The 72,089-nt window shown below is 40.7% G+C and overlaps 3 protein-coding genes and 1 long non-coding RNA gene across 4 annotated transcripts; 1 reads left to right on the forward strand and 3 right to left on the reverse strand.

The window, feature by feature from the left end:
- Positions 1-8,127: 8,127 nt before the first annotated feature.
- LOC119736174 lies at positions 8,128-9,094 on the reverse strand. Its single transcript, XM_038210234.1, has one exon. It carries the CDS (start codon positions 9,082-9,084, stop codon positions 8,149-8,151), a length of 936 nt encoding a protein of 311 aa, XP_038066162.1. The 5' UTR covers positions 9,085-9,094; the 3' UTR covers positions 8,128-8,148.
- Positions 9,095-12,967: 3,873 nt separating this feature from the next.
- Positions 12,968-14,025, reverse strand: LOC119736261. The gene is made up of 4 exons (XR_005272304.1): positions 13,828-14,025; positions 13,565-13,630; positions 13,303-13,366; positions 12,968-13,048 (listed from the first exon to the last, which is right to left on the reverse strand). It is a non-coding gene; the product is annotated as an uncharacterized LOC119736261 (long non-coding RNA).
- Positions 14,026-21,073: 7,048 nt separating this feature from the next.
- LOC119724697 lies at positions 21,074-30,524 on the forward strand. The gene is made up of 5 exons (XM_038195910.1): positions 21,074-21,140; positions 22,499-22,606; positions 27,379-27,693; positions 28,346-28,485; positions 29,150-30,524. The coding sequence occupies exons 1-5, from the start codon at positions 21,074-21,076 to the stop codon at positions 29,690-29,692; spliced, it is 1,173 nt and encodes a 390-aa protein (XP_038051838.1). The 3' UTR covers positions 29,693-30,524.
- Positions 30,525-34,093: 3,569 nt separating this feature from the next.
- On the reverse strand, positions 34,094-35,563 carry LOC119724781. Its single transcript, XM_038196034.1, has one exon. It carries the CDS (start codon positions 35,561-35,563, stop codon positions 34,094-34,096), a length of 1,470 nt encoding a protein of 489 aa, XP_038051962.1.
- Between the last annotated feature and the right edge of the window lie 36,526 nt (positions 35,564-72,089).

A 72,089-nucleotide genomic window follows, 5' to 3' on the forward strand; every position in this document is an offset into this window, starting at 1 on the left:
CTTAAGTGGGGTCAGGGAACCGGACTACAGGAACAAAATTGGTTTTCTTTGTTTTTCCAGCAACTACCAGCCCAAAACGTGAAACAAGTCAGTTTAACAAGTCATTTATTACCGAACAAATTGCATCGAGCAATGTTGTATATTCCCTTTAACAGAAATTTGTGGGGGATATCGGGTTGGAAGAGCGGCTCCTCGCCTTCCACCGCTGTGACTGTGGTTTGGTTCCGGTCCTGGTATATGTGTGGATTGGGCTTTCAGTCTCTGTCCTCGAAATATTGTTCTGCTTTTTTTTCCATTCCAACTTCGCCAACTGTAACTTTTTCACGTTGTCATCTCTTTGTCATCTCCACCGGAGACTCCTGGGCTTCCCAATTATAAAGTGGGTTAAGCAGTAATGAATTAAAAAAAAAGTAAAACTGCCCAAGCAAAACCAACCATTTTGAAGGGATGTGATTCCTACTCACCGGATAAAATCGATGGTCCCTCAAGGTGTACATCTTCTTTAAAGAATGTTCTTTTTACTCTATCACGCTTCCAGCATATCAGAAAAACGATAACTATTAAGACCACGGTGACGGCCACTAAAACACCGACGATCAGCCCCACGTAACTCTCATCTGTAAAGGTGATTTAAACATTTCAATATTAGAGGCAGGAACATTAACAAGATATAACATGTTAAGCTGATAAAACCTGCGTGAGCTGTTCTAAAAGGAGCCATCCTGTATTCCTCTTTGCTCCTGACTGGCCGACTGACTGACTGACTGACTGACTGGACAGACCGACCGACGGACCGACCGACCGACTGACCGACCGGCCGACCGACCAACCGACTGACCGACCGACTGACTGACTGACCGACTGACCGATTGACTGACTGACCGACTGACTCCCCGAGTGATCGATTCCCCATCAACTGACCGACTGACTGACTGACTGACTCCCCTGAATGAGACTGGCTATCTATTTTACTGCTTTGCTGCTGCTTGTTTTATGTCATTATGCATCTTTCTTTTTTTCTTCAGGGAACTTAATGGAATAAAGTAACCTAACTGCGTAATCATTATTTTGTCTTGTTAATGACTTTTTTGAGAGAGAGAGATATTTTAAGGGGGAATTAGTTTAATGATATGGTAGTTTAATGTTTGTAATATAAAGTTTTAATGTATTTTAATGTTTTTGTGCACGAAAACCACTACACTTTCTATTGCATACAATTGTATATAAATAGCAATAAACCAAATATATATATATGATGCATGTCAGTGTTGTAGGAATCGAGCCCGAGGACTCGGACTCGAGTCAGGCTCGAGTCACATTTTTCGTGACTCGGACTCCACTCGAGTCACACTAGTTGTTGGTGACTACAACACTGATCCATACCTCAACACGCTGTGCGAAAGCCGAGAGCGGATATTTTTTTTCATTTTCCATAACGTTACCACCAAAGATTATTCCACAATTTTTCCACGTCGTAAATCCATTGACTGGAATGTTTTATGCTCATAAACAAGCACACTTTTAAAACATTTTGTTAGAAAACATCAATAGTCAGGGTGCACCATTAAACAACTAACATTTCCTGATCTATAGCTGTTGTTATTTTTTTTATTATTATTTTTCTGGTTTATTACAAATCCAATGTCTTGCAGCCTTGCGGCTGAAATACATGGTTACACAAATGAAATATCAACATGTAAGGGACAGTAAATACATTTAAAAATGGGCACAATATGACATATTAACTTGAACATTAAAGTTAGAAATGTAACCAAAACGTAATAAAAATTGGCACCAGAAAATCTGGCGATAATGAATTACTCAGTGAAACCACTCTGAAACATACTGTACAGGTTAAATTGGCCAGTATTACTGAGAATTTAAAACGTTGATGAAGGAAGGGGTGGGGCTTTTTTTAAAACGATGAGTTTTTGTCTAAAGAGTAGTAATGCTCTTAGAATTCCGTAGATTTCTACCATGGCTTTCAAATCTGGAAGGAGGGAATAAAGACTCGGTGCGAGGGTTGCACTGAATGTTTTTGCAAAGTTAAGACAATGATCTTCTCTCCTACGAGATAATGTATCTAGCTAATGGACAGAACTAATGTATCAAATCTGTCTTTAGATAAAACAAAAGTCAGGATAAGCGTTAGTTATGTAAATTAGGCCTACACACATGTCAGCTCCCATTACAATAAAAAAATGTATTGGCTGTAGCTTGGCTACACAGAAGTATTTTCATTCCTCAAATCCTGCTGGGTGAAACTGAAATAGTATCATGTGATTGCATTGATTAACCATTGACCAACTAAGATGTTCCGTTTCATACTGCAGATCCCTTCATAGGTAAATCAAAAGTTTGTTTTGATGAGAAACACTGCTGTTTACTGTTTGACACTTTTCGATACCGAATAAACCCACAGCCCTTTTCATTTATTGTTTATTTATGTACGCATTCTATGCATATCAAAAAAAATCTTGGGTAGTTCTGAAAGGAAATCTTTCTGATCGATTGTTATCAATGCATTCTTATTCTAATTATTATTATGCCAATGTTCACAACGGCACCTATAGCCCAATGTGAACTATACAATGTTTTACTTTCACAAAATTGAATTTTCACAAATTTGTTTTTGTTATTTAAGATGTTTCTGGTAACATCAGCATTTTGTTTCAAGGCTTGCTTTCGGAAACAAGTCCCTTACTTTTTTTTAATATCTTGTATTAATCATTATATTAACTTATTGACAGTGTGTTCCAGAAAAATTGTGGGCCTTGACACATCAGCGGTCATAGTTAAACAAATATTCGTGTGAAACTTTTTTGTGTGTGTGTTCTTATGCAGTTTTTGTTGTTTATTGCCTGAGGAAAAAAAATCTTGAATTGATTAAAACTTTAAAAAAAAATGACTAGAAACATAAAAGCTCCATAAAATCAAAGTGTACACTGTTTGCAGCATTAGCTGGTTCTAGTAAAATATTTGAGAGAGAGAGAGAACACGAACCTATATCACACATGAACACTTTTCACATGCAGTTTTTATTTACGTCATCTTTAGTGAGGGTAGCTCCGATCAGTGCAGGGCACTGCTTTCCATGGAGGCCCTCAATATGAGAAATATGAGACCCATTAAGTAGCACCTTTAAGGATTGACAAGGTGCTTGCAAACAAGAAGTAACTATGCAACTTGCAAACAAGAAGAAACTATGTGTTTATTTCACAACACATATATTTGTCATGTTCATAAATTAAATCTGTTTCTTGTAAATTAAACATTACCCCTTGAATATATGAAGTATGTTCTTGTTCGCATCTGAAATGTGTTCGTGGTTACAGGTTCGTGGTCTTCCTCTCTCCATTAATGCCGCAGAAAGTGTAAATTTTGATTTTATGAAGCTCTTAAGTTTCTAGTCATAACTGTCGTAGTCATCTTCTATGTTTTTCTCCAGTCAGTAAACAATATCGACAGTGTGAAAAAAAAATTAAAATCTTTTAGTCTCACATGAATATTTGCTTAGATATGGCCGCTGATTTGTCTGGGCCTGCTTTTTCAGGAACACACTGAACAAACAAACAAAATTCAAACATTTAATGAAATTATTTAAAAATAAAATTCAACAGACTTATTAACAGAAATGGGCAGAGTACTTAAATTTAACTTAAAATTTATGTGCGGAACAGCAACACGTAACTTCATAATTATTGGGTATTCTGTTAATTATAATATGAAAATCATTCACACAACAAATCATTTGGGTCGATTGTCTTTGACAACCTGGCAGTTAAAATATTAGTTAAAATCACGCTGATTATTTGACTTACCAATGTAGCTCATCCAGAAGCACAGACAGAGCAAAATGACCACAAATAACTTCATCATGGACATGTCAACAAGACAAACGAAGAACCCAAAGTCTTCTTTTTCTGCGTGCTTCGTATTTGCTCGAGGCAAACGAGGAAGTGATTTAGTTTACACACGTATTCTGCTAAGGACACTCACTGCTTCGAAAGTGAAACAAAAAGCGATTGAATGACTGTACGCATATTATTTCGAACGTTTTGAAGAAAAGGAAATTTCATGTAGAAAGGGAACTGGCGAACCTGCATTGTTTTACCTTGTAAATGATATGCACTCGAACTATACGAGCGTTTCGATAGTTATCAGGGTTCTGGGAAAACATTGATTCCTCACGACGTGAAGGATAGAGGGCGCTATGTGATCTGGCAAAGAAGGCTTGGGAAGGACAACCGGTTTTTGGTCGCTTCACATCCGTCGTTGTTGACGGCACGTGGACTGCGGCGTGATATCACGCAAGCTGACTTGATTTCACGGAGACTCGACGTGACGTGACGTGACGTGACTCGATGTGGCTTGACGTGACGGTACTTGACGTGACCGTGACGTGACTCGACCGTGACGTACAATAAAGTGACTTGAAGGGACAGAGGTGACTTTGCGTGACTGGACGTGACATGCACGACGTATCGTGACTTAACCTGACTCGACCTGACCTTAAACCAGGCCTGGAATGACTGGACGTGCATACTGCATGACTTATGGACCTAATGCCTTGCCCACACCTTTCCGATTGTACCGTTTCACAAGATCTTCGGGCCATCGTGCAGATGTGCGCGGTGAAACTTTGGACCGAACTGACCTTACACCAGGCGACCGGATGAAATCAAACATGTTTGATTTTGTTTGCATCCGATTGCATCGGACCTGATTTCACCGGATGTTTATGCTAACCAATCAGATACACAAAGGAGGTCACATGCTTGTCAGAATGTGACTGGTCATACCGTGACTGATCATCATGTATGCGGGTAACGGAGCGGTCTAACTGCAACGATGAACTACAGTCAAACCTGCCTTAGCGACCCACTGTACAGAAAGACCACCTGTCCGTTACGACCATTTAAAAGTCCCCCGCTGACAAATCCCATTACTTAAGTCCTGTATAGAAAGACCACCTGCTTAACGCGACCAGCGACCGCACATTTTGCTTCCGTATGAATGCTTAAGTCTGTACAGAACGACCGCAAGCCATGAAAAGCGACCACAAAATGCCCACTTGTTTCTGTACAATGGTTGATTCCTTACTCAAAAGAAAAAGCAAGAGCCACATAAACCACTTCAGAGGATTAGTAACTCAACCACAGGATTTCCAGGACATTTTCAAGCTTAATCTGGGTCTGTGGTCCATCAACAATGCCCCTATTGTCAGTGCAGCAGCTTGGATAGCTGAGCTCCATTCAACAAAATGCACTAGGCATGTGCATGACTTGTGACCTATCAGTATCAGTCTCGTCCACTCACATACTTTTGTTATCATTAAAATAAATTAAATTAAAATTCGTTTACATGTTTTCTGAAAAACAAAAACACACAACATACTCAAGTATTTTTGTTGTCAAGTTTATTAATCAACTTTATTTTTAAATCGTGAAAAAAAGATTTAACTGTTTTTGTGCTCTTGATCGACATTTGAGCTTTTCAGCAATTTTGCTAACATGTGCATTTTGCACATTGTGTTTACACAACATCGCTTAGATTACATCTGCCCTGTCATTTATAAAGCGAGTTTGTTCCAATATTGCTTTTGAAAAAGAAAGAATATGGCTCCAAATTCTTCAAGCCCGAATCCTGAAAGGAATTATTGAAATTAGCTTTCACTTCAAATGAAAATGGAGGTCATAACTTAAGTTGATCGTGTGATCGTTGACAATCTCGGAAAGAGAAACTTCCCCTTCGTTGTAGGACTACTTTTACTTGTGGTTGTGCAGGTATTGCTGCTCCAGTACAGCTGATTCTCACATAATATTAACATAAAATAATAAACTCTTTTTGAAATCATTCACATTTATGACTTTTTATTTCGGGGGGCACGTGCCTCCCCCCCCCCTGGAAAACCTAGTGCCCCCCGAGTGCCCCCCCCCCCCCCCATCAAATGCTGGTGCCCCCCTTTCCTCTGCAAAATTCTGCGCGTTGTTAAAATCATTACCTCAAAAATAGCAATTTCTTGAGATATCTTCAGATCGAATTTAGCATCAAATGTGGCACCATTTTGCATCTAGCCCATCCTCCGTATGCGAAAATTTTCCAAAGACCCCTCCCCCAGGACGGCGATCCGTATCCACCTAAGTGCCCCCCCCCCCTCAAATGCTGGTGCCCCCCCCCTGTGCCCCCCCCCCAGACTGAAAAGTCTGGTGACGCCACTGCTTTCAGTTAGCGGCGTAGCCAGGATTGTCATCCTGGGGGAGGGGGGGGGGGTGAGTGGGGAGGGGGCTGGATGTTACAGATTGGGGCGTCCAATTGTATCCGTGCTGAAAAGTAGACAGGTTTATTTTCCCTGACACTGAACCTTCGTCTTTCAATAGGGGCGCTGTTCAAAACCAAATTCATGGTCATCGTCACACAATGTATAGGCATCGTTATAATGCACGGGACGCTAAAGTTAAAATCCAATTTTGAAAGAAAAAGAAATAGTCGCCAAAATTATAAAAATAAGACACCTTATTTTAAACCCGATAATCATGTTTTTCTTATTTTCTCCGATCATATTGCCAAATGTGCACTGGAAAAGACTGGGGGCGGATTTTTATGAGAGACGCCCCTCCCCCTCCCCTAGCTACACCGCTGCTTCAGGATTTTAAGGTTTTTTTAATTCAACCAATCTATTTTTGAATAAAACTATTTTGAAATTTAGAAAGGCCCTAAATTACAAAAGTAGCTACACAAAAGCTGCTACCCTTGATTATTTGCATCGTCACCAAGAGTGCAATATGTCCTTGTTTGCATTGTTATCTTAGACGCTCCATAGCAACCGCCTCAAGTTGTGCATCATCGTCGGTCTGATTTCGAAAAAACAGCTCCGGGTTAGGCCAAAAAAAAAGGCTCGCGCGTCGCCGTAGCCATGCGCGTCGGCAAAATGAAAAAGTTTTTTTTTTCAATAAAAGATGATGTCTCAAAACCGCCAAACTAACTGGTTTGACTGGAATCCTGCTGCTGCACAATTGTTACGTGTTTTTAGATGGGGTTATGATCGAGAAGAAGCTTTATGTGGCCTATCTGGACTCCCATATATTTGCACTTGGTTTAGTTGGGCACCATTTGCAGTCATCAGCCGACATTTGAAGCAAAAAAAAACGGGAGGGGGGAAGCCGCGTCGCCTCACCACTTTTTGGGCAAGCTCCATACCAGAAACCGGAGACTTTTTTGTTGGCCTTATTTGCAGGGTCACCGAGCGTGCAATATGTCCTTGTTTGCACTGTCACCTTAGGTGCTCCATAGCAACCGCACATTGTTGTGCTTCACCGTCGGTCTGATTGCGAAAGCACACTTGGAAAAGTCCCTACTTAACATAATTAGACTGGTGATGTGCATGTGCGGCAGTTGAAGAGGAAACGTGGTGTCAGCTAGGTTGTCCCTTAATCAGGAAGGGTTTTCCTTCAGTTGTACACTTGGAAACCATGATATTATCATACTGCCTTTAGTCAATAATAGAAGCCTATTAACCTAGTCATGCTGTTTCCAAAGCACATACAAAAATCACATTTAATTCATTTCTAATACCTATTTTAAGTCTTTTCACGGCATCTGATTTTCACAAGAGACCTTATTTTTTTTTTTTTTTTTTTTTTAGAAAATCGCCCAAGCAAGACTATACAAGCCACTCTTGGCAAAGGGCTAGGAAGAAGAAAACTATCCTGAAAAGAAAAATTATAATCAGGGAAGTTGGAGGTAGGAATTGATAATTCTCTTAAAGGAGAATAGATCATTGAATGGAAGGAAACAGCATAGGCAAGGACTTACAATAAGTTACCGAACTTTGGACAAAAACTACTAGTTTAGCTCTTTAATTGACCTACAACCCGGCACGGATAGAGAGTATGGGTGAAAGGAAGCAGACAGCCCATTTTTCATGACACTCTGTGTAATAACGTCTACAACGGTCGGTCGGTCGTTTATAATTATTTGCTGGCGGGTCGCTCGGTCGTCGATCTGTCGCCTTCGGACAGTCAGTCAGTCCGTTAGTCAATTAAATTTAAAGGCTCACAGACAACACTGGGCTTTTCATGGTAGGGACCACTCAGAACAAGAATAGACGTCAAATGACTTCACACCTACGAAGACAAAGGCATCTGGTTATCCAGATTCCACCAACAGAACCAACTCGTGCACTGGTCTGGCATACGTCTTTCCAGTTGATGGCAAACGGACATTCACCTTTCGAACCAATCCATCATCTCCAGGACTGACACCGTCAACAATACCCAGAGGCCACTGGTTTCTCCTGATGTCTTTATCTCTCAACAACACTACGTCCCCAACTGCAATGTTTCTCTCCGGGTTGATCCATTTACGCCTGTGCTGAAGACTCTGGAGGTAACGGAGCCTCCATTGTTTCCAAAACCGGTCGGCGAGAACTTGAACCATCTTCCACTGAGCCCTGTACATGTTGGAAGCGGAGTCTTCGACGATCACTTCATCGATACTTCCATGTTTCTGAGTCAGCAACATTGATGGGGTGAGGAAGGAAGTATCCTCTGGGTCGGAGGTCAACGGGACGAGAGGTCGAGCGTTGACTATGGCCATGACCTCTGTCATAAAAGTGACTAGTGTCTCGTGAGTAAGACTTTGATGTTTGGTTTCGAGCAGGATGCCGTTGAGAATCTTTTTGGTCACGCCGATCAGTCTTTCCCAAACTCCTCCCATATGAGGGGCATGGGGAGGATTCAGTTTCCATTGTGTGTCATTCTTCTCAAGGTAAGACTGAAAGAGCTTGTCGTTCATCACTCCTACAAAATTTGATCCTTGATCAGACCAAAACACTTCGACTTTGCCTCGCAAGGCTATGAAGCGTCGCAGGGCGTTAATGCATGATGAAGTGCTCATTTCCTCAATGACTTCGATGTGGACAGCTCTGGACGTGAGACATGAGAATATCATTCCCCATCTTTTGCTTTGAGCAGTCCCGCCTCGGGTTCTTCTGCTGACCACCTCCCAAGGCCCAAAACAGTCTATGCCAACCTGAGTGAAGGGAGGGCCGGGTTTGAGACGTTCTTCCGGGAGATCTGCCATGCGCTGTGATGCCAACTTCCCTCTAGCCTTCGACAAACAACACAGTGGTGAATGACCGAGGACACCAATCTCTTGCAGCCTGTTATCCAGAAACCAGCCTCGCGCAAAGAACTCTCTGTTAACTGCCTACCAGGATGGCCAACACTGTGATAGTGTCGGACAAGAAGCCTAGCAATGTGACTCTTTCCAGGAATCAGTACCGGATGCTTCAATACCACTGGAAGGGAAGACTTCCTTAGGCGTCCACCAACGCAGATCAGCCCATCTTGGTTGAGCATTGGCGACAAGTCTAGGAGTGGACTGCCACGTGGTAAGGGTGTACCTTCTCGCAGGCAGATGAGTTCCTGATGATAGAACTGCTCTTGTACCATCCGCACCATCATTGTCTGGACATCACGTTTGAGTTTTACATCTTTGACATGACTCTGGGTTTGCTCATTCCTTGTGCTGAAGGACCTGGCCACGTGAACAAGCAGGCTGAAAGCTCTGATCAAGCTGGTCCACGTTGAAAACCTGTTGGCCCGTGAGACAAGATTTGCTGGTTCCAATTTGGTTTTAGTTACCTGGATTTTCACCTCGCGCCTTATTTCGATGTCGTCTTCAGGGTTTACCAGGGGGAACTCTGATGACGTGACCTCCGTTGATACCGGCACCTGTTGTTGTGGACCTTCAAGCCACGAGGAGTGCTTTAAGCTCTGTGTAGCAATCGGACGTGTGCCACAGTCAGCAGGGTTCTTGCCTGTGGGCACATACATCCATTGGCAAGGCCTAGAGAAGTTGAGAACCTTATGAACTCGATTTGCGACGTATGTGTGGAACCGTCTGGTAGTATTGTTCAGATACCCAAGAACAATCTTGCTGTCTGTGTGATACTTCACACCTGAAGGCTGAATATCCATCTCCCTGCATATCACTTTGCTGATTTCCGTCGCCAGGACTGCAGCACAAAGCTCGAGTCTAGGAACAGTATGGCCTGCTTTAGGAGCCAGCTTTGATTTGCCGAAGACAAATCCCGACCTGGGTTCCTCTGCTCCTACCAAGTATGCAACCGCAGCAACCGCCACCTCAGAAGCATCACAGTAGATGTGCAGCACTCCATTCTCAGGGTGAGCTGGGTAGGTACGGGGAACTGACAGGTACTGCAGCTCAGCTAACCCAGACTTCCAAGACTCCCAGACTACTCTATATTCATCTGGAAGGCTATCATCCCAACCAGCGTTGTGTGCAGTCATATCCCTGAACAAGACTCTTGCCTGTATCATGACTGGTGCGAGAAAACCAAGAGGATCGAACACCCCGTTGATGGTTGACAGAACACCCCGTCTCGTGTAGGGCCTTTCCTCCAGGTCCGTTTGAAACCTAAAGGTGTCATCACATATGTTCCACAGAACGCCCAAACTTCTCTGTGTGGGTACACCGTCGCTGAGCGTGAGGTTCCTTATGTCTTTCTGGACTTCCTCTGGCTCGAATGCATCGAGGACTTCTTGGGAGTTGGAAGCAATTTTGTGTAAACGAACACCAGCCTTCTCCATCAACATGGACCTGGTGCGCTTGATAAGCGAGATGGCTGTGTCACTGTCATCACATGACGCAAGTCCGTCATCCACGTAAAATTCATTGTTGATGAATTCTCGGACATCAGGTTCGGCATCTTTAGCCAGATCTCTCAAACCATACGTAGCTACCGCTGGTGAGGGTGTGTTGCCAAACACATGTTTACGCATACGGAACTCGATGAGAGGTTTGTTGAAATCATTGTTCTTGTGCCAGAAGAAGCGAAGAAAGTTCCGGTGTCTCTCCGACACAGAGAAACAGAAGAACATTGATTCAATGTCTCCACAAACTGCTACACGTCCCCGACGGAACCTCATGAGGACGCCCACCAAGTCATTGGTGAGGTCAGGACCCTTCAACAGTACCTTGTTGAGAGAGTGGCCTAGGAACTCGGCTGAAGAATCAAAGACACCCCTGATCTTGTCTTTCTTTTTGGGGTGGTACACGCCGAAGAAAGGTAAGTACCAACACTCTTCGTCTGGTTGAAGAGGAGGCGCAACTTCCGCGTGGCCATGAGAAATCACCCCTTCCATGAATGTCAGCATGTGCTCCCTCTTGGTGGGATCCCTCTCCATGCCTTTTCGAAGAATTTGGGCACGTTTGAAGGCTTGCTGTCTGTTATTAGGCAGTCGGTCTCTTGGCTGCTTGAGGGGTAATGGTGCTGTCCACTGTCCATCTTCCAGGCCTCCTTCCCTCTTCATCAGATCTACAAACTGCTGCTCTTGGATGGACAGGCTAACACCATCGGAGTCATTGTCAAATAGATGCTTCACTTGAAACTCATTCGGACACGGCTCACGAGTCACACTTGACGTTTGCCTTGCACTCACGTGCAGAATGCTGCGGCATGCAGCATTTGAAGCAGAGATGATGATTCCTCAGAATGGCCCTCTTCTGTGGTTGGTTTTTGGAAAGAAAGGATCGGCATTTCACGATGGAGTGAGCGGTCTTATGGATGGGACAGTGCTCTCCTCCGGCATTAGGTTGCTTGACGTTCCCAACTTCAGTAACCCTTACACTGACAGTCCTCTTGGTGGCATCGTGTTGCTTGGGGTCGTGAGGCGTTGTAAGGCTGGGATCATTACGTACTTTCGCCTGGTAACTCACAAATTCGCTGAACACCTTGAATGGTGGGAAAGTCACTTGGTGTTTGTCTTTGTAACGAGCGCCCTCCATCAGCCATTTCTCCTGAAGGTTGTACGGCAGCTTCTCCACTAAGGGGCGTAACCCTCTGCCAGAGTCGAGGTGTAGCAATCCTGGGCAGTTGTCCATGTCCTTGACATACTCAATGTCCATGAGTAAGTGGCTGTATTCAAGGAGCTTGGCACTGTCCCGATGAGAGATCTTTGGAAAGCCTTCGATTCGCTGTTGCAGATCTTGCTCGACGACCTCTGGGGTGCCGTACTTCCGATCTAACAGGTTCCACATCCTGCTGAGACCTACATCCGGGCGGTCGACATGGATCGAATGGATCGGTGTTACCAACTTGCAAGAATCTTTTCCTAGCCACTTGAGCATCAAGTCCATTTCTTGCGAGGGCTTTACTTTGATTTCTGCTGTAGCCTGTTTGAAAGATGCTTTCCAAGATTTGTAAGCACCTGGTTCGTCATTAAACATTCTTAAACCACTAGTTACTAACTTTTTTTTCATTAACATGTTGCTCACCTCAGATATTACCTTTATTGAATCAAGATGCTGGGGTGAGGGGGCAGTAAGGGAATCATTAACCTGTGTATGTCCTTGACAATCTACAGTTTTACTTGCATTTTTACAAGAGGACAAGTACTGTTCTACTCGTTCTTTGTAGCCTCCGCTGGGAAGATTCAGGTCATCGCTTTTCCTTGAGGATCCGCATACGTCTTGTCCGGTCTCGAGAACCGCAGCCTCCACTTCCGCCATAGCAGCATCCCTTTCTGCGTTGAGTAGAAGGAGGGCAGCTTCCTGTGTCGCATTCTGTTTTCTAAGCTCGGCCTCCTTGCGAGCAAACTCCAACCTCACCTTGGCCGCCTCAGCCTTGGCGCGGGCCTTCAGTGAAGCAGAGTTACAGGATGATAGTGCACTGGCACTGGACCGTTTTGAAATCAGGCTGGGGGCTTTATCCTGTGGGGCTGAGTGAGAGTTTCCATTTTCAGATAACAATGGCATTTCCAAAGAGTTTTCCTCTTTGAAGTCCGGTTGGCTTGGCTTTTCGGACTTGATTGACATGATGAATTCTGAAGTCCTCCAGGAGACACGTTGAGTCGATGACTGGGTGACGTAAGTCTTTTTACTATACTGGCCTCGAAGCAAAACGAGAAAGCCCCTATCCAGTAGTTTAACCACACGGCATTAAGAAGTAAACTGGAAGACACTTGAGTTGAAATTACTCATCTTTAATCCAGAACTACTCCCTTGCCTAGATACGGTAAAACTGTAAGAAAAATACAAAAAACTTGTATCGGTTATGCATGTCTACATGGTACATGTACATATATGTGAAAAAGTAAGCATTCAATAAAGACCTAACACAGTTTAAGAAAAAGACAGATACATCCTCATGTGATCGTACAAAACATTCAAATACATCGGGAATCCAAAATAGTGAGAAATTCCGTGAAACCAAAATAATTACAGGTATGTGTACATGAAATGAAAAGCTACCATGTCCAGTCAACAAAAACTTACAGACTTGTGGATTTCCAATCTTCCTGGAAAATCAGAAGCTCTATGGATGTGTCATGTAATCACGCTGTAAAAACAATCCATAAATGTAGGCCCTTAAACAATGTGTGTGCAGTTGAGATGATTATAACAACGCATTATACAATACACAGTACATTATACAATACACAATATAGAGCATGTCAAGGGTCGCACAAGAATATAACCAAAGTTAGGCTTCTAACGATAATTTAAACATTGACAAACTTCAAAGGTTAACACTCACAAGGTTTAGAAAACCTAGCATACTCTTCCACGACGTCTGTCCAAACTGCAGAATAATGTGTAACTCCTGCAACAAGTAATAAAAGGGGACTCTAAATAATCATAACACGAAGCCTAACAACGATACATGTAGAGAATCTACGAGACATAACATGGCTTATACAAGAAAAGAAGCTTAAATTTATCCCACAAGAATTCCACAATTTAAGCACCCAAATCATCTACTCTAATTATCTGAGAGCAAAACAAATGATGTCAACTTACATAAGGACATGTGGATGCAGAACAAAAGGCAAGAAACTCTAAGAACACTCATAATTTAGACGTTCTATTTACATAGTTGTCGAGACTGCGCGAACATGAAAAACACAGCCCCGCTGCCACAAGGTTCAGACAGACAGGCGCATGCGCGATGCCCTTCTAAGCATGAGTATGGCACGCCTGTGTATGGAAGGCATACACAACAAAAAAGGCGTACAGCACAATCTTCTACTGGGAATCAGGCCAGCGTGTTAGTATGGGATCAGCTATCCAGTCTAATAATGATCAGCAAACTGCAACGGTAGACCGATCAAGGTACAAAGTTTCTACGTGTGTTCGTAATTCTGGGTAGTGTGCTGAAATTAAAGGTCAGCTTATAAAATGGGGATACTATTATTGTCCGTTGACATGTAACTTAGGGTGTTCTTTGATAGTGGTATATAACCTCACCGTACTTCTACTACACGTATCGTAGAACAAGGAACCGTTGCCTACACGCAGTCAACCAGGCTAAACTAGTCATGGCATACCTCCGACGATTATTTCAATGTATGTACAAACTTTATGTATTGTCTATGCCAGATAGTTATGTTGCCTTGTTTGTATATGCCATTTCATAAGATTTCAACCGAAGAAATACGTGTTGATTTTATACATGTTGTGCTTATTTGTGTGTATTTCAATCGCTCGTACCCACCGCTCTGGAAACAGGGCGCAAGGAAGGGCTGATGAGCTGCACAAAATCTTGTGAAGGAAGTGACCTATGACCTTCATATAAAGCATCTGGCTGCAGCTGTTAAAGACCGCAGTTAGACAATGCGCGCAAATGCTATCCGAAAACCTCCCATAGAAATGCACACATTCCATAACGGAAGTGATTTCTTTGTCATTGCGGACACTGTGGAACAATTTTGAGCATCGCATAATGCAATCATTGACCCTTCGGGAATTCGAAACGGAGCCTGTGCAAATGACGGAAATCACAAATTTACAACACAGTTAAGTTTTTCCTACATTATAACGCTTTTCAACAAAAACAAAAGCATTTATGCAGAGTAATGAATCAGTCCTAACGGCCGTTTAAAACCTTGCAGGGTCGTGGTCGTAATGACTTCAGGTCACAGGTTACGCAAAATCTATCCAATCAGAGCCTGAATTCATCAGCCATTTCCATGCATTGTCCTGTTCGAGCGAAGTGTTTCAACTGAGCACAGTTACATGACGAACGCATGCGCTAACTTCACCGTTCCTAAAAAGGGAAATGATTAAAGTCATAATAAACTTTCCACTAACGAAAATAGTACTGTTTTGCTTTTGATCAGCAAAAAAATCATTCAGTTGGGCCACGAACTTTGGAGACATTGCGATCGAAAGACGGTGCTTTAACTATTTTGGAGTTCCAGATAATGATGACACTCCGTGCTACTTTCGAGGTTATTTCTCTAATAACAATACAAACGTTATTTACCATTGAATGAAACATCACATGAAAAAAACACCCCAAGTGCAGGTCTTGCCGGATACACTTCGAATGTAGGAACAGGAAGCTAGCAATGAATCCTAAATACGTTAGGAGGTTTTCATCAAGCAAAACCTATGCAGGACTGGCCTACGTCTGGACCTACCATTCAAAATCACAGTAATATTTTGTTTCCCAGAACCCTGCACGGAACCAGCAAAATGGTAACAAGGTTTACCACTATTATGTGCAAGTTGTGTGGTGATAAGCTTCCTTTTTGCTGAATTGGAAAGTATCTCTGGCAACTGTCATTTAAGAGAGGGGCGCCAATGTTCAGTGTTTGAAACCTATCATGCTTTTGTAGTTGGAAAGGGTTAGTGTTGCTTTTGTTGAAACACTGACGATCTCGATAATCTAATCCATTCGTTAAACTATCAATAAGTAGGAACTGCAGTGCGTCTAACCACAATTTACATACCTACTTGAAACAGGGGAATATGAACAAAAAAATAAAGCAGATGAGCCATGTAGAAAACTTGCTGGAACGGTGCCCCAGTTGATGCCCATGCTTTGCATAGATTTGCATACAGTATCATGTTTATATGTTTTGATGTTGCCAAGCAGTGCGTACCCACGGGGGAGGGGGGGCGTGGGGGGGGGGGGCGACAGCCTGTGGGGGGGGGGGCACTGGGGGTCGCCCCCCAGTGCCCCCCCCCCACTGAGATTTTGAGTTTCTAAAAAAAAATATCATTGATCTACATGACGTCCCCCCCCCCTCATGAAATGTTCCAGCCCCCAGCGGCCCCCCCCCCCCCCCCCCACTGAAAAGTTCCTGGCTACGCCACTGTTGCCAAGGACTTAGGGTCCTAACTAAGCATGCTAAAACACTGTCGTGTGAATCGACCCTGCTCGAAAGACACTGGGCACATGTTGAGAATGTGGAGTAGGGACAATCTATCTAACTCCACAAATGCTGCACTTTTCCCCACAACATCAGATTATCTGGGCTAGGAAAACTACCAATAGTTTCCCTCAAGGGCGGAAATCGCTCCTCGAACGTGGGGGAACAGGTTTTGTGGTCGGTTCTGCACAGATGCACTGACATACGGAATAGCCTTCCTGAAGTTGTGGTTTCAGCACCTAGTACACGGCCCATATGCAATTTCGGGTACATTCTTTGAAACTCTCAGGATCACTAGAGGATACCTCAAGAAGTTCAAAACCACTTGATGCCATTTTTTTCTGACCCTTTTGTGGGCGTGGCCATGATTTTAAAAAATGGGGGCATTGCGCGCAAAAAAATATTGCAAAAAATTTTACTTTTCTTTTTCGCGTTCGGACAGTTCACCCAAGTGCTACATCTAAAGAAAAACATTCCACAATTTTGCCTCTTTTGGGGGTGGGCAGCATTTTAAAAAGTGGGGGTCACATGTCGCTAACAGAAAATCGACCTGTAACAGGCAATCTTGAGGTTTTTGTTTTTGTTTTGTTTTTGTTTCAATCCATTATAATTTGGTTAGGAAAAATGGTTACATGTCAACTCATAAATTCTTTGGCTCCAATTTGGGGGCATGTCACACTTTTTTTTCATAAAAAGGGGGCATACGTGTATTCCAAAAGGAAGCTTGTGTGAGCCCATACGAATTATTGCACATTCTTTCAAACTCTCACAAAGACCTCTGGACACCTCAACAAGTGGAAATCTGCCCCACCCTACCCCCCTCCCCCATTGGCCATTCAAATGGCAGCCGTTTTTAACATATATCTGGCATATGGTACACATACAAATGGACAAATAATCAATTTTATGAGACATTTATGTTTTGATATACAGTGAAATCTCGATAAGTCAAACTTTGAGAGAATGGGCTCAAAATGTGAGCTATGCTGATTTTGAGTCAAGCAGGGTTGTATATCACTGTTATACAACTGAAGGGAATAATTAGTCTTTGTTTGACTGAACAGTAGGTTTGATTTATCAGAGGTTGACTTGCTGAGATTTCACTGTAGTTTATTTTGTCCTGACAACAATGCTGACCTTGTTTTATAGCATACAAACTGCAATAGCCTTTTTAACTTTAAATGTATTCATCTTCACTTTATTTATAAAAATGATATTATGAAATGTGGTACTCGATCATTGGAAATAAAGTTTGAAAATTACAAATTGCAATATTAAGAGTAAAGCTTGCCAAACTTGGGTGATTTAGTGAATCCTACATAAGTCATTTGTAATTGGACAACATATTTGGTATTTAATATCCATGACGTTATTTAGTAATAGAAAGTGTGAGACTATATTGTCAATAGTTTCAGAATCCAGATCTGGATGGATTGGTGCCATACTTTAAGATTGGATATATCAGAAGGAAAACTTGATATCCGAAGCCTCTGTCAAGAGGTTTGCCTAACTTTTGAGTTTTTCGCTTTGGAAAACCATGCTGAAATGTTAAGGTAAAGGATTTGTAGTTATTAAAATACTTTTATAATTTGAACTAGTCACATGTTTTTCTTGAATCTTTGGGGAGCCAGGTTGGCGCTTGGGGAGTCAGATTGGCTCATTGGTTACTTTCCTCGCCTTTAATCGCAGGGTTCGATTTCTGCCTGGGCCTTCATGTGGATTGGGTTTTCAGAAACTATTGGCAATATAGTCATCAAAGTTTCAGCCTAAGATGTGTTTCTCTACTCGGTGGCTACAAAACCTTTTGATATATCCAATCTTGAAGTACATCATCAATCATATAATTTATGGTGATATGCCAAATTTAAAACTGTTAATTGAAACAAATCTTGTGTAATCCATCCAGATCTAGATTCTGAAACTATTGACAATTTAGTCTCACACTTTTCTATTACTAAATAACGTCATGGATAATAAATACCAAATATGTTGTCCAATTTTCACAAATATCTGCAGAATAAAATGTAGCACCTCTTTAACTTTCTGTGTGCAGATGTCGTAAAGTTACAATTTACATGTAGAACTGAAAATGTGACATGGATTAGACTTAGAGTGACAATGAAGACTAAAGTAGGGCCTACATGTACATGTAGGCTACACTGACCAAAAAACTAGGCCTACTTCATTTAGTCAGGGCCAAATATTGTAGCATAGCAGCGCACTTTGAACGCTTCCTGTAGGTTTGGGGTATCTTCTTTCCAAGAAAATGTCACTGTTTCCCCATTTACCGTTGAACGGTCGCACTCGCTACTGCAACAGACTCAACCAGCTGATGAGGCTGCATTTGGTCTGCTCCCATGAAAAAATGAGGCATATTAAAGTTGTAGTTTCCGCTTCATGGTTGCTTCTCGGCAGGATCTTGTTTCATCACAGGCTTTGCTTCCATGTTACTAGAATTGTCCTGAAACCAAATTTTGAGAGTTACAAATTAATCATCATGTTGACATCCTGTTCTGATTACTACCATTACCCTTGTACCCTGTGCAACCAGTGGAACCAAAGAGAACTGATATAAACTGCTGATTTTGTTTAAGTAAGTCCAATTCATTTTTTTCTTAATTTTCTCTGCTTCCAAACACACAATGCATGATATTTTTTGTGGGTCACCAAAATAATGCAATGTGCACACAGCAGATCACAGTTTATTTGGGGTTCACTGAGTATATTAGGCTAAACATAAGGTATAGAAACAGTTGACTAACCATGCCAATGGCTGTTAGTATTTGAGAAGCGGTTTCGCTGGTGGCCGCGCAATCGACAGATAGCATCACAATCATCCGATGTACTAGTACTAAGGGCCTTTCCTGTTTGTAAAACTTGTTACATAAAGGTACTAAAAAAAATTCAACTCGAACTGGAAAAAAAATGGTTTAAAGGTGTTAATAATGTGGCCAAACCCCGCCGGCGTTGGCATACCGTTCGTACACATGTCGTACAGACTAGACATGACGGAATGCCATGGTAAACGTTTACAAAGTCAACGTTTTTTATCATAAAAATTAAACTGCAACCCAGGCTTACCTTTCGCATAGACTTCTTTCTGGCTTCGGAGGTCGTCGACGAAAATTCAGTACATTTTTACCCTCCTTTTTTTCTACGTGTTCATCGCGTGAGGCAATGCAAGGTGTCCGCCATTTTGGATGCCGCGGTAAACATTAAGATGTTGTCTGCACTACTGTACTGTATGGTACATGGTGGGTGCGTACTGCTGCTCGACAACCTGGGGATGTTGTTCGTTTATTTCTGAGTTCTTCGTTTATTTCTGAGTTGTTCGGTTATTTCTGAGTTCGTATATATTTCTGAGTTGATCGTTTATTTCTGAGTTGGTCGTTTATATATGAGTAGATTATTTATTTTTGAGTTGTTCGTATATTTTTGAGTTGATCGTTTATTTTTTAGTTGTTTGTTTATTTTCAAGTGGTTTGTTTATTTTTCAGCTGTTCGTTTATTTTTGAGTCGTTCATTTATTTTTGAGTTGTTGGTTTATTTCTGAGTAGATTGATTATTTCTGAGTTGTTCGTTTATTTTTTAGTTGATCGTATATTTCTGAGTTGTTCGTTTATTTCTGTGTATTTTCGTTTAATTTTGTGGTTTCGTTTTATTTTTGTTTTTGTCTTTTTTTGCCCTAATGGTCGCCCATACCTGCATGCTTCCACGTGAGTATATGTATATATATCATACTAGTACAGGGAGCTCCAAAAACTCGGGAGTGACTGCGTAATGGATTGACAACACTGCATAATAGATTCACTACACCACGTAATGATTCGGCAGTAGCCAGGGTGACCGTTTTAGCTGAATTTCAGATTTTTAGCAGAATTTCATTAAGCAGATTTTTAGCAGAATTTTATAAAATTGGTGATTTGACAGAAAAGTGGTGATTTGTCTTAAGACGCACCGCTGGAAAGACCTATTTTCGTTGATTTCTTCCAAATGACAGCTTGCCAGAAAGAATAATTTCGCAGAGAGTTTAGTCCCCTTACTATCTTTCAACCAAGTATGTGTTTCAACAATAATTACGCCAGTTACTTTTTGGATAGCTGATGGAATCTGGCTTTAATAGAAATTCCAATGGCCCAAACAATGGACCGATCCAGTAAGCACCGCCCCATGGTGTTCTGACCAATCACAGCCGTGATTTATGTACGACGTGCGTGCACAACAGTCCGACATGCGTGCACGCGCGTATGATGCGCGCGGCAGGAAAATGGTGCAGTGTGGCATTTGAGAGGAGCACGTATTAATTTGCCCAGTACGCAGTGGGCGGGGCTTCTTGGATCGGTCTATTGGCTATAGGACAACCTAATTTTGGGTAGTTGCAGTTTTCACCCTTTCTTGTATTAATCCAGGCAATTTTTCAGTGCACCCACCAACACAGGCGCGGATCGGGGGGGGGGGGGCAACCCCCCCCGGTCTCTGTCCAAAAAAAACCCAATTATCATACAAATTCCTACAAAATAATTCGACCCCCCCCCTGCTGTGACACCCCCCCAAAAAATATACTGGTATAATGTCCGCCTGCTCAAAATACGGTACACCATTCTGTAATCTAGTGTTAATAATCGTCGAATTTGAACAGCGCCTCCTGCTGACCTGCTGAAAAATGGTACCACACCCCCCCCTAGACTTGACTCAAGTCGGAATGGTTCCACTTCAGTGCCGTATAACAATGCGCACATACATTGTATAACACGCGTATTACACGTACCTGTTTGTGCATGTATTGCAGAGCATGTGCATAATTACATGAGGTGCAAAAGTTAGCAATTCCGACTTGATTGGTTGCTGCATCACTTGAAAATAACATGTACATGTACGTTTTTAACACGATGGTCCAGATTCGACGCATGAGGGCGCGCGTTATGTACTGTAAGGACGTATGCGACATGCGCCGCAGTGAGTGGATTTAGGCGCAGACTGAGGGCAACCCAGACTTGGCCAAGTCTACCCCCCCCCCTGCAAAATATCCTGGATCCGCCCCTGCCAAACAAGTGTGTAAGACACCTTCAATCGTGGACCTCCCTCTTTGTTTGTATACTTCAGGTTTTTATAGGAAGACTTCCCATTATGTTTTGGGGGTCTACCCGATGTTCCCAATACCTATGTTCCCCAATACCGATGTTCCCCGAAATCCTTAGGATTAGGGTAAGGTTAGGGTTAGGTTAAGGATTTCGGGGAACAACATTTTTGTCTGCAGGTCCACGATTGACGATTGTGTACAAAACATGAGTCCATACGAAAATTGCTCGCGTAATTCTCAAGGTTTGGCACACATTGTAATTATTTCTGCTCCATATACCATGGAGGAATAAATAAATACCTGTAGTCTACGAGAGCTGTATGCAATAACTATGCGCATGACCGACTTTGTGGAGGAGATAAACCAAGTGCCATTGTTCCTGTCGTTAAGGCAACACCTGCCACTGCCCCAGGCCTGGACAAGAATAAAAAGGCCTTGAGACTGAGAATACATTGTATAGCAAAGGCATTTTTTTTGAGTGAGGGATTGAGCCTTTGGAAAAACCAAGTCTGCATGGGAGCTATGGGGACACATTAACTGTAGGGGCCGGAGTCAGAGGCACTAACTTTCTGTTGGCCTGCATGGGCGGGGGACAGATTGACCTTGATTGGGCAGCATTCCCTATCCCCCCTCCGCGACAAATTTACTGGGTCCCAACCCGGAAGGTAGTCTATGCAATAGACCATGGCGAAAGCCATGCATTACTTCTACAACATTTGAGCAGATTCGCTGATTAATTATGAAAGACAACCGGCGCATCTTGACCTCTACATTTTGACCAATCAGCGGGCGCTTTTTATATCGGGTCTTTGGTCATTGACTAGCTGTTGTCGCGTCATAGACATGGATAAAGGAATGGCACACAGCAACAAAAACGCTGTGGTCACGCGCTCTGTGTGTACGCGACACGTGCCCGGCTGTTGCTGTATTTCAAAACTCTGCATTCCAATTAACCAATCACAGTTTTTCTCCTGATTTGGGAATGAAATGACGTCACCATTTAGCAAACCCCGATGGGTTGAGGCGCAAGATCGAATAAATCTGTATGCTTTGACATATCAGACGTTATACAGGAGACTTGGCTCCGTGGTGATGCTCGGACTACCATGAAGGGGGGGGGGCAGAATTACTAATAGGCCTATTCACGTCTGACATCAACATTCGATTTATGATGGGAATCACAGGATTCCGCTGCTGTATATGTTATCATTAATTATGTTCTAAAATTCTGTAGGTGAGAAGAAAAATCGCCGCAAAATCGAAAATCACTTCCACATTGAAACGTTCAACGGCGTCATTACCATTGGACCAAGTTCTGGGAACACAATCAACTACGGACCAGGTAGTAATTCATACAAAGATTTTTTTAAAGAAGATTTTATTCACACGAAATATAAACACCCAATTCGGGCGATTAACAATGCAGTGCGCCTAGAGTTTGCCACGGAGAGTCCATTTCTCCTTACGTGCATTGTGGGAGATGTCGACAAATTTCAAGCGCGGGCGGGACATTTGAAATTGTTCGTTTTTCCGGTCATTACATGTAGTTTCGTAAGCGAATGATTTGAGTATCTGTTTGGCCTTTTTTTTTATCACTGGCGTGTTGGTGTTTGTTTTTGTAACACGGCAGAACGCTAAGCCCCAATCTAAATACGAATTTCTACAAAGTTTTCTACGGACACTCATTCAAATGGGTCATGTTTTATCGACCGTAAACTTGAAAAATGGACTCTCCATGACAAACTCGTGGTGGCGCACTGTGTTGTAAATCGCCCAAATTAAGATGTCGTGTATAGTTTATTATTGCCCCCTCCCGTAGCAATTGGTCATTTTACCACTCAGAAATTTGTCAATTCGACCCGGAAAATGTCATGTGGACCCGGAAAAAACCTGTCAGGTCCGACAGAACCCGCATTACGGGCCTAATATGACCAGGAACTTTTTAGAGTGTGAAGCAGCTACCAAATTAAAATTCCTGTCTCAAAATGATGAAACAGGCCCCTCATCGTCTCATTTAACCTCAAGGAACTTATCCCTTTATTGGTGGGTAGTTGGAGAAATCGTTAACATCACCAAATGAAAGTCGTCTTGATTTATAGTTTATAATGATAAATGTGACCTATTGTGGCAAAATGAGGAATGTACCCCAAAATTAATGGTTTGAGTAATCAACGCCTGAAGTTGAATTCACACTATGCCTTTTTGTTGGGGAAAAATGTCACAAAATTAAGAACGCCTTCCATTTCCGTTGGCGGCGCAATGCGTATTTCTTTTTTCAAAGCCGTCGATTTTCTCGATGGGAGGTTGGTGAAGTTCGGTGGGACACTGTTGAAGTTCTTGCGGCATTTATCTTTGGAATAAGTTAAGCTACAGGAATAAATTTGGTGTCATTGGAAAGCGTTAAGGAGTAGATTGTTGGTAGTTGGTAGCGCCTCAGGTTGCACCTTCATCACAAGCTCTCGCAAATTTCCATATTTTGTTGCCTAAAGTCATCTAGGTAGCTTCCTAAATTATACTGGTGGATCCTTGAATCACAGTGATCATTCTGGTTCATAGATCGCGAAATTCCAGTCTTCCAAGCTGCAGAATTCGAAGATTTTCATCCGTTTTCTCATTCGTGATTCAGGAAAGCATAGTAGCTTTCCCCAGCAGTGATTTTGATCTCCATTGTGCTTCAACAACCGTCTTGATGCATGGCTGACTCTGCTTTGTTCTCCATTGTGCTTACGCTATTGTTGGCGGTAGTCATGGTTTTGACTACAACAAACTGCTATAGCAGAACTGATCTACTGAACATGGCTCCCTCAGTAAAAACAAGAGTCCCTCTTCATGTCCACAACAGACTGAAGGAGCTTGGAATCAGTGTAGCCAGACCAACCAAAAGGGGCCGCAGATCATGGGCTAAAAGACAGAAACCAATCCCCGTCTTGACTCGTCATGACTGCTCACCTCGTGAGTTTCATCCTGATTACCAACCAAGTCAAAATGGTGCACACCTTACCAACCTTGTACCCATTTCATCCTGTACTAAACCAATGGTCCCCATTAAATTCGCATTATGGAACGCACGATCAATGAAGCCCAAAATCTCCGTCATATGTGACCTCATCATCTCAAGTTCTATTGATATTCTCGCTGTTACCGAAACATGGTTATCTGGTGATAATCGTGATCATCGTGCACTTGCTGATCTGACGTCTACACTTCCTGGTTACCAAATCCATCACATCCCTCGTATAAACCGAGCCGGTGGAGGTGTTTGTGTACTTCTTCGGAATAGCTTTGATGTTCACAAAAATGAAGGTAGATCATTTGAATCCTTTGAACATATTGATTTATCCATCAACGCCCGCTCTCATACCCCTCTTCGCCTCGTTGTCATCTACCGACCCCAAAGACTAGCCGATGGCCGTTTGACAGGTCCAACATTTTCCCCTGAATTTTCCACCCTCATCGAATCTGTTGTATCTGAGCCAGGGTACATTTTGGTTTCTGGAGACTTCAATTTTCACGTTGACGACGAATCTAACCGTGAAGCTACAATCTTTCGTGACCTCATCGACTCGTTTAATATCGAGCAGCATGTCGCTGGCCCAACACACCGCAATGGTCACACACTAGATCTTCTCTTAACGCGCTCAACAGATGACGCGATTTCCCAGGTTGACACTACTCATTACCTGCCTTCAGATCATGCTGCTGTAAAATGCTTGCTAAACATTAATAGACCTGACCCTGTCAAAAGAGAAATCAAGCTTCGTGAACTTCGCAAGATTGATTTTGAGGCCTTTCGTCTAGACATTCTTGCCTCACCACTAACCACTGCACCAGCCAACGACCTAGACTCGCTCATTCATCAATATGACACAACTTTGAATGATCTTCTGAACAAACACGCCCCCATGATCTCCCGTACCATTTTATCTCGACCTCATGCACCATGGTACAGTGAAAACATTCGCAAAGCAAAGAGAAAACTTCGAAAGTGCGAACGTCAGTGGAAATCCTCCAAACTAGAGTTCCACAAACAACTTCTCAACGAACAGAGCTACCACTATAATCAACTGATAATCAAGGCCAAATCTGAATATCACAGGACACAACTAAAGGACTGTGACTCCCGTCAACTGTTTCGCAAAGTTGACAAATTGTGCACTCCAAAATCTCCAAAAACCCTTCCGTCGGCTAATTTGTCATCTGAACCACTTGTTGATCGATTTTCACAGTTCTTTGCCAACAAAACACAAAACATCACTGAAGAACTTGACAACATTCCTGATCCCGTAGTTTCTAAGCCAGTGTCCGACACATGCATGACTACTCTTCACCAGTTTGAACCCCTGTCTGCAAACTCGGTGAGAAAGCTGATCACTGGTTCACCCTCTACAACATCCAGACTTGACCCGATTCCTACGTGGATTCTGAAGAGGTGTTTGGATGAACTTGTTCCAATCATCACGAATATCACCAACCGTTCTCTTCTGGATGGACATTTTCCTGAAGCACTGAAGCGAGCCCACATCACCCCCCTTCTCAAGAAACCTAACCTGGACACTGAACCTCTCAAGAACTACAGGCCCATCGCAAATCTGTCGTTTCTCTCAAAGACAATCGAACGTGCTGCTGCGGCCCAACTCCAAGATTACCTTTCAGACAATAATCTCCTTGGCAACATGCAGTCCGCATATAGGAAACATCATAGCGTTGAGACTGCCCTTCTCCGTGTCCAGAACGACCTACTTTTAGCTGCTGACAAGGGACAGGAAGCTGTTCTTGTTCTCCTTGATTATTCGTCTGCATTCGATACTATAGATCACAACATCATGCTTCAGCGTCTAACGAACAGATATGGCATATCCGGTCATGTAATCCATTGGTTCGGATCCTACCTCAAGAATCGCACTCAGAGTGTTGTCATCCAGGATGATCTTTCTGATCCACGTGTGCCAAATTGTGGTGTCCCACAGGGATCTGTGCTTGGTCCTCTGTGTTTTACTTTATACACATCACCCCTTGAAGACATCATTCAGGCTCATGGCATTGACAGAATGATATACGCTGACGACACGCAGGTCTACGTCATCATGAACGAGCGAGATCGCTCATCAGTCCTCGCAAAACTTGAACTTTGCCTTAACGACATTAAGGCATGGTCCGCCACTAATAAATTGAAATTGAATGAAGAAAAGACAGAGGTGATCCACATTACGTCTCGTTTCAGAAACCATTCCAGCCTTAGATCAATTTCCCTTGGCTGTTTTTCAATAGAACCTGTACAGAAAGTGCGTGATCTAGGTGTCACTGTTCAGACCAATCTCCAGATGGACATCCATGTAAATAACATCTGCAAATCATCATACCTGGCATTACACAAGATTGGACAAATTCGCAAATTTCTCGACAAACCTACCACAGAAAAGCTAGTTCACGCTTTTATCACATGCCGCCTTGATTTCTGCAACAGCCTTCTTCTTGGCCTACCTGACTCAACAATCTCCAAGTTACAACGAGTTCAGAACTCGGCAGCCAGATTGGTCACCCGAACCAAAAGTAGTGACCATATTTCACCAATCTTCCGCGACCTACACTGGCTTCCGGTTAGGCAACGGATTGTGTACAAAGTACTTCTGATTACGTATAACTGCATCCACGGCCATGCGCCAACATATCTACAGGATCTGATTAACAAATATGAACCTCCACGAAAACTCCGCTCCCACTCAAAATCCCTACTCACCTGTTCATCGTCATCTACAAGGACATACGGCCAGCGTGCTTTTTCTACATCGTCGCCCACTCTTTGGAACAAACTCCCCCAAAGCATCAAAGACGCACAAAGTCTGGACCAATTCAAATGCCTCCTCAAAACCCATTTGTTCAATTCTGATTAATTTTTTGTCCTATTTTTAATTTGTACAGCGCATTGGGACTCCGTGTGTAATGCGCTTAATAAGAACGGTTTTATTATTATTATTATAGTGCTTTAACAGGACGTACATAACTTGAAAAGTCAAAGAGGGGGTATTCCTAATTGTGATATAGCAGGTCACATATGATTTTTGGACTTGCATTTACAGTATTGTTGATGTGTGCAATTAATGACCTGTCAAACAGAGGTGCGTCTCAAGCTGGATGGGCCCCCAGAGTTGTATCATCAGATTTGTGGCACGATTAACGATAGGAGGGAGATAGTGTCGATTCCGATAAACGAACTCGAACAATTCTGCGATGGCAACGTCATCTACTTCCGCAAAGGATGCGTGGAGCTCACCCTGCGGGTCGGGAGCCAGAAAGGCCTGGAGAAACTCCTGGCCATGTGCAATAGCGGAGATCTCAAGCAGCTCCTGGGCAGAGAGTTCCCAGTCAATAGCCTGAGGGTGGTCGAGGAAGACATCGTACAGGCGCGCAAATTCTTTGAGGAGGAAAAGGGTTCGTGTAGATCATCACAAAACTAACTGTTTAAGTAACTCCAACAATTAGATCCCTCTCATCTTTTTCTCAAGCTTGCCGACCTTTTTGATAAGTCAATGGTAGTGGGGCGGGTTCAGGTTTGGACGCTCCTACATTATTTGCGGCCTAAGATGGAGTTAAGACTCTAAACAGCTCCTGTTGATCTGGATGACGTGGTTGATATTATCGAAAAATGCCACCACCCTTTGCCTGCCTTGTTTTAAAGACTTCTTAGAAACATAATTTTTTGCAACAAAAATGCACTTCTTTTAACATCGAACAAAAATGTCCAAGCTTTACTGAACCACTGCACTGAGGGCGCTGTTGCTGTGATGTGATATTTCAGGAAGACACGGTATATTTTAGGTGTTTTCTGTTCAAATTGTGAACCCAAAATTGTGCTCATTGAAAACATGTGTGAGAAAAGTTTGCTCATTGGTATACTGACACAACAACGAATCGTTAGAGAAAAGAAATACCCAAAATTCTGGCAACGTTTTTGTGCTGAAACAAGTTGTAACATTGAGGTGTCTGCCTGAAATGACATCACATGTTCGCTCATGAATATAGATTTTGCATAAGCATAAAAAACCCAAAAGCCCAAAATAATTACCCCTCTCCTTTTTTCCAGCCAAAATGAAGAATGAGTTGAGAAAGAAGGTGCAAGAATTTGAAGATGCAGCTGGTGAGTATGTTCGTTGCCGGGTGAAGATGATCGAGTTACTCAAAGACTTAGTGGAGTTATGTACTCGACGCCAGAGACAAGCTGCGGTAAGATTTGACTTGTGTTTTGTTTTTTTGTTGTTTTTATGAACTTTTCATTTAAGCCAAGTCCAAGTTCGGGCAATGACCATTTGTCGTCTTGGTTGATTTGTGACGTCCATTAATTGTGACGTCCACAGTGAGCATCTATGAAAGTGATTCTAAGACTATTGAAAGAATCTAAAATAATATGCGAGCAGATGAAACAAATGCGTCTAGACCTCCAAATTCTGACCGTTCAGTGGACGCCTTCTATCAGGTCTTCGGTGAACCGTTATTTTATTTAAAAAAAACATGGCAGCTAGTTCACCAACAAAAGCGTAGGCCGAATTTCTGCTCGAAATGACGTCACAATTTCTAAAGTGTACTCTGATTGGCTGGCGCGTGGTGTCACATTACATTTGAGACACATCAGAATAGGAGATTACCCAAATAATTGTCAAAATACGATAAAGTGCCAAAGCCTAAACTAAACATCGTAAACAGTGAACAAACTCGTATAAAAAGGTATAGCTTTATTAAACTGTTTGTCTGCTGAATACCAATTGGGAAGAATATCCAAGTGCCTTTTGGTGTGAAATTTTAATTCAGCTTCCCTTTGTTTTAAAAACGCAAGGCGCATTGGTCTATTCCCTTAGTGATTTTTTCTTTCAATTTATATTTCTGTGCATAGGCGGTCGGGGGAGTCGGCGCTGGATTAGCTTTGTTAACATTCGGCGCTTCGTCTCTTCTATCAGCTGCTGCGGCAAGTGCCGCGGCCGGGATTGTGGCTGGCATCGTCCAAGCGGTCACCGCCAAAATATCCACAGATGAAGCGAAGATGATCATGGCCAAAGACAAGGTAGCATGCGACAGAGTCCAGGAGACTCTGGAAAAGGTTGATTTAAAATTGAGGGAGTGGGAGGGCAAAGAAGAAGGGGTACTGATTGGTTCCATTCACGATTTGGTCAGGGTGGATGAGGTGAATCTGAAAAGGGGAGTGGACGCAATCGAGAAGATTAAGGGCGAAGGCCGCGGGGAATTCGTCCAGTTCGTGGTCCTTACAGTAGATCTAGATAGGATCATAGTGTACATACAGGACATGTTCCCTGGAGATGTCTCCAGATTGGCCAAAGAAATTCAAGAGATTGCTGACAAACTGGACTGTCCGAATGAGACGTCAATGAGGGAACGTGTCTCGAAAATGAAAACACGGTTCCAACTTGACAACAACTAACAATTGAATCAAGTCGAGCGACAAGTTATACCTTAGAACGTCTTCGTACATTTTATGTAAGAAATGGTTCTCATCATACAATTTGGTAGGAGCGGATCCATACATCGGACGGGAAGGGCGATATAACAATGTAGTCGTGTTGTGAAGTTATAATAACAATGTTTGCCTCAAAAATATCCAACGAGTGGTTGACTATGAATATCACGAGGTGATGCAGTCTAAAAATACTGTGTCAGTAAATTCCAGGTCATACTTGAACATGTCACTTGTCTCGATCAAAATAACACTTCCGATCAAAATGACCGGAAAATGACCAGGACAAGTGTCATTTTGACCCGGAAAAGTGTCATTTAGTTGGACCCAGAGAAGGGTCATTTTGACCTGGAGAAGTGTCATTTTGACCCGGAGACGAATCATTTAATTTGAACTTAAGAAGTGTCATTTTGACCCAGAGACTCGTCATTTAAGTTTACTCGGAGAAGTGTCATTTTGACCGAGGGAAGTGTCATTTTGACCCAGAGGCGCGTCATTTACTTTGACTCAGAGTAGTGTCGTTTCGACACGAAGAAGTGTCATTTAATTTAACTCGGAGAAGTGTCGTTTTGACCTAGAAAAGTTTCATTTAATTTGACTCAGAGAAGTGTCTTTTCGACCCGAAAAAGTGTCATTTAATTTGACTTGGAGAAGTGTCATTTTGACCCGGAAAATTGTCAGGGTCAACCGTCAAATATGACAGTTCCGGGTCGGATTCGATCCTAGAATTTCTAGAGTGTACACCGCGGTACCTAGCCTTTGCCTGATAAACCTTCTCCAAGGCAAGTTTTCATTTTGTCTTAAAATACACTACTAATATTTATACACACATGTACAAATACAATACATTACAAATACAATATATCACATGTGAATTAAAATAAAAGCATATTAGATTACTGCATGATTGTAAAGCAACTATATTATAAATAATTGAAATTAAGAATTGAGTTCGATGATGTTCTGGGACGAAAAAAATATGTCGTTTTGAGGATTTTTGTGTGATGTAAGTGTAAAAATAACCGAGGTCAATTCATAATAACAAAATGTATAACAATGTAGAGGTGTATATACTAAAGACACGCCCTTCTGGCACTACTTTACTTCAATTAGATAGTCAAAATTGCCGTCGGGTTTCACCGTTGCAGTTAGTTTGCGTTCTCAATCTTTAGTCTTCCTCCAATTGTATAGCGTATTCTTAATTGGAGATTATAAAAAAAATTACATAAGTAGATTAGTTAATTATCGTAGTCACCATTATACGTCACATCATGGCTGACAGAATGTGTTGTATGTATACCTGATCAAGAGATTTTAAAAAGTTAGCATTTGTAATAAACCTTATTATACGTCAATTCGTTGTTGTTATGTTGTGTGCGTTTGTACTGCAATGGACCGATCCAGTAAGCCCCTCCCACTGCGCACGTGGGCAAATTAACACGTGCTCCAATCCAATTCCACACCGCATTTTCCTGCCGCGCGCATCATACGCGCGTGCACGCATGTCGGACTTTTGTGCACGCATCATGTCGGACATAAATCACAGATCAGAAAAAAGTTCAGTGTTCTCTCAACAATACCAAAACAAATTCCATAAGGAACTTTAAAACGGTGGTTGCGTTTACAATTCCGTAACTTGAAAAGTACATAAGTGATTTGAATGATTCTTGTACTAAAAGAAAGCTTATGAGTTGGGCTTTCATATCCTATATTTTGAAAGTGCTACATGCAGAGCTTCACTTAAACAATCGTCCCGACATTTGAGTTTCTTTTTTTTACTCACCCTGTACCCATAAAGGAAAGAGAGGAGCTGGTATACCCTTAATGCCCAGCCAAAGGCCCTCTATCACGAGGCCGAGCATCACATGAAATAATAATACTTGCAGAGTTGCAAATGTATTATTCTAAAACATCATGCTCAAAACAAATAGTGAAGCGTGGATTATTTTCTTATTAAGGGGTCGTACGCACTATGGTGCCTACACATTTGCGGGGTTGTTATTAAAAAGGGTCCAGACCCATGGTAAAACTTGTAAAACTTGTTGAAGAGATGCCTTTTTAATCGTACCAGTCCCGTAAATAACTTCATTGGTATTTAATCATCCCGTGAAAAGCTTAAGTATAGAGACAAATCGACAAAATCCGAAGTCAGCCAAGTAATTTATGGCGTCGAGATTTTCGTAGTGCGGAACCGTGTACATGTACATGTTTTCCACATTTTTATGTTAATGATACTCAGTGCTTTTATATCGTACGAAATTGACGGCTAGTTTGAGCCTTATAACTAACCGATGGGTGTCGCTATGTATACATACGTACTTACATGCATTGAAAATACCTGTACACATTACTGACATTTTAAGGATAGTTTTGTGGATGTTTATATCCTACCTTCAAATGCTCATTCAGATTAACATCATTTCGTTTAACCCTAAAAGGGCCGGGTTATTTTGACCATCTCTCAGCCGGGGGGGGGGGCGCCCCCAATATCTCGGTTATCGAGTGACGAAAAGTTTTGAAACTCGGTACATGCATAGAATAACTTATCATAAACATAACCAAGCAATTTCATGACTATAGGTTAAAGGGTTTTGGAATTATGGCTAATAATCATATGCGCGAATGGTAATTCTGGTCTATGTACCCTACGTATATGAGAAATTCAATTTTCACGGTGCGTTTACGTAATTTTTCGTTGCGCGGCAACCCGTAGTCCGATTTTTATGTTTTTGGTATGAAAAGATGCGCAAGGCTTGAGACTAAAAAATTAAAACAGCTCTGGTTGCGAAAAATCTTTCTCGAGGCTATCGCGGAAAAAAAGGAGCGGGGTGGATTTCGCCCCGGCCCCTTTAGGGTTTAAACGTGTTTTGTGGCCCAATTTGGCGTATTCCAGGACGCAGTGTCCCAGTAACCTGTTGCAAAATTTGTATCGAAAATTTAATATTAAACTCTTCAGTGTTTAGAGTGTGGGTGCCATTTGTTTTAGTGAAGTTCTGCACGTAGCAAATTTATAATCTAGGATATGAAAGCCTACTTCATAAGCTCTCTTTTAGTACAAGAATCATACACGTTTCTCATGTACTTTACAAACGCAAACACCGTTTTTAACTTCTGCAGTCCGCGGATCACAAAAAAAGGTAAGTGTTCTTTCAGCAAAACGAAGACAATTCACATAGGGATGTACTGTCGCTGGTCTGTCATGGAAGCTTAAGCAGTGATGCGGTCATAATGGTTATTATCAATTAAAGGCCGTGCCTTTTGAACAACTAAGCTTCTGGATAGCCTCTTAACCCCCTAAGCACGGGTTATAATGGGGACATTCCTCCACACATAGAGCAAGTGGCCCGCATGACTGCACAGCCTTTGTGTGGTAGCGGGACTGCACAAAAGCAGCAGCTGTGGAACTACCCACTAGCTGGGTGCCACGGCATACCACAGCTGGCAACTGCATTCCAATGAGGATTAGCGGCCGCGGCCATGACCGCTTCCCGGGCCCATAAATCAGCTTAAGGATTAGAGCTGATTTTCACTCGTCCTTGAAAGTTGTCTTGCGAAAGAGAGACGCAACTACTCGAAAAGGAAGCATAAATGCAGAAGCGTCTCCATATCGTCTTATGAGGGGGGGGGGAATTACGACCCTACTCTAGAGGCGTATGAAGCGTCTTACAAATCTTTTTTTTTTAGCACGCCGTTCAAATGCAACCAGGGGGCATTGCAAAATACGCCACTGAAGACGTGAGACAGATAAACACCTGAAAACTTCAAACACATTATACAGACAGTGACGTCATCATGTTTGTTGACGCGCATAACATTCGTTTTTATCATACAGTCGACTCTCGTTAGTACAAACTATGTTAACTTAATACAAACTTCTAATATAACAAACATAAAACCTTGGTCCCGACTGTGCATGTATGTGCACAGTGAATGGGACTGATGTTCCTCTTAATACAAAGTTCTGATATAACAGATAAGAGAAATGATGGCTCTATCCCATTCAGAGACGCCTCTCCTATAGATTGGCTTGTGAATAAAAAAATGTGCGTAAGAACAACACATTGAGCTATTCGATGGTGTGATATTGTGTGGTTCATTTCTTCAATTAAGACACATGAAGGGGTCTTAAAAATTGGGTAGAAATCAGAGGGAGAAATCAATGGAAGTTTTGACCGTAGCCAAGTTTACCCAGGCAGTGGGGTGGGTTAGGTTTTACCTGAGGGCAATTGCGGGAATGCATTTTCGTCCCTTCGGGGACTCATCAGCCGCTAGATTCAAAGAATCTGTAGGTATGGGTTAGTGAGTTGAATGGAGCTCACTTTGCGGAAAAGGTTGCGTCTAAGTTATCCGGTATATGTGATTACAACTTCATTCGGATGGAATTTGTTCATCCAATAGTGAAATTAGGATATCAAGTGTGTTATCTTCGTTCTCAGTTGTGGAGGATTGGTTATCTTCCGTATGGCTGAGTTTGGCTCTGACAAGTCTCTTCTTGATGTTCTCAGCTATCTTATAGGCAACTAGAGGAGGTTTCGGGAAAACTTCCTTCAAAGTTGGGTTGCCTGAGATAAGATGCCAGTGTCTGGAGAGAGCACGCTTGATGTCCATGTGTTTTACATGGGGGTTGTAAGTCGTGGTGAAGACGAGGGGGAGTTCTTTTTGGGTTTTCACTTGTTCTGTGTGAATCATAGATTTCCTTTGTGAGAAATCGATGGATTGCTTGCACTTGTGAATATCGGCTTGATTGTAGCCTCTTTTCAGTAGTTTTTCTTCGAAACTTTGTACTTTTTGTAAGAAGTCGTCCTCATTGTTTGTGTTTCTGGCATATCGTAGGATTTCTCCTTTGATAAAACCTTTGAACACATGGTTTGGATGGGATGATGTTCTTTCCAAGTACTGATATGTTTCCGTAGGTTTCGTGAACACTCGTGTGTCTAGGGTACCCGTGGAGAGGAAACGCGGGCCTTTAAAAATGGTAAGGTCCAGGTATGTGATGGAAGTTTCAGATGCCTCAAATGTGAATTTGAGGGTGGGATGCAATTGATTCAACTGGTGAACAAATTGGGTGAAGGATTCGAGTTGGCCGTTGTAGACGATAAGTATATCATCTCTAAATCTTGCCCAGAACAGGATTCTGTCTGTGAGGGCTGAGATTTGTAACTCAAAATCATGTAACGTAATGTCGCAAATTTCTGGACTAGCCACAGATCCCATTGCACATCCTATTTTTTGTGGGAAGAATTTTCCTCCGAACTGGAAATAGTTGCGGCCCAGAACGAGTTCCAGGAGAGTGCGGATGTGTTTTGAAGGGGGTTTGGTTATGGCATAGTTGTGGTTGTTTTTTTCGTAGGCTTTGCATACCGATTCAATGGCTTCTGCCTGGTGAATGTTGGTATACATGGAAACTACATCGATGCTTGCAAGGAGTGAGTTTTGTGGGAAGGTTTCCTTTTCTAGTTTCCGCAAAATGTCTGTGGTGTCACGGACATAAGTGGGTTGGGGACTGGTAGGGCAGTTCGTGGGTTGTTCAAGTGGGTCAAGATAGGCAAAGGTATGTTTGTCGATGTGTTTGTTTCTTATCATGTCGGTGAGGGCGCTGTGTACCTTGAGTGCGGTTTCGTGAGTCAAATCCCTGTCCACTTTTTCATAGTGGTGGGCGCTGAGGTGTTTGAAACCAACGTTTAGGTAGTCCTCACGGTTCATGATGCAAATGCCTCGGCCTTTGTCGTAAGGCTTGATAACAACAGATGGGTTGTTTTTGAGTTTGCGTATTGCTGATAATTCAGCTTGGGACATGTTTGTCTGAGGTTTCCTCAGTCTGACATGGGCGAGTTCCATCTTGATAGCTTCCAAATAATTCTCAAGTGTGGGGTTTTGAGTGGATTTGGGTTGCCAGGTGGATGGAGGTTTGAAGGGCCTCTTCTTTAGAACTTTTTTGTGCATCAAGAATGCAATTCTCATTCGTCTTTGATATTTGTTGATATCTTGGATAAGTGAGAGACGGGTTGGTTTAGCCGGGGTGGGAACAAAGTTTAAACCTTTGCCCAAAGCTATTTTCTCGGTAGGGGAGAGTGATAGCTTTGAGAGGTTGGTTATGAATTGTTCATTTTGGTTGGCTAATTAACATTTTGTAGTTGCCGTAGGCTGAGTCGGGCTCGCCCGAGTGCAGCTGACACGGCTACCTCCTTCCACACGTTCGCCAAATTCGATTGAATTCGGTGGCCTCTGGGTGGAGTAGGTACTGGGACTTGGCTCAGGAGGTACTTCGGTGGGTTCTTGGTTCTGACGGCGTTCTCCAGCAGGTTGATTTGTTTGTTCAGGGAGACTCGCTTGGAAACCATTTGTTGGAGAGGTCCCGCTAGACTTCGGACAAATTTGTAGTCCTCGTGTTCTAGTCGGTGGTCTTTACTGGTTTGTTGCTTATCTCTTTTCCTGGGTGCCGGTTTGTCCTTACTTTCTGTGTCTCTTGATGAGATCTGACTTATTGAAGTTTGCACTTCATGGGCCAGACGACTATTAAAGAGAGATTTCTTACTGTTATCAGACGAGTCTGAGTCAGACAGATCAGTTTCGGGAATAACCTGGGCACAAGGGAACGGCGAACTTGGAGGGCTTGACTCTTGGGTTGACATGATGTCGGATGGCCAAGACAGTGCCCCGAGCCTGTATATGTGCCTGGGAAGCGGACGTGTGATAAACCACAAAGGATGGTGTCCCTTTGCTTGCGTGAAAGAATGGCTGGTCGGTGTTCAGTGGTGCGTATCTCAGTGGAAGCTCTGCGTTCAGTGTTGAATGGCGGGATTCGAACCCCCGACCCTCTGATCATGAGTCACGAATCCTTACCACTAGGCCACACACTCCCCTACACTAGAGTTAAAACATTTGTTTAATTGCCTTATTTGAATTAACACAAAACCTTAGTCCTGCTTTCTTCCTGAATAAACCCTAGATAAATAAAATGGACTATATTCATATCACTATATCACATCTTCTCTCATAATTAGCTTAAAATAGTCAGCATGTCGATAGTCTATGTACAGCTTTATACAAGTACTCCATGAACTCGTTTCTTAGAACAATAGAGAACAAGAAAAGCCTCCGTGCATTACCTTTACAATTGCTGGAAGCAAACATATATTACTTAGCGTTGGGTGATATGTTTTATAGTACTTAACGTTTGGTACTAATTATAGTTCTTAACGTTGGATAATAATTATGTTGACATTTATATGAGTGTAGAATAGGTCTGATTTGAAAACCAATGACAATCTACCACCCAAAATACCAGTTCTAATTATTTTGCCTATTGGCCACTCTTTGTATAGCCCTGTCTGTGCCCGTAGAGGGAGGAGGCAAACACAGCATTACTGACACAAATTTAGGCTATTGGGATAGATGTGGATGCATTTAATTAAAGTAGCGTTTAGTTTGGGCTTGGATATGGGATGGGAAGACACGTATAATCAACAAATAAATATGTTATTCCCTCATTGAAGAATAAGAACTGTTTTTGATAATAACAGTCTCTTGAGCCCCCCCCCCCCAAAAAGGTTTCAAACAATGTATATTAATCAGATGTATATTTTGTTAAAATCCAGATTCATGATGGTATAGACTGTGTTCAGATATCCAGTAATAAATAAATTAGCATGTTGATAAGTATCGACTGTAAAGTGGGAATGCAAGGGGTAGTAGCTATAGGCTACATGGAAAAAAAAATATGTGTTATTGAAATTGACAGACAAAGGTCTGCCGCACCCATCACACTAGTACTAAACTATTTGTTTACTGTCTAATTTGAACTAACACAAAACCTTAACCCAGCTTATTTTGCCAACAAATACTAGTCAATAAAATGGATCTTTTATAATCGTATCTTGTAAATATCTGACAAATGAACAGTTAGTAATGATTATTTTTAATCTGCATGCGTGTACTCGGTGAACAACTTTAAATGAAACAAGCAAGAACCCTAAAAAGGGCTGGGTTATTTTGACCATCTCACAACCGGGGGGGGGGGAATTCCGCCCCTCCCCCCAAGATATCGGCGATTGGTGACGAAAAATTATGAAACTTGAAACATACATATAATGACTTATCATAAACATACCCAAGACATTTCATGGCTATAGGTCAAAGGCTTTCGTGGCTATCGGGTGGCATGGGTGGCTTGTGCGTAAAGCGTTTGCCTCTCACCAAGGTGACCACGGTTTGAAACCTGGCCGCGGATCGCATGTGAGTAGAGTTGTGCGTTGGTTCTCTCCTGTGCCACGAGGGTTTTTCTCCGGGCCCTCCGGTTTTCAAACACTTTCGATCTCAGGCTGTGCTCCGTGGTCATATATTGGTCGATGTGGCCGGAAGCCATAGGCACCTTTACGTGCCAGCGGCCCGACCACGTTTTAGCCGTGTCCTTCGCAATTCAGCATACCAGCTGCAAGAAAGGATGATTAGCCTCCCAAATTATAAAAGGTTTGAATTTATGTCTTATTAAATATTCACTTACACGAATGGTAATTCTGCTTTGAGCACACTCCGTATATGGGGGAATTCATTTTTCACGGCGCATAGCGCCGAAAATGTTTCGCTGCGCAGCAACCCGTCGTCCGAATTTCATGTTTTGGTATCAAAAGATGCGCCATACTCCAGACTGAAAAGTCAGAACACCTTTTTTTTTTTGAAAGGCTATCGCGGATAGGGTTAATAGCAAACAACAGAATTTTGATTTTCATTGATTTCTTTTGACCCACTCACACACAATTTCGAGAGAACATTTGTTCGTTAACTTTGATTATTCTAAAGGCCCCTTGGGCAATAGTTAATACATTTTAAAATGACAAGCGCACCACTCAAACCCCAAGCCCTAATGATTGCTTGCCTATTGTCTTTTCTCTACTAGCTACTGTCTCTGCTCTTTGAGTAGGGGAAGGCAAACATATTATTGACATCATTTCAGTCTCTCGGGATAGACATTGATGCATTAGAATGGAGTAGCGTTTTGTTTTGGACATGGATGTTGACAGACCGAATAATATCAATGAAAAATTGAGCTCTTGAGCGAGGCACTTTACCATTATTGCTTCGTCCTTAGGATGGGACATAAAGCCTTAGGTCCCGTGTGTTGTGTTATGCACGTTAGGCCAAAAAAAAAATTCGGTCTCTGGTCAGACCAAAGTTCCGGAATTGACGCGGGGACGCGGCTTTTTTTTTTGGGGGGGGGGCTTTTTTATTTTCTTCAAGCTTGGATTGTACAGACGAGGTGGGGTACTATTTTGCTTTTTTTGGTGTCCTCATGTACATTGGTGTCCTCCATAATATGCCTTGTTGCTCTCCATAATTTGCCTTGGTGCAATTTCACATTCCTTGGTGCTCTTTGTTAAAAAAAAATTGAGGAGGTGCGGCAATAGAGGGCGCTGTTGGAGCTACCGCGGAACATTTTGGAAAAAAAAAGATTGACGCGTATGATTAAAATCGACGCGCGCGCTGACCAGAGACCGACTTATTTTTTTTTTTGGTCTTAAATAACTCAGTAACACTTGTCGCTAAGAGAAGGGTTTGCCCCAGTGTTTCTGGCATTGACAGCAATATACGCCGCAGCACCTAGCAAGAGAGGTGCTACATAATGGGCCTCATATGTTCATGTACTTCATTTACCTGTCTTTGGTTGCATTCTCTCACACGCTTTGTATCCTTTGGAAAAGACGCTATATAAATACGGTTATTATTATTACTGAAATTAAACGGATACATTTCCGTTGAAGCTGACTTTTTTGCTGTTTAAAGGGGTCAATTTAAAAAAAAAAACCCAAAAACAAGTCTTACTTTTTTATTTTTATTTTATTATTATTTTTTTGGAGGAGGCGGGTTTTTATTAGTACTCACTGAGAAAGGGAACGATAATCCTTGACTACAATAGTTAATCAGCCTGGCGATCGATACGATGGCGATAAAACACCTCACTATCGGAGGGTACCTATGATTACTTGAAAACGATCAAAAGCAGTTACAAGTAACCTCACAATAATTGTTATTCTTGACTTTTTTGTTTAATGTTAAATTTAATATTGCTTTTTTTTCACAAACACATCCAAAGAAACGTGTGAAACTGCACTATTTTAACACTGGTACGTTTAGGACAGGAGTCAACATTTCTCTCTTTTTTTTTACTTTTGAGACAGCCGCAGTACTTCACCCAGATATTCTGATCATCATTCCATAAAGCCATGCGTGAGACTTGGACATTGCCAATCAAATGATAACACCCTTGTCCATCTTTTTGGAGTTTGAGTCAATATTTGCCTTTTCTTAACTGTTTTGAGACAGCCTTAACACGCTACCTATACATTGTTGTCACCAGTCCATAATGCCCTGTGATTTTGACATTGCCAATCACCTGATACCATACACCATGCATAGTGGGTTAAAGTTAAACTGCACTATTTCAGCAATATAATACAGGTGCATTTATCTCCCCTGACGATCATTTTCGAGTTTGAGTCAATATTTGCCTTTTTAAAACTCTTTTGAGACAGCTTCGCCACTTTACTCAGACAGTCTTATCACCAGTTCACAATGCCCTGTGACATTGTCAATCACCTGATACCATACACCATGCAAAGGGGGTTAAATTAAACTGCACTATTTCAGAAATGATATAAATTTAACACCCCAATCGTTCTTTATGGGACGGGAATTCGAGTCAATAGTTTCCTCTTAGCACGCACCATGAAATGGGGGTTACGTGCAAAAAGACAAAGGAACCTGCAATTTCGACTTAAATTCCTGTTATCTCAGTAAATAGCAGGGAAGATGAGCCAGGTTGGTCCAGACGTACATTGCAATGCAAGAATTGTCAAGATAAAACTCGCTGATGTGCGTCAACCCTTTTATAATTAACCAGGGTCAAGTATCGCAGTCACGTATTAGATAACGAATATTGACGTTTAAATTCGTTTAATCACCTAAACGTACCATCAAGGGACAAATTTGAGGCTTTGTGAAATCCATAAATTAAACCTTTCTTATTTAATCCAGCTAAAAGGAAATGTGAAAATAATATGTTAAACTTTTAAAAAGTCCAAGAACGGCGGCTTTTGAATATCTTTTGCAAGTCAACCGCATCCCCACGGCGTCGAGAAGTACGCTTCCACTGGCTGTTCTCTCTCCTTGGTACTGCTGTCCAAACATCATGGGCATTAGCATTAGAGGTGTGGAATGGCCAGATCCTGGAAAGTGTCCACGTCAATCGTGGGTAAATAACATCAAAAAGTGGCCTGAACGACCAGTTTTAGAGCTAAACAAAGAAATTTACTGGAGCGGGTTTGAACCTGCGAACTCCGGATACCGTCCAGGCGCTCTACCAAATGAGCTTTGCTAAGCTTTGAATTACATCTAGTCAGTTTCCTTTGTGGTTTCTTTCCGGAAACTACAAATGTTTGTCATATGTTCTACATCGGATTATGATTATGATCAGATTATGAACATGATCGGTCACGTGGTTCAGGAATTATAACCAAGGTCATTTGCAATTTGATACCTAGCGAAGTCATCATGATGTCAGAGTAATATGCACACATTGGGATCAGGGTTGATGTTTGTTCAGTTTCAAAATCATACTAAGAGTAAAAAAAACCGGAAAACAAAATCCTACTAAATGGTTGGCGTTTGTATTTGTGACAAACGCAGGGGATGCCCCGGACTGTAGATTTTCATGTCAGTTCAGTACAGGGTGTCTCAAAGGAAACTCTTTTCTTGTGTCCTCTTTCCAATGATACCTTGACTGTGTGTGTGTGGCAATGGATGACTGAGCAATCGTTGTTTTCGGTCAAGGTCTTTTACATGATTTTTAACTTATTTGAAAATATTAATATTTTTTTTCCATAATTCACATTCGATTCTGGGTTTCCTTTTTTTATACACCCTGTGGTGAATGTCAATGTTAAAATGACAGAAATAATGACATTCGGATACATGTTCAAATCTTATCAATTTAAGCATTATATCACTTGGCCAAAGAAGGGGAAAATCTTTCTTCGACACGCATATTTATTTGTATGAATATCAACGGCGTCTGGTGCTCACATGAAGACGCCAAGAGCTAATTTGTGTACATTTTGAAAAAAGATGGTAAACACACTTGTTGAAGTGGTAAAAAAAGTAATCAAAGTACTGTTTGCTCACGGGTCCATAGTTGATAGTTTCTTAACTTGCAATAGTCGGTACCCTGGTGACTTATTAGACGGCCACGTCAGCAAATTAGATAAACAATGATAACAAAAGTTACAGTCAAAGCGTCTGGGGGCGGCTTTTAAAGGATTTATCAACAAAGTATCAGGGCAAAACGGAGGAAAAAGTGTGTAAATATTTTAAATGTGTCAGTTATCTTTACCAAAGATCAGACAGCACGTCAGATATACGACCTTTGACCTCTGGCAAACAGGCCTGCCGCATGCTACTCATATTTGGCAAGCCTCCAAAAAGCCGGGTTTTTGCAACTTGTGGCCCGATTTCGTGCCCTTATTAGGAGAAAATGCTATTGATAGTCAAATTATGCAAAACTGTTGTTAGACAGCCAATGAAATCACTCCATCAAGCGCGTCGGGAAGGGGCTTGTGATGCATTGTGTGGATGCTCTGGGTTTTGCGACAAATATCACGCCACTAGTTTACGATTATCATATATAAGAGATTGCAAAGCCAGTAGCGAGTCACATTGGAGCTTGACCCCCGACGAAAGCGTATCATGGATGCATGGGCATCGCAAAACCCATCGGTGGTCTAAATTGCAAAGGAGAGGAGAGACATAGAAATTTGTTTCTGGATAAGTTGGAACGGACTTTCAAATTTACAATCGCACGTTGATTCACTCGTTGATTGGTGTCATGTGAATGACATGAAGCCAAACCCATTAAAATGAAAATCCATGAATTTGTTTTCCTTCGCAATCCACCACCTGCCATTAATTTAAAGATCAAAGGTACTGAGCTTGTGGTTGTCTCATCCATTAAACTATTAGGGGTTTTTATTAAGAGTGACAAGAAGTGGGACCAACAGGTCAAACACATCACTAGTAATACCTCTCGCCGTTTGTACATCCTGAGTAAACTGAGGAAAAATGGTGTTAAAACTGAAGATCTCGTCTCCATTTACAAGATGTACATTCGGCCTATACTTGAATTTGGAGCTCCTGTATGGTCATCTGGCTCAAGTGGTTCACAAGCTCAAAATATTGAGCGCATCAAGAAAAGGGCTCTGCGTATTATAGCTTATCCCAAAATCTTGCCAAATAATGATTTGCTTAATTTTCTTAATGTCAAACCTCTGTCTTACAGACGTAATCAATTAGTCTCCCAATTTGCCAAATCCTGCCTTTTATCTGATAAACACCGCCACTTCTTCCCACCAACCAGACAAACAGCATCAGGTTGTAACATTAGAAATTCTCAACAACTAGGTATTCCCAAAACCAGAACTTCTAGATATAAACAGTCCCCAATTCCTTTTATGACCAGCCTTTTAAATGCAGCCTCTACTGATTGTCATTTTTAATTGTAATTTCTAAGTTGTCTTATTTTAATTTGTATTACTTAATTTTTGATGTTACTTCTTGTAAACTGAATATGTTTAGTCTTCGGACTTTTTATTTGGTATTTTGAATGAAACCGAAATTGAATTGAATTGAATTGAATTGGTGGGTGTGCTTGTTTATGGTCTTAATCGAGGACACACACGTGCAAGATCATCGAAGAATCGAGGACAGGAACCAAATGGAGGACTCCTTGGCTAGAAACCGTACAAAGCCAATGAGAGCTGTTGAAAAAAAACTGTTTTAAGTATGGAAACAAGGACAAAGGGAAGAGGAACAATAAAAAACCTTCAATTTACACCAAAAACGAACGTGCGCGTTTGCGTCGGTGTTAATGTACTTGCGTAATATGTAATCGAACATAACTGTATTTAAATCCACGGAGAAACAAAATGGGGCTATTAAACAAACCTCAGTTTATTTATTTCTATTACGCTACAACTGCTGCGTTCGATATACACATTGTAAGCTATTCGTTGTTTTACCATCTGGTTTAGAAAAAAAAGGTCCCTCTCTAAATCTGGCGAAATTTTGTAAAACGGGGTTGCTGTGGAATAAGTTGATGCGGCCTTTTGCTTCTTATCTTGGTCTGCCTCACCTTGCAAAGACTTGCCGGGACTGGAAATGAAACACAAGTCAAGGCCTGCAACCAATATCATCATTTTAGTATTTTGGCTGCAGAGACAGAATGGAAAAATGGTATCAGCTAAAAAAACCCTCTTTGGGTATATTTTCATGTGATGGTTTAATTTTCTTTTGCAATAACATTTTAGTTTTACGGACTGTTTTCATAACTGTTTTCAAAACAGTTTGTGACGAAATCTTGCTTTGGTAGGCTACTTTTAAAGTTGCTGAAAATAAAGTATACGTTAAATTGGGTAATAATTATGTTTAAATTTAAAGGAGTTTGGAATAGATCTGATTGACCAGCACTGACTACCCTACCACCTAAAACACAAGCCCTAATTATTTTGCCTTTTTGCAACCCTCTCTTGGCCCTGTCTCTTCTGTTCTTAAAAGGAAGTAGGCAAACATACAACTAGGCAAACATAAAACTTCAACTAGTTTTTTTTGTTTTTAAAATTTTAAAACAGTTGATGACGAAATACTTGTCGGTGGGCTACTTTTAGAGTTGATGAGAGCAAACATAACTGTACTTTGGGGCCATTCAGAATAATGGTTTTTTTTATTTCGAATTTTTTTTTCAAAAATGTTTGACCTACCTACACACCCCAAATATTGTATGTCAATGCTTTCCATTTCATAAATTTTTAATGGCTTATAATTTTCCTGGTCTCAGACTAAATTGCCAAGAACACACACCTTTGTACAATGTTTTTCCATTTTCTGCGACACAATATACAATCAAAAAGAAGTCACCTTATCATCTGGAAAGTAACACGCCTGTAAAATAGGTATGTTTTTGCCACTTTTTTTTTAATTGATGACCAGTAACTACCCTTAAAAGTTAAACAATGAATGAGGACCAAACAGCATAGATATGGCAGACATGCCAGACGATATTGTAGATATTTTACTTCTTTTGCCCTTCTTCTTTCATTATTATTTTCTATTACTTTAAACCTAAAGGGGCGGTGGGCGGAATCCGCCTCCCCCCTGGACTTTTTCTGCGATAGCCTTTAAAACAAATTTTCGCGATCCAAGCTTTTAGACTTTTTAGCCTCGAGCCTTGCGCATCTTTTGACACCCAAATCATAAAAATCGGACGAGGGGTTGTCGCGCAGCGAAATTTTTGCCGGCGCTACGCTACGCGCCGTGAAAACTGAATTTGCCCATTTACGTCGTGTACACAGACCAGAATTGACATTCATACATATGAATAATTAATAAGCCATCATTCCAAAACCCTTGGACCTTTAGTCATGAAATTTCTTGGCTATGTTTATGAACAGTTGCTGTATGCATGTACCTAGTTTCAAAATTGTACTTCACTCGATGGCCGAGATCTTGGGGAGGGGGGGGGGCGGAATCCGCCCCCCCCCCACACCGGCTGAGAGATGGTCAAAGTAACTCGGCCCCTTTAAGGTTAATATCAAACAACTTAATTTGTTTATTTATTTCTTTTGCCACATTCACACGCAATTTCGAAACAAAAGAAATCGAAATGTTTAAACATTGATTATTGTGAATGGCCCCTTAAAGCCGGGTTATAATTATACTGACAATTAGATGAGATTGACATGTGTGGAATGGGTCTAATTTGACCACCAATGACAAGCCTACCACTCAAAACACAAGCCCTAATGATTGCTTGCCTATTGTATATTCTCCCCAAGGCCCTGCCTCAGCTCTTAGAGAAGGGGGAGGCAAACATATTAGTGACATCAATTCAGGCTCTCAGAATAGACATGGATCCATTGGGTTGAAGTAGCGTCATGGTTTGGACTTGGGTGTTGATAGACACAATATTATCGTTAAAAAATACTTTTTGGTACATTTTCCTTCAAATTGGCTTGTTTTATATCAAAAGGTGTAGTCCTAAAGATATATTATAAAACCAGTTTAACGTATATTTTGTCAATAAGTATCAGTACTTATGAAATAGGGGACGATATTTTCACATACAACAGTTAGTAGTTATTATCGATCTGATCACTCCTCACTACTGTGGGGTGCCTATAACTACGCACTTGAAAAACGCTCGACATCATATTATTTTTTTGGATTATTGACTTAAACAAAGTTACATTTAATAACACTTTTACAAACACATATAAAGAAACTCGTAAAACTGCACGGCAATCAGTGTTTGCCTTTTTTACAAACTCGTTTGAGACAGCCTCGACACGCTACCCAGATATTCTTATTTCTAGCCATGACACTTGGACACTGCCAATCACTTGATACCACACAACATGCATAGTGGGTTAAAGTTACACTGTACTATTTCAGCAATGGAAATTCTTCAACAAACATGTCGTTCTTTTTCGTGAGGAGAGTTCGATTCAATATTTGCCTTATATTTACTCTTTCGAGACACTGCCAATCACCTGATACCACACGCCATGCATTTTGGGTAAAGTGCAAAAAGAAAAAAAAAAGAACCTGCAGTTTCGACCTCAATCCCTGTTATCTCAGTGAATGGCAGGGAAGATGAGCCAGGGTGGTACCGACGTACATTGCCATACAAGAATCGTCAAGGTAACACTTGATGATGTGTGTCAACACTTTAATAATTAACCATGGCCAAGTATCGAAGTCACGTCTCATATAACGAATATTGACGTTTAGTTTCGTTTAATCACCTATACGTACCATCATAGGACAAATTTGAGTCTTTGTGAAATCCATAAATTAAACCTTTGTTATTTAATCACGTTAAAAGAAAATGTGAAACCTTTAAAAAGACCAAGAACGGCGGCTTGTGAAGCCAACCTCGTCCCCACGGCGTCGAGAAGTACGCTTCCACTGTCCAAACAACATGGGCATTAGCATTAGAGGTGTGTAATGGCCAGATCTTGAAAAGTGTCCACGTCAACCGTAGTGGCCCGAACGACCAGTTTTAGAGTTAAATAAAGAAATTGACTGGAGCGGGTTTGAACCTGCGAACTCCGGATACCGTCCAGGCGCTCTACCAAATGAGCTATTCAAACCCTGTCTTGCTCAGCTTTGAATAACATCTAGTCAGTTTCCTTTGTGGTTTCTTTCTGGAAACTACAAATGTTTGTCATATGTTCTACATCGGATTACAGATTATGAACATGATCGGTCACGTGGTTCAGGAATTATAACCAAAGTCATTTGTAATTTGATACCTAGCGAAGTCATCATGATGTCAGAGTAATATGCACACATTGGGATCAGGGTTGATGTTTGTTCAGTTTCATAATCATACCAAGTACAAAACAAAACAGGAAAAACTAAATGGTTGGCGCTTGTTTTTGTGACAAACGCAGGGGATGCCCCGGACTGTAGATTTTCATGTCAGTTCAGTACAGGGTGTCTTAAAGGAAACCCAAATGTAAACATAAATTATAAAAAATGTAATACATATTTTAAAATAAGTTAAACATCATGTAAAAGACCAATGTGTCCATTTTCCAATGATATCTTGATTGTGTGTGTGTGGCCATGGATGACTGAGCAATCATTGTTTTTCTGTCAAGGTCGTTTACATGATCTTTAACTTGTTTGAAAATGTAGAATATAAATATCATTTTTTTTTATAATTTACATTTACATCTGGTTACCTTTTTTTATACACCCTGTAGTGAATGTCAATGCTAAAATGGCAGAAATGATGACATTCGGATACATGTTCAAAATGAATCAATTAAAACATTATATCACTTGGCCAAAGAAGGGTAAGGGAAATCTTTCTTTGACACGCATGTTTATTTGTATGAATATCAACGGCGTCTGGTGCTCACAAGAAGACTCCAAAAGCTGTTTTGTGCACATTCTGAAAAAAGATGGTAAACACACTGGTAAAAAAGTAATCAAAGTACTGTTTGCACACGGGTCCAAAGTTGATAGCTTCTTCACATGCCATAGTTGGTACCCTGGGTGACTTAGACGGCCGAGTAGGCAAATAAAATGAACAATGATAACAACAATCACAGTCAAAGCGTCAGGGGGCGGGTTTTAAAGGATTTATCAACAAAGTATCAGGGCAAAATGGGGAAAATAAGTGTTTAAGTGTTTGTAATGTGTCAGTTATCTCTACCAAAGATCAGGGAGCACGTGAGAGATACGATCTTTGACCTCCGGCAAACGGTCCTGCCGCATGCTGCTCATATTTGGCAAGCCTCCAAAAATCCGGGTTTTTGCAACTTGTGGCCCGATTTCATGCCCTTATTAGGAGAAAATGCTATTGATAGTCAAATTATGCAAAACCGTTGTTAGACAGCCAATGAAAACACTCCATCGAGCGCGTCGGGGAGAGGCCTGTGATGCCTTCTGTTGAGGCTCTGTGCCTTTGCGAAAAATAGCATGCCACTTGTGCACGGTTGTCACTTACAAGACCTCGCAAAGCCAGTAGCGAGTCACATTGGAGCTTGACCCCCGACGAAAGCGTATCATGGATGCATGGGCATCGCAAAACCCATCGGTGGTCTAAATTGCAAAGGAGAGGAGAGACATAGAAATTTGTTTCTGGATAAGTCACTGCTGGTTGAGACCAGTCTCGGAAGGATTCGGGACTCGTTTGGAAGGGCTGACAACCTGCCAATACAAGGACAGGAGAGACATAGACGTTTGTTTCAGGATAAGTCACCGCTGGTTGAGACCAGTCTCTGAAGGATTTTGGACTCGTTGGGAAGGGCTGAAAACGCGTCAATACAAGGTACGTAGCACATTACATTCAAAACATGCCGAATATTACTAAGAAATATTACTCTTATTTGTTTCAAAATTCCTCTTACCAAGTGTAATCCCATGTGTTCATGTATGTTCATGTATATATCTAAATCTGAGGCTATCGAGACTCCAGATATCTTAGCCCAGACATTTGCATATGTAACGAGGCTAATTTTGCAACTTCGAGTGATTTGAAGAATATCTTGTATTTTACCAGTACCATTTCTATCAACGTACCACTTATAATACGAAGATGTTAATTTCGTATCAATATTTGGTACAATCACTGAATATTTATACGGATGATTATTTATCAGTATTTTATTAGTACGTATAATATATTACACTAGGAAAGCAGCGTAGTCGGAGTTTTGACGTCAAGTTAACTAAGATTATTTTTGCCGTCCCGATTTTGCTTCTATCGGCGTCCCAATTTCGATTTCGGCCAATCCCCCGGCTTCGTACGCCACTGCTTACTTGTTTATATTAAGATGCTTTCGTTTTTGTCAATGACCTAGTTTAATAATTCATCCCCAACATTTCATAATTGTATGAATGGTAAGGGCAAGTAACCAGACTTGTGATAAATATTTCGCTTTCGTACTCGTAAAATGACGCAAAATAGCTGAATTTTCTTTACCCGATTTTAAGAATGTTTACGAAACCGAACCCCTTCTTAAGTTTTCAGCCCCATTTTGTTACGGTCAAAGAACTGCTCCCGAAATATTTGAGTACGTAGCTGCAATCTAGAATAAATTAGTCAATTTTGTTGAGGTATGGTGCCGAGATCCTGATACGTCCAAAGCACTCAAACATTGCTGTTTAGACGGCTTGTAAAATCAGTCATCATAGAAAATAAATAACTTTTGTGTGAAAATATTTCCACGTGAATTTGTGCGTTCAGTACATCGTTGCCCTGTTCTAATCAGACCTAGGCCTACTATAAAGCATACTGTCACAAGGTCCACCATAATAGGGACAACTGTGAGGGTGATACAGTGTAAAAGAAACTCCGGAAAATGAACTTCACCAACAAAAGTAATGCGAGACACTTGACCAATTATATGGAAATAAAGAAATTTAATACAACCAATTAACTTAATAAAATAAATTACAATACTTACAATTGACATTTAATTACAACATAAATCCCCACCACCAACATACGAATACCGGCACTGACACGAACGGAGACATCGGGTTACGGGTGTCGACGGCCTCCAGTGGGTGACGTCCAGTCCACAGGATCCTGGTCGTCGGCGCGGCGCTCCCGGTAGCTCATCGATGGACCATTTAGGTGAAAAAGCGTGTCCCCGTTCCAACCAAAAAAACCCTGAAATTCAATTAGTACTATTCCCTCTAAATAATTTCATTCTACTTCACACAGGTTTTCTTTCCCAAACATTTTAAACAGAAATCCATCATAATCTCATGCTTCACTCAGTTATTCTAATACAAAATAAATACCAGTAACTTGTGTCCTTAGCATGGCCCTATTACAGTTCAAAAATTGCCGTCTCAAGTTTCAAATAATGATACAGGCATGACATGAATACTTACAGAATAAATCTGGCTTTTGAGGTAAGTGACTTAGTAGCCCCCCGAACTCGGCAAACCCATTGCCAAACGGGCGTCTTCAAAATTCATCGGCATCGGCAATACACAAATTTGAGCGCCTATCCGTCGGCCTTCCCCAAACTGGAGAGCAAAACAAGGGCCTCAATACCCCCGTGTCCTCGAGCCGGTGAGTAAGCTACTAAGTGACGCATCACTCCAAACATTTTCATTTTATACCACTTCAAACATATTTGTTGGGATTAACCACCCCGATCCTAACAGACCAATAGCATTGCAGCTCTGAAATTCTTAAACCATTCTTCAAATGACATTCTACAAATGTGGGGTTCACCTGAGCAATTTGCATGTTTAAACCAAATAAGGAACAGAGTTATTTGTATTACACCCAAGCAAGTAAACCTTTCCCTGTGTGGTAGTTGACAAAAGATATCTCAACACGCGAATGCACATGGTTTAAAGTGGCAACTAGTGTCAAATCAACCATTAAATTTGTAGTTTAAAGTGAGTTTCATTACATGTATTAAACGACCATGATTTTAACACTTCTTCACCAAATTTCATATAATCATAAAGAATAATCTTATACAACAATAACAAGGACTCTTATCCAATTATAAGGACCAAACTTATACAATCACAATCATAATCAAATAGATCACACAAAATAATTAATTTCTCAAATCTATTGACGTTTGTGACACATACTTTAAATACAGCGTGTCCCAACAAACATTGTGCATGGAGAAGTCTGTGACGGTTATACTAGCTAATCAAAATTTATATTTTTTTAAAGCCTATGGTCTTGTTTATAGTTGGTGCGAATTTCAAAAAAATTCATCAATGCAAACCAGAGATATCGTCGATTTTGTAAGGCTATATATTTCCTCCTACACAATTAGAATCGTGTTGTTAAGCTTAGGCCAACACATTTTAGCTGTCAAAAAAAGATTGCATGTTCATTGTCCTTTCAAACTTTTTGTCAAAGTTTATATATTATTGGGCATTCCAAGTGGTATCAGATTTGATAATATAATGTTATGCATCCAAAATATTAGCTGTGAACACCCTTATCCAAATGCAATAAAGGCCATGCAATATTTCAAGCACTGCGAAACACATACCAATAACCCAATAATTGGTATATACAAGCAAATACTGAGGGAGGACATTACATTGTGCAGGTCAGAAAAATACAAAGCTTTACCACCATTTTTTTCACCATTTATAAACAAGACCATAGGTTTGAAAATGCTTTACAATTTGATAAGCTATTCTGACCAACTTTAAGAAAATCAGCGATTACTTCATGCACAGTGTTTATTGGTACACGCTGTAGCATGTTTATGGTCAATTCGCCCCAGACTTCTGACAATCTTTGGAAACTTGATATTGGCAATTTCGTAAAATACAACAAAAATATATATTTCGTACAGGTTAAGTTTCTCAGTTTCTCAAAATAATGCAGTTTCTCTTCGAAACCTCCTACACTGATAATTTACCCTCATTTGTATACATTTTGTATACAGTGCGGGGTTTCGGCGCTTTCTTGATGATGGCTGGCCGGCCAGCGAATTTGTTTTTCCCAAATTAAAGGGAATGTAAATCATTGGCTTTTGCTGTAATATTCAGAAATGAACCATTTGAGGGGTTAATATAATAGATCAAATATTGTTACACTGAAATGTTTGAATGTTTATTGTTACACTGAAAGTTTTGTGTTAGAAAATGCTGGAAAACCAAGAAAAACAAAAATGTTCAAGTAGTCTGGTTCCCTGACTCCACTAAAGATTAAATGGATCAATGATGCCGGAAAATTGTGAAGTAAGGGAACCAGTCTAGCTGGCCTGCACCCGAACATGTAACCAATAGCAAACAAAATTTGGACTGAAAAAAGGATAAATTTGGAGCAGTATTTGAAATAGGTTTTTCCAACAGTGGTCGGCCGACCACCGTTGGAAATGTATACAAAAATTCCATTTTCATGAAAATGACTTCATACCAGGTGCCATTATTTAAAAGGATGGATAAGACTGTCATTTGACAATTTCCTAGTAAGGTATTGTGTAAAAACTTAGTACTTTTATTTGTCGATGTTTGCAAATGTTGTATTTCCCCTTTAAGTCCACATACGTGGTTGTTTAGCACCATCTACGATAGTGCTGTGATTTTGCAACGCAAGGTTGGGGGTTCGAGTCACCGTTTTGCAGCCAAATTTGTTTTCTTTTCTTACAAAAGGCTTTGGAGGATTTTTTTAAAGGGAAATAAAGTGCGAATTTCATACAATCGAATAAATTGTTTTGGTTAATTTTATCTTTTCTTCTCATGTTATTGGAAAAGAAAAGACCAAACGCTATAGCGTACACCCATATGCTCATGTCGCCAGAAGCGTCCGTCAAGCCCTAGCTTCAACCCCTGTGTTTCGTAAAAGACCGTAAGGTGTCCTTAGCGGTTTTTAATGAGTTTTACATTTATTTAATCATATTTTTTTGAAATTCCTGCAGATATCGGATTTTCTCAAAATGAGTGTTTTTTTTTTTCATTTCCTCAGAAAATCCCTCCGGGCGTAAAATGTTCTAAAATTTCCTAAAAACAAGGTCATTTTCTTGATAGTGGGGCTGTTGAGTGATACGATTGTGCACTTTGTGACTAAAGCATGAAACTTCGCATTTTGGTTCTTCATGCCATGAAGAAAATGTTCAGATGTGGAGACATTTCATATTTGACCTCTGGTGACCTTTGTGAGGTCAATGAACTTTACATACATTATTTATACTAATTGTTCTTGAAAACACCACTTCCCTATGACCCCAGTCTATGTCAGAGGTTTTCAGGCAGTGGATATAATGATCAGATGTTAAAAAAAATCATACTTGACCTCCGGTGACCTTTCAGAGGTCAATGACCTATATACAGTATTTATAGTAATTTATAAGATTAGCACTTTAAACCCCAACTTTTTCAAGACCTAATTCTAAAAGTTAGGTGTTCATGCTATGAAAACCATTTTCATATGAATGGCAAATATGTTTTACTGTATTTCTTCTTCGTTCAGTCAGATATGTTTATCAGTGTATGAACTTTTGGTTCATGAACTAAAGGGATGCTGACAAGTTGTGCATCTTGTCAGCCATAATTTGATCCGTCCTCAGTGTTTATTCACATAACTAACACTGATGATAGATTCTCTTTTTTGTGGAAGCCCCTTCAGCTTGAAAAGCTTTACCTCCTCTCTCCAATTAAGCTGGTTAGGTTTACACCTTTAGAATTTATTGTGATTGTTTGTTCGTTTGTTTGCTTTGCTTTTGTGATTGCTCTTGTTATCTTGCATGATAAAAGTTGCATATAGACCCCCTCCCCCTAACTTTCACACAGACATTAAGATTCGACTTTCAAATTGGAATGTGTAAAATAATTCGAATTGAAGTGGCAATGAATTAATGAAGTATTGTAGCATTTCACCTGGAATAATTAAGTTCCTGCAAATAAGAGGGTGGAGTCTTTATGTTAGCCGAGTGAAAATGTTGACTCTTCTACTCTTGAAAAGTGATGTGCAAAACTATGATAAAACACATATTATCTGGTTTTCAGATCTAGACACGTTTTATACCGAAATGCGTGTCTTAATAAAGTATCAAACAATCATTAAAAGAGGAATTTGTAATAACATATAATCACAAGCATTGTTTTCTTTCCCGATGTTTGAAACACGGATCTTTAGCATCATGTTGCACAAATTATGAAATACAAAATTTTGAAAAACAAAATAAAAGTAGGTGTATGCACAATTTGATGATCCAATAGACGAATTGAGCAACGAGATAATTATTCAATGGGAGAATTTGTGAGCAGGCGAGTTGGTCCGGGACCAAGTTGGCGATAACTTGAAGATCCTCCAATTGACGAGTTGGCGATAATTTGATGATCCTCCAATTGACAAATTGAGCAATGAGATGATTATTGGACGGGAGATTTTGTGAGGGGCGAGTTGGTTGGGGAGCAAGTTTGCTAGGAGCGACATTGCTAGGGGGAAAATGACGAGGAGATTGAATTGGTAAGGGTGAGATGGTAGCGGGGGGGGGGGGGGGCAAGTTACCCGTGGGAGTGAATGTGGGTCATTCTATAAATTTGGGGTCCACTTTTTTTCCGTCCCTGTTACATCTGATATCTATGATTGTATAATTCTGATGCACTCCTTAATGCAGTCATTCTCCAAGAGTGATTATGAATAGCGAACTACCTACCCAACAAATAAACAATCATTTGAAGTCACTTTTAATGATGCTTGAATGGGAAATTACACTATGCAGTGAACAAGCCACGTAAAGAAAATGTATCTCGTTAAAGGTAACTGCATGACAGTACAACATCCTGGCTTCAATAGTTATCTCTTTATTGCCCAATTATGTCCATCGCTCTTTTCAGTTACTTCATTCAGAGAAGCCGAAATGTTAAAGAAATTCAAGTTTTTTTCAAAATTATGGTTACCTACATTACAGGTAAATAATATACAAATATTGACTGTTTTGAGTGGTATAGTAAAACTAGCCTCCCGAGGTGATCCATGGAGCATTCTATTTTTCCCGAGGCGAAGCCGAGGGAAAATAGAATGGTCCATGGATCACCGAGGGAGGCTAGTTTTACTATACCACGAAATAAAGCAGTCAAAATTTGTTTTATAAGACCTCACTCACAGATTCTGCACAATTTAAGTTTCCTGAAAGTATAGTAATGACACAAAATCTCAGAATTCACTGATCAAACTGAACCTGGATTTAATTAATTGCAAAAATTCCACTGGAACACATTCACTACACAATGCATTTTACATGCAGTTCTTATAATTATTCAGTAACAATGTCTATTCCAATCCAAGTACTTGTTGCAAGTTTCAGCAACAATCTGGAATAGTAGCTGGGTGAATGTCTCAAATCTAGGCTCAAATGTTCATGCCTAAATCAGTTTTGAACTACTAAGCTTCACTTTAACTTTTTCAAATCTCAAAAGTGAATTTAAAACAATCCACCCCTCGTAGTGGAATTAGTAGCTGTGTGAATGTCTTAAATAGGCTCGAATGTCATGGCTGAATTATGAAACAGTGTTTAAGTTGAACTATTACTAAAATTCAACTAAACTTTTAATCTGAAAACAGTGAACAGTGAATTCAAAACAATCTACTTCTTGTTTTCATTGAAACAACTGACTGCAAAACTGACTCCTTGTTTTCATTGAAACAACTGACTGCAAAACTGACCAGCAGGGCTATTTCACCTGTAAAAATTTACTATGCATCCATGAAAATGAAAAGTTCGGTTGTTTGTCACATCAGCATTGATGTTAACATTTGTAGCCACTGGCGATGAGGTGATGTTGCCTAGGTGAACTGGTGAATTGACCACGTCTCTCAAAATAAGGGACTCTTGGTGTGTTTGATCGGATGTGAGTCCTGCTGGTTCTGTATGCGATGATGATGGTCCGGCTGGTTTTGCATGAGATGATGAAGGTCCGGTTGGTTCTGTATGGTATGATGATGGCCTGGCAGCAAACTGATCCTGCTCACCTGCTGGCTCTGAATGAGATGATGATGGTCCGGCTGGTTCTGTATGGTATGATGATGGCCCGGCAGCAAACTGATCCTGCTCACCTGCTGGCTCTGAATGAGATGATGATGGTCCGGCTGGTTCTGTATGGGATGATGATGGTCCGGCTGGTTCTGTATGGGATGATGATGGCCCGGCAGCAAACTGATCCTGCTCACCTGCTGGCTCTGAATGAGATGATGATGGTGGGGCTGCGGCAGCAGACAGTTTAGAGTTCACAACAGCTGCTAAAACAGCACTCATGTCCCGTTTCCTGCTCTCACTGGTTCGGCTGTAATTTTTATGCTCGTTTCGGAGTGATGTCCAGAAACAGTCATGATATCTCTGGACTCGAACCCAGCGTTGTCCAGAATTGTGACACTTGTAGCTCTGAAGCAGTGGTTTGTATAAATCTTACGACATCTGGCTGCTGTAGAAATTTACTTCAGTTTGTTGGAGAGAGTGTTTTTTTCCAAGCGGCGAATTACAATACCATGTTGTGTCTGAGCTTGTGCAAGTGTTGTCTTTTGGTCGTTGCCAAAAATATTCACAATTAGGATGGAGATTCTGCATGTACAGGAGAAGAGAGTTCACAGGACAGCGGGGGTTGCCTGGCACTTCGTACATCACACCTGCTTGGCTCTTGTCACTGCTATTTTCCCTGTTATTTTTTGTAAGTTGATCACGTTTCGTGATGTACCGCAGCCCATTGGAATCAGTGTTTATTTTGAAGTCTGTTTTTTCATGTCTCGTACATTTTTCCTGCCTCGGTTGCAGAAGTATATCACAGTGTCTATGTACACCTTGTTCTGAAGACCAGCTGGTGTGGACAGGTCTGTTACTGGCGAAGCACGGCTTTGAAACACCTATTCGATCTCTCAAATGCGTGGTCATTAACAATATCTACCGGATTGTTTTTTCTATCTTTAAAATGTTTTCTGCAAACCGTATCTGATGGACTGCATACTCTTTTTTGCTGTACTTTTTACCGTCGAGTTGACGCACTTCCGTGTAGAACCTGCGTAAAAAGTTACCGACGTCCGTGCGGTTCATTAGTTCAACCGCTGACAATCTCGTGTTTCTGACTTTGCAGTAGCTGTCCAGAATTTTCGTGGTGTATCTCACACTGTTTTTGGTGTTTTCTGAAGTAGAAGAATCAAGGAATTCTGTCAGTTCGTCGTCCGTAAGAAGAGCAAATCGAGGTTCCTTAGTAGTACTCTCCTTTTTGTCAACCTTTGTGCAAGCAGTGCGTTGTTTACGAAAGAAATGTACGTTAAATTTGCGTTTTGAAAGGGCACCCGACTATTTGCATCTTTGTTCCCTTTTTCTCGATCATACGTGTAGTTTGTTGCATTGATGAACGGGAGCGAGGGTGATAGAGCAAGGTTTACGCAATGCGCCGAAACACACGTCTGGGTTTCAGTCACGCTTTTGTTGCTATGGGCATAGTACGTGTGTTGCTATGCGGATAGTACTTTTTCAGAACGAGGCTGCGTGGTATAGTACTTTTGGAGCGCAAGTAAAAAATAGTAAAAATAGCAAGTTTCACGTGACGCGCTCTCGGCAAATCAAGACACTGAATCTGTGAGTGAGGCGTTATAATAGATATTAGGATCACTTAATATTTATGAAATGTTCCATTGTTTTGCTAGATTGGTTGAGCATCATCGCCTGACGTCCGACTTCAATCACAAAGATGCAGCAAGACAGACTTGGTCGGCGGGGTAAAGCTAGGATCACGGCCGAGGAGTACAACCACTCACTCAGCAAACTCGTCAGCACGAAGAGGAGGGTTAAGCCAAGTCGTAAAGCGGCATTCATGGCCGCCTTTCCAGTCAAAGCCTCGCCAAGACTCCATCCTGATGAAGAGGTAGCATCCGTCCTGCCACTGAGAGAGGTGTCAATAACAGACCCTGAACACAGCAAAACAACCAGCAATCCTGAAGTGCAAAGGTATAACGGGGGAAAGTGCTCTCAAATGCTCAATCTACCAAATATTTGCTAAATCCTCATCATGTATTGGGCAATTAAAATGTAGTTTTCTCATTTATTGTCGTACCAGGAATAGTGGTTTTCAGCATTATAGAGCACAAACGAACCACTTATTCTTCCCTGCGATGTTCATTTATTAAGTTGAAATAAAATAGCATTCGCACCTTCAATTGTCATGTATAACCTAATTTCACAATGTTTTGGTTCATCGGTTCCAAACAGCTTGCAATCTGTATCTAAAACTAACTGCAAACTTCAATGCACAAAAATTGCTTTAAAGGTTTTTTTTTTTATTTCTTGTGAAATGATCGTCATTTCCCCATCAAAGACCAAAGCAGCCCTTGTAATAAGAGTTAAATATCTGACACTGTTGGCTTTTACACAACAGATGGAATGAAACATTCAATAGAAACCTAACAAAAGTTAGCGGAATAAAAAACAATGATTGTCAGAGCTATGCTGCTTTTATATCATCCAGGATATTGTATTGTATTTCCCACTTGCAGTTCCGTTGAAGTAAGACAGAAATGTCAGGTTTTTGTCCGAGGTCTATTCCTACCAAAGACACTGTGCCTTCAACTCGACCCAGAGACATCGGTTTCAGATTTAAAGGCACTGATTCAAGCTGAGTGTGGCATCAAGCCTGAATATCAACACCTTCACACTGGGAGAAACTTTCAGGTGTGGTTATTATATTGAACAGAAAAATAATAATTCATTTCTCCTTTCAAAATTAATTTTATCTGAGTGTATTAGGCCAATTCAATTATAATTTCTTTGTAATGTAATTTGTTTTTCAATGTTTGTGCAAAAACATTGTTTGCAAAAGAAATATTGGTAAACGATCACGTGTTTTTTGTACCCAGCAATCTCATAAAATGTTCTTAAAATTGGTTCACAGCTTTGTGACCTACTCTCAATTCGTGACCATGGGATACAGCAAGACCAGAACATCGAGCTTCGCGTTGGCGGCTTGTTGGGCGGCGGACTATTAGGTAACTATGTCATGACATCAGGCTGAATTTCTTCTTCATTTCGGCATTACAAATTTAATTTTATAATATGTAAAGAAAACTGCCGAAACGGCGACCCATAAAATGGGGAAGTGTTTTTTTTTTCTTATAAAAAGGCACTATGTACGGCACTATATGAGTACATTTACATGTGTATTTGTGGAAATTGTCACAATCTTTTTTTTAATCAGAACGATGAGTTTCTGATCGTTGAGTTTACAGGAGTTCAATTTTTTTGGTTATGCATTCCAGAAGAAGAGCAATTGAGAAGCAGATACTTTTTAAACTTGTCACGCCAGCTTGGACGAGACTGGAAGCCTCTGGCTATACATTTGGGATTCTTGGTCGGAGAACGCGACGCATTCGAAGAGAACGACAAGGGAAACTTACATGAACAGAGCTTCAAGATGCTAGATGCCTGGTGGAAGAAGCAGGACATCACATCCGACGCCCCTGGGAAGCTCAGAGACGCTCTGACAGATGTAGGCCGTGCTGATTTAGCATCACAAGTACAAGGTATGACAGGTTGTACTTCTTTTGTGATTGCAATTGCAACTCAACGATAATAACTGCTGTGAATAACTGCTCTTCGTAAAGTTGCAACTGCTGACATACGATAATATTTGTCTGTTTATAAGAAAGAGCGTCACCTAATGCAATTCAGCAACCATTTTTCTTATTCCCGTTAGATGTCGGGCAGAAGAAGCAGGACAATTCGGCAGAAGCCCCTGAGAAGCTGAGTGACGCTCTGAAAGATTTGGGCCGAGCTGACTTGTCATCACAAAAACAAGGTAAGAGTTAATCAACCGATAAGGTCTATACACTCTTTCTTTGGAAGTATAGCTTACGAAGCATCAATGCATTACTTTTGACGTCAATTTAAAGTGATACCGTACCGGATAACATTTCAAAAGCTTTGTTAGACATCTTTTATGGTTTACCTCTTTTGTGATGGCGATTTCAACTCAGCGAAACTGTCAGGGGCCCATGTCATGTGGATTTTACTTAGATACATACTATGTGCAGTGACGTTAGCCAAGAGTGTAGGAGAAGCTGGGAGGGTCACATGTATCCAATCCCAAAACTCCCATGTCCCCCTCCCCCCCCCAAAAAAACAAATCCCCCCCCCCAAAAAAAAAACACCAAAAAAAACCCTAAAATTGCTGCTTGCCAAAGAACTGTCGTTTTAAAGTATATTTTGAGTAAGAAGAATGTATAGATTACTATTTTTGATTCGATTCAAATCCCCTTAATTACCTTAACAGCATTAGGATGAACTAATTCGAAGTACTTGCTTAGGTAGCCTTAAAATTGGTATTTGTGTTGTTGTGGGCCCGCACTTAATATAGGCCCCCTTCGCCTTTGATTCCGTGTTTTTGTCCACTTTTATATTTATTAAGCTATTAAACATCCCTTTTTGAGTAAATTTTATTATATTGCACTTAAACAATTGTCCGTGTTTGCCTTACAACTGGGGGCAATGTTTTTAGGAAGGCTTGATCATTTGCTTACTGTTATTTACTTAAACAATAACAAATCATCTCAAAAACAATTAGTATTTACGACGTTTGGTGCTGAAATACCTGTAATCATTGAGGTTTCTGCCTGAAATAACATAACAATTTCCTTTATAAATATGAACATTCGCATAAGCATAAAAGCAAGAAGGAATATACAAAATAAGGTTAAGTGGGACACAAAGAAACCTTTTTTTTTGCATGGCATTAAAATACATTACATAGCCCTTTAAGGCAAAGTATAACGCATTCCGTGTGTTAACAGCCTTTAAAAGGCCCATGAGCCTACCAGCAAATTCAGGGGCCGATTTGGTACGTTGCTAAAGTAGTAAGCAGAAAACAATGAGCTAAAACTATAAGCGCAATTGTGCGAATCTTAAGTAGTTTTCATGGCGTGAGTTTGCCTACGGTTTCGAGCACAGGCAGGTTCGCATTTTTACGTCACTGATATAAGATTTTTTCCTGAAGTTAGCATGCCTTTTTTCGCTGTGTTTACTGCTTACGGTCTGTGGAATTGACGCATGTTCTCAATAGAATGCGCTTGGCAACGCCAAGAATAAGGGCCGGTTTTAAATTTATAGAAGCGACGTCTATACATATATGCTGATAGTTTACTTGATTGTGTCCATCAAATAACCTTTTCTTTTGCACAGGCACTGCGGAACCTCGTTTTGATGTTGAACTGTGTGCAAGAGAACTGGCAGCACATTACCTAGAGACTATGAAAGTGACAACACATCCTAAAAAGAAGCACATGGCTAGAGAGATGGGTGACATCTGCATCAATCTACAGCTACTTCAAGAGACGAACATACCTTCTCCTGTCTCCTTATCGGAGAGAAAGATGCAAACAGAAACTGGTACCCAATCGGATCATCCGAAAGCTTCGAAAAGAGGTACCCCTGATCTCCCAAAGTCACAACCTGATAAGGACAAAGGGTTTTATGTTCAGAAAATCCCCCTTGACTCATATAAAGACATGCTTCAGCTCAAATCAAATCGATTATTAATCAGAGCTGAGGCAGGTTACGGGAAAACCACACTCCTTAAAAGGATTGCATATGATTGGGCAGATCTGAAAACCAGGGGGAACCTAGCTGAAAACCAACAACAACCAGAGTCCGAATTAGTTCTGGAAAAATACGAGCTTGTCTTTGTAGTCGAGGTCAATCGAATGGGTGAGAAATTTGACATCGTTGAAGCCATTTTTTCTCAAATTCTCACCGACAGGAAACTGAAGGAGAAATTTAAAGACTTAGAAAAATACATCCATGAGAACCCACACCGCGTATTAATTCTTTTGGATGGCGCAGATGAGGTTTCTCTGCAAAGAGTAAAGGATGCACAATGCGAGAACGGAATTGACTTGAACGATGTACTATCGTTCAAGTCACTCAAGTCATGCAAGGTCATAGTTACGAGCAGACAGAAGACCGCCAATGAACTGCTGAATATGCATGCATACTACACAAAAATTAACATGGTAGGCTTTGACGAGAAAGACAGGGAAAAATACGTGAGGAAATACTTGGCAAATTTTGAACCAAATTATCAAAACAGGTTCCTTGAAAAGGTGAATGGATCTGAAACGCTTCGTAGTTTGGCGAAGATACCGTTATTTCTGTGGCTGTTGTGCGACACTTTGGCAGATAATCGGGAACTGCCTGATCAAATAACAAGCCTTTTTCGGAAAAACGTTCAGCTGCTTTTCCAGCATAAGGCCAGTAAGAAAACTGACAAACAAGTTTGTGACACCGAGACACATGTTTCCGAACTTGGTCGGATAGCTCTTGAAGGTTTGTTACACCCAAATGGGGAGAAACTTTATTTCATGAAAGATGAACTTGATTCGAAGGACCTAGAGATTTTTGAGGCTAGTAATGATGTTGGCTTGTTGTCCTTTCAAAGTTTTAACACAGGATCTCACTTTTCGTTCCTGCATAAGACTTTCCAAGAGTATAGTGCGGCGGCATATCTGGTAGATTTGTTTGAGACCGATAGAGAAGCCTTTGACCGATACTTGTCTCGAATATTCCATGGTGATGTGGAAAGCTTGGAATACGTTTTGCGATTTTGCTGTGGGCTGAAAACAAATGCCGCCGAGGAGATTCTGAGATTAATGGCAAAACTCTTGAAGCAAAATAAACTGAACAAGTCCCTGCATAGAATTTCGATATTACTCCTATCTGAAGCTCAGTCAGAATCTCTCATCAAGGAATTTCTTGAGACTGTAAAGATTGAGTTTCCATTTGAACTCCAAGGTGAAGTTCTCGTGGCTGCGCATTATTTCTTTCAAGTCGGGTCCAAACATACAACTCTGCACAAAGTAGACATACAAGAAATTAACGCTAAATGTCGAGGTCTTGCTGACTTGAGACTTTTAGAGGACATAATGACACACATACAATGTAAGCCATCGCTAAACCTTGTACTTGGTAGCATCAGCTGGGATAAGTTTGTGGATAACTCAACAGGGATATTGAAATATCTCAAGTCTTTTGAAGTACATAACTGCGACTGGAACCTTGTGAAACTTTTCAACGTGTTATCAAAAACCAACACCCAAAGAGTTCAAATTGGTGGCATCAATTTGCACGATACATTATCTGAACAAAACATGAACCAAGTACCATCACTGAAAGAATTTAGTCTCCTAGAGTGTGGTCTGACAGAAAGTGATATTGAGCCACTTTTCTCTCTTCTGTCAACAGCAGCCAGCATCAAGAAAGTTCATCTCAGAGGAAACAATTTGCACGGTTTGCAGCCTGTCAAGATTGCTTGTGTCCCCTCCCTTGAATGTATCGAGCTATATGAAAGTGATCTGACAAACAGTGACATTGAGCCACTTTTCTCTCTTCTTTCATCAGCAGGCAGCATAAAGAAAGTTCATCTGAGAGGAAACAATTTGCAAGGTTTCCAGCCAGTCCCGATCGCTAGCTTTTCTTCCCTTGAGGAATTGCAACTACTTGAAAGTAGTCTGACAAAAAGCGACATCGAGCCACTTTTTTGTCTTATTTCATCACTAGGAAGCATAAAGAATTTCGGTCTGCAAGGTAACAATTTGCACGGTTTGCAGCCTGTCACGATCGATAGTGTCCCTTCCCTTGAGGAATTGCTCTTATACGAAAGTAGTCTCACAAAGAGTGATATTGAGCCACTTTTCTCTCTTCTTTCATCAGCGGGCAGCATAAAGAAACTTTTTCTGCAAGGAAATGATTTACACAGTTTGCAGCCAGTCAGTATCGCTAGTGTCCCTTCCCTTGAGGAATTGTACCTGAATGAAAGTAGTCTTACAAACAGTGATATTGAGCCACTTTTCTCTCTTCTTTCATCAGCAGGCAGCGTAAAGAAACTTGTTCTGCAAGGAAATGATTTACACAGTTTGCAGCCAGTCAGTATCGCTAGTGTCCCTTCCCTTGAGGAATTGCTCTTATACGAAAGTAGTCTCACAAAGAGTGATATTGAGCCACTTTTCTCTCTTCTTTCATCAGCAGGCAGCATAAAGACATTATTTCTGCAAGGAAATGATTTACACAGTTTGCAGCCAGTCAGAATCGCTAGTTTCCCTTCCCTTCAGGAATTGTACTTGTATGAAAGTAGTCTTACAAACAGTGATATTGAGCCACTTTTTTCTCTTCTTTCATCAGCAGGCAGCGTAAAGAAACTTGTTCTGCAAGGAAATGATTTACACAGTTTGCAGCCTGTCAGCATCGCTAGTGTCCCTTCCCTTGAAGAATTGTACCTGATAGAAAGTAGTATTGCAAACAGTGATATTGAGTCGCTTTTCTCTCTTCTTTCATCAGCAGGCAGCATAAAGACATTATTTCTGCAAGGAAATGATTTACACAGTTTGCAGCCAGTCAGAATCACTAGTGTCCCTTCCCTTCAGGAATTGTACTTGTATGAAAGTAGTCTTACAAACAGTGATATTGAGCCACTTTTTTCTCTTCTTTCATCAGCAGACAGCATAAAGAAATTGTTTCTACGAGGAAATGATTTGCACAGTTTGCAGCCAGTCACGATAGCTAGATTCCCTTCCCTTGAAGTACTGGAACTGATTGAAAGTAGTCTGACAAAAAGCGATATCAAGTCAATTTTCTGCCTTCTTTCATCGTTAGGCAGCGTAAAGAAACTTGCTCTGCAAGGAAATGATTTACACAGTTTGCAGCCAGTCAGAATCGCTAGTGTCCCTTCCCTTGAGGAATTGTACCTGCATGAAAGTAGTCTGACAAACAGTGATATAGAGCCACTTTTTTCTCTTCTTTCATTAGCAGGCAGCATAAAGAAATTGTTTCTACGAGGAAATGATTTGCACAATATGCGGCCAGTCACAATCGCTAGATTCCCTTCCTTTGAAGAACTGCAACTGATTGAAAGTAAACTGACACAAAGCGATATCGAGTCAATTTTCTCTCTTCTTTCATCATTAGGCAGCGTAAAGAAACTTGTTCTGCAAGGTAATGATTTACACAGTTTGCAGCCAGTCAGAATCGCTAGTGTCCCTTCCCTCGAAGAATTACATCTACGTGACAGTGGTCTGACAAAGAGTGATATTGAGCCAGTTTTTTCTCTTCTTTCATCAGCAAGCAGCATAAAGACACTTGTTTTGCGTGAAAACAATTTGCACGGGTTGCTGCCTGCCATGGTCGCTAGTGTTCCTAATCTTGAACTTTTGGAACTAGTTGAAAGTAGTCTGACAAACAGTGATATTGAGCCACTTTTCTCTCTTCTTTCATCATTAGGCTGCGTAAAGAAACTTGTTCTGCAAGGAAACGATTTGCACAGTTTGCAGCCAGTCAGAATCGCTAGTGTCCCTTCTCTCGAAGAATTACATCTACGTGACAGTGGTCTGACAAAGAGTGATATTGAGCCAGTTTTTTCTCTTCTTTCATCAGCAAGCAGCATAAAGACACTTGTTTTGCGTGAAAACAATTTGCACGGTTTGCTGCCTGCCATGGTCGCTAGTGTTCCTAATCTTGAACTTTTGGAACTAGTTGAAAGTAGTCTGACAAACAGTGATATTGAGCCACTTTTCTCTCTTCTTTCATCATTAGGCTGCGTAAAGAAACTTGTTCTGCAAGGAAACGATTTGCACAGTTTGCAGCCAGTCAGAATCGCTAGTGTCCCTTCTCTCGAAGAATTACATCTACGTGACAGTGGTCTGACAAAGAGTGATATTGAGCCATTTTTTTCTCTTCTTTCATTGGCAAGCAGCATAAAGACACTTGTTTTGCGTGAAAACAATTTGCACGGTTTGCTGCCTGTCATGGTCGCTAGTGTTCCTAATCTTGAACTTTTGGAACTAGTTGAAAGTAGTCTGACAAACAGTGATATTGAGCCACTTTTCTCTCTGCTTTCATCAGCAGGCACTATAAAGACATTGCTTCTGAAAGGAAACGATTTGCACAATTTGCAGCCAGTCAGAATCGCTAGTGTCCCTTCCCTTGAGGAACTGTACCTGTATGAAAGTAGTCTGACAAACAGTGATATTGAGCCACTTTTCTCTCTGCTTTCATCAGCAGGCAATATAAAGAAATTGGCTCTGAAAGGAAACGATTTGCACAGATTACAGCCAGTCAAAATTGCTACATTCCCTTCCCTTGAAGAACTGCATCTGATTGAAAGTAGTCTGACAAAAAGCGATATCGAGTCAATTTTCTGTCTTCTTTCATCATTTGGCTGCGTAAAGAAACTTGTTCTGCAAGGAAACAATTTGCACAGTTTGCAGCCAGTCAGAATCGCTAGTGTCCCTTCTCTCGAAGAATTACATCTACGTGACAGTGGTCTGACAAAGAGTGATATTGAGCCAGTTTTTTCTCTTCTTTCATCGGCAAGCAGCATAAAGACACTTGTTTTGCGTGAAAACAATTTGCACGGTTTGCTGCCTGTCATGGTCGCTAGTGTTCCTAATCTTGAACTTTTGGAACTAGTTGAAAGTAGTCTGACAAACAGTGATATTGAGCCACTTTTCTCTCTGCTTTCATCAACAGGCACTATAAAGAAATTGGCTCTGAAAGGAAACGATTTGCACAGTTTGCAGCCAGTCAGAATTGCTAGTGTCCCTTCTCTTGAAGAATTGTACCTGTATGAAAGTAGTCTGACAAACAGTGATATTGAGCCACTTTTCTCTCTTCTTTCATCATTAGGCTGCGTAAAGAAACTTGTTCTGCAAGGAAACGATTTGCACAGTTTGCAGCCAGTCAGAATCGCTAGTGTCCCTTACCTCGAAGAATTACATCTACGTGACAGTGGTCTGACAAAGAGTGATATTGAGCCTCTTTTCTCTCTTCTTTCATCAGCAGGCAGCATAAAGACGGTTGTTCTAGGAGGAAATAATTTGCACGGCTTGCAACCAGTTAGGATCGCTAGTGTCCCTCTTCTTGAACATATTGAGCTGCTCGATTGTTGTCTGACAGCCAATGATATTGAGCCACTTTTTTCTCTTCTTTCGTCAACAGGCCGTTTAAAGGCAGTGTTTCTAAATTGCAACAATTTTCACGGTTTATCACATGTTAACATCGATCCTCTCCCCTCCCTTCACTTTGTGGAATTATCTGAGTGTGGTCTGCAAAACAGCGATATCGGGGCAATTATCCATTTACTAAGTTCCCTTGGTCATGTGATTAGAGTCCATTTAGGCGGCAAGTATTTACATGGTAACGTAGCGGAGGCATTGGCTGCCGTCCCCTCGTTGAAAACGTTCAATCTCGGTACTGAGTGGTTAACGATATCAAACATTCCACATAAAACAGACAAAAAACGTCCCAAAAAGAAGATGTGTACGATAATGTAATGCGCAGCTCGAAGATGTTGCACTGTTCCATCATTGTGTCCCAACATAAGAAATCAGTTAACATTTTTTTAATGACAAAAGTTGTCCAAGTCTTTTCAATTAGGGCTAATGCCAGATACATTTCAACTATCGTTAATAAGCAGGAGCGGATCAGGTTTGGCCCAACGTAAGTGCCGGAATGGTGTTCGTAGCATGCATGTGCTGCACAGGGGATTGTTTTGTTTAAACCGTCTACCCCCCCCCCTCCCCCCCCCCCCCCCCCGGTTAGAGATTAACGTACAGATTCCAGAATTTTGGTCGAAGGTTCAGTAATTCTCAAGATTCATTTTACTTTACTAAATTAATACTAAACAAAAAGAAAGAACAACAAATTAAACCTCTGATATAGCTGGCAATTTCAGCTTTCACTTCTTCGGTCTACTAACAATTCTTTTTTTTTTTCAGATCCCTGCCTTCAGAACAAATCAATGCATGTTTTAAATTTCTGTAAACGTTTATGTACATTTTGCGAACAAGATATCTTTTACCCAAGAATCAAATTCACTTTGCCCAAACGTGGCCTTGAAATATTCACCAACTTAGTCGGAAAGGCCTTTAATGATGGCCCTGCAAAAACCTGTTCTCTATTGTTGCCATAGTAATGTAACACAATCTCCCATAGACAAAGCACACGAATGTTATCAAGACACAAATCCCCGATAAAAGTAAGGAATATTTGATTTTCTCTCTTGTTGTCCTCAGGCTGTATCAATAAATACACTTGCAGTGTCAACTTAAGCTACAAATTAATCAGTTCTAAATTACTCTGCTGGCTGAGACAGAACGGTCTGTGGGCAGACACCCGGTCACACCAAAGCATACCATTTCCCCCACCATAAACAAATTCCGGTTTTGCTATACTACTCAGGAACATTATTGTTGCCTTCTTTCATTTCTCTATGGGATTTTTTCCCCACATTCCCATTATTCCATATCCCAGTCATACAGTACCATTTCGAAATACATGGACGGACTTTCCTCTATTTTCTTGGACTGTGGACTTACATGTTCGTCTTCAATATTCAAACATAAGCCAAAGTACAACTCTCAAGGACAACACAGAGACAATAAGATATTCTTGACTTTATTCTGCAATAAGATATATACATTCTCGACTTCATCTAAAACATTCCTTTTACACAACATTGCAGTGGAGAAAACAGCAACAAATACAGAAAGGAATAGAATATGGGCTCTGCTGTGATAAAATTTTCACTGAGAAAGTCAAAGTTAAAGAAAATGAGCACGGTTGAGTCAGGTGTGTAAGATTTCTATAACTTATCTCTTCCACTTATACAAAATTGAGAAAAGTAACAGAAACTATGAAAATACGATATCCACGCCTGTTAACAAATATACATTAAATATAGCCAGGCGTCTGCAATTGAGAGCATTATTGTACAAACAAAAGAGTTTGAAATTCACCGACAATGTGGGGGTGCAAAATTAAGAGAGTTAATAGCGTGACGATGTTACAATGGCAAAGACTATGCAAAATATATGGAAAATTATTTAACGCATAAAAAGTAAATTGACAGTGGAAACAAAGATTTATACTTTCCCTCTATTCATGCTTAAGATGTGTATAAACTATTGATTCTGTATGAAGTTGTACAAAAAAGGAATTTATATATGGGATACATTATACATTTTTTGAAAATGCTATAATATGCTGAATTATATTGTGTACTAAATGTGCAGTAGCACCTGAAACAAGGTCTTCTAGAACATACGTTTATGCCCTATTATGTTAAAATTGACGACATTTTACCACCAAAAAATTTCACAGGTGTTATTTCTGAATTTCTTTTCTAATTGTATGTATGAAAGGTGTCTCAATCCAAAGATCTGCAAATGATGCTCATTTGCAAATCAAATGTTGTTTATATCTATGACTGTCAAGTAAATAACTTAAGTTGAGTGTTCAACCATTTTAAATGCCATATTTTTGACCGAATGGGCGCACTGATAGGACACCATTTTGAGCTTGAGAAAATACTTGCAAAATATCGTAAACTGAAGCAATCGTTTTTTTTTATAAACAATTGTTTCAACCCAAACATTCATGATTATAAAAATCTAACTCGGAATTAAACTTCATCTCGTTGTACTGAAAAAAGAAGAAGATGTATTACACACAGCCTTCTATTCACTCGACTATGGCTCATTTCAATGTTATATCAATTTGTTATTCAGTTGAATTATTATTTGAGTAAAACAAATACAAGAGTATTTACAGCCAAAATAGGTCACAAGTTTATAGTGTCACGATAGCCAAAAAAAATAGACAAGGGGTTCTCGGATTTAAAGCTACTTTAATTTTATGTGTTTCCTCCATTTGAGTGACGATATCAAAACTTATTTGGGGTATCATATATCACGGTTTTTGTTTTTAAGCTGGAAAACCACGTACGAGAAATGGGTTGTCAAATAGTATAAAAGTTTGCAAATTTTTTCAATTTTATAAAGTTTCACTAAACAGTTGAAAAAGAGTTTTAACATTTGTAAAAGACGCGTCCCGTCGAATTCAGATCAGAACTGAGGCAAATTTAAGATGTTGTTTTTAAGAACAGCTTGTTTTTAAGAACCGTTATATAGGAGAAGCCTAATTTACAGTTGTTGTGGGCAAAGGCAGTAAAATGTTGAACCAACCCAACTACAAAGTTTATGTTGATATTTGTGTGATATTTTTGTGATACATTATAACTGCTGTTTCATTAACACTTTTCTGAATAAAACGGTTGACGTAGATGATAAAGTATAATAAATGTATCGATCTTTATTAGAATTTAATAAGATTTCTGCCGGGGACAAAGCTACCATGAACGTTATATTTCCATTATATCCACTCACCGTCCTCATAACAGCCCCTCCCAAGCTCTTTGAAAGACATTCGAAGTCACCTTGAAACAATGACCGAAAATGCAACTGTGCTTCTGGAAAAGACATGCACCCCTCTGGATACAGAATGGCTTAAAATTATAAAGTGGGCTATGTTTCACCACTTATTCCGCTACATTGCCCCGTGTGCAGCAATGGAAGATACACGGTTTTCCAAAGGGAATGGCTGGCGTATTGTCGAAGACGAATTAAGGGGGGGGGGAGAGGAGTTGCAATCGCTGCATAGACCAAAAGGGATTGAAACAATGGACCCAAATTTGAAAACGTGGTTGACAGACATTATTCAGATAAATCATGATACATTGCGGATAATACCATAATAAATAATGCACGCCGATGATCAGACGGGTGGGGTGCGATTCGGGAGGGGGGGGGGGGTGGTAACCACACCACTACAAAACTAGAGTGTTCCCCGTTAGGGTCCATCTTGTACCCTTATATAAGTTTCTGCCTTCGAATAAGTAATAGCGCCCTCTTTCTGGATCCCGTCTCTACCAAATGGATATTTTACCGCCCAATCTGCGCATGTAGACCACGCTGAAACTTTTTTTTTAAAGAAAACATTTCTTTTCTTTTTATGTCCACCTCTGCCTTTTTCCCGTCCAACGAAGCCGTAAGCGAATAAACCGAATTCTATAGGTGTTTTAAGAGATTTGTATGTTGTCCAGAAACTTATTTTGGATGAAAAAACATGTTATGAACGTAGCCTCAAATTAAGAAAGCGCCCCTCTTGTAGTATGATCTGTTGACATTTTATGAACCCAGCCTAAGATTCAGGTAACGCCCTCTTGTGGTATGGAATTGTGTTGCACTCGTCCAAAGCTGGAGTCGAATATACATTAAGTTGAAAATAACTTACGGAAACGAGATTGTAAAACTAATTCACCATGAATATGCGTTTGTAATGAACGAACAAACAAACTGAAATGGAAAGCCACATTTTTATTTGTCTGTTTTAATTAAAGATCATGCTAAGAGAACTCACTAATTACATGTATTATAATTGGGTCCTAAACATATAAACGGGTTGTCTACAGAAATTCTCTCGAAAAGAAATAACTCAACATTTACCCGAGTGATTATTCGTCTAACGTCCAAAGAATCGTTCAGTAGTCGCATGGAATGCTTCCCTCTGGCTCACGGTAGTACACGTGTACTGTGAAAAATAAAATACAACACACCTGGCACTATGACAAAAAAACGAGAAGTAACACATACACACAGAAAGCAAAATTATAAAATTCACGCAAAGTCAGTGAACACTGAAAATTACAAACTTGCCAAATATAAATTGTTACTTGTCAATAATAAGCACTTGCTTCACAAATAGCCTATTTGAGATTTGGCAGACACAATATCGTCACCAACACCACGAACTGACACTCTCTGCATCACGTGTACAAAAAAAATTAAAAATTAAAATTTTCTTTTTTTGCACATATAAGCAGTTTGTATCATGACGTTTAACATGACGAAGTTAAAATTGCTGAAATCATCTAAAATATTATGTGAATTTTACTAGTGAATTTTCAAGAAAATGGTCAATTCTGGTATTTTTGGTTACCACGAAGTGACCCTGCACAGGGTGTCAGTTCGTGAAAACCAAAATGTACGTGTTTTCGCAGAGTGCGCGCATGCAATAGCATTAGTGAGTGTCAGTTCGTGAAAACCAAAATTAACGCGTTTTGGGAGAGTGCGCGCACGCATGCGCAGTGTGTGCGCGCACTCTCCCAAAACGCGTCAATTTTGGTTTTGACGAACTGACACTCACTAACGCTATTACATGCGCGCACTCTCCGAAAACACGTACATTTTGGTTTTCACGAACTTACACCCATCTTAATCATTTAATTGCTAATTAACTATGCAGATTTTCACAATATAACGTTTATAATTGAGTAGTTTAAGCATTTTTACGTTAAGTGATACCAAAACCTCTAAGATAGATGGATTATTTTACTGAGTAAATTCGTGTCAAACCTTTAAAAGCGTTTTTCTCCGATTTGTATTTCTGCAACGCTGATCACTGGGTGTCAGTTCGTGGTGTCGGTGACG

This window comes from Patiria miniata, unplaced genomic scaffold, assembly GCF_015706575.1.
Source record: "Patiria miniata isolate m_02_andy unplaced genomic scaffold, ASM1570657v1 HiC_scaffold_1, whole genome shotgun sequence".
In the NCBI taxonomy this organism is placed as follows: Eukaryota; Metazoa; Echinodermata; class Asteroidea; order Valvatida; family Asterinidae; genus Patiria; species Patiria miniata.

Coding starts and splice junctions, on each gene's coding strand:
- LOC119736174 (XM_038210234.1), bottom strand. CDS start 9,084: ATGGCAGATCTCCCGGAAGAACGTCTCAAACCCGGCCCTCCCTTCACT.
- LOC119724697 (XM_038195910.1), top strand. CDS start 21,074: ATGGTCCAGATTCGACGCATGAGGGCGCGCGTTATGTACTGTAAGGAC. Junction 21,141..22,498: donor CGTATGCGACATGCGCCGCA/GTGAGTGGATTT, acceptor AAAATTCTGTAG/GTGAGAAGAAAAATCGCCGC. Junction 22,607..27,378: donor CACAATCAACTACGGACCAG/GTAGTAATTCAT, acceptor CCTGTCAAACAG/AGGTGCGTCTCAAGCTGGAT.
- LOC119724781 (XM_038196034.1), bottom strand. CDS start 35,563: ATGGAACTCGCCCATGTCAGACTGAGGAAACCTCAGACAAACATGTCC.